At 47.1% G+C, this 71,504-nt stretch overlaps 1 protein-coding gene across 4 annotated transcripts; it reads right to left on the reverse strand.

The window, feature by feature from the left end:
• Window positions 1-307: 307 nt before the first annotated feature.
• On the reverse strand, window positions 308-40,570 carry DENND3 (DENN domain containing 3). 4 transcript variants are annotated; one of them, XM_077351390.1, is made up of 24 exons: window positions 40,308-40,570; window positions 39,391-39,589; window positions 29,409-29,688; window positions 28,263-28,378; window positions 27,635-27,774; window positions 26,563-26,674; window positions 24,977-25,096; window positions 22,756-22,974; window positions 21,314-21,435; window positions 20,510-20,665; window positions 18,003-18,099; window positions 17,144-17,247; window positions 16,189-16,370; window positions 14,377-14,898; window positions 12,400-12,662; window positions 10,530-10,700; window positions 8,267-8,396; window positions 6,215-6,322; window positions 5,933-6,069; window positions 5,470-5,630; window positions 4,394-4,530; window positions 2,943-3,061; window positions 2,667-2,804; window positions 308-572 (listed from the first exon to the last, which is right to left on the reverse strand). In XM_077351390.1, the coding sequence occupies exons 2-24, from the start codon at window positions 39,472-39,474 to the stop codon at window positions 372-374; spliced, it is 3,819 nt and encodes a 1,272-aa protein (XP_077207505.1). In that variant the 5' UTR covers window positions 39,475-39,589; window positions 40,308-40,570; the 3' UTR covers window positions 308-371. The 4 variants fall into 4 exon arrangements, with proteins under 4 accessions (XP_077207505.1, XP_077207507.1, XP_077207504.1 ...); XM_077351392.1 differs by lacking the exon at window positions 40,308-40,570 and adding an exon at window positions 40,053-40,265; XM_077351389.1 differs by lacking the exon at window positions 40,308-40,570 and having other exon boundaries at window positions 39,391-39,685.
• Between the last annotated feature and the right edge of the window lie 30,934 nt (window positions 40,571-71,504).

Here is a 71,504-nt window from a genome sequence, read left to right on the forward strand (position 1 = left end):
GCGTTATGTTTGTCAGGTTCTTGTTCAAGATGTAGGATCCGGGTCATCAAAACTACGCATTTAGGAAGTGGCTTCCTTCTGCAGCTTTGTGTTTCAGAAACTTCATTGCACCAAATATTGTTCTAATAAATTAAAAATACTGAGGTCTAAAATACAGGCAGAAGTGAAGCTAGCAGAGTCCCACCCCCTTCCTATAGCCTAAACCAGGGGTAGTCAAACTGCGGCCTTCCAGATGTCCGTGGACTACAATTCCCATGAGCCCCTGCCAGCGTTCGCTGGCAGGGGCTCATGGGAATTGTAGTCCATGGACATCTGGAGGGCCGCAGTTTGACTACCCCTGGCCTAAACTGTGAGAACGGGGGGGGGGGGGTCTATTCGACCTTCCAGATGGCAATTTTCCCCTCTTCCTTCCCGGAGCCACTGAGAACGTATCTGTCCTCAGCAGAGCAGAGCGCCTTCACCGTGTCGACGTGACCAACCAGCTCCTTTTCCACCGTCTTCTTTTCGCCGTCAACCACGTAGATCTTGCCTTTGATTTTGCCCTGAGAAAGTCCTCGGCCACCGACCCACATCTGAAAAACAAGAGCCGTCCTTTAAAGGGCTGCATTTCCACTGTGTGGATAAACATTACAACAGATTTTTATTTTTTTTACTTACTATTACTGTTTTATTTAGTTAACTGTCCTAGGTGAAGAGATAGAATCGACGTTGTCACCTCTTAGAGACCAATGGGATTTGGGGGGTATAAACCTTTGAGAGTCAACGCCCCCTTGGTCCAAAGGCAGTGGCTATTAGCCACAAGGGATGGATGGAACACACTGTCTAGGGCTCCCTTATTGGTCTGCATCCTTGGTGCTTGGGGGGGGGGATACAGTGGGAGGGCTTCTAGAGCATGGGCCCCATTTGTGGACCTCCTGATGGCACCTGGGATTTGGCCACTGTGTGAAACAGAGTGTTGGACTGGATGGGCCATTGGCCTGATCCAACATGGCTTCTCTTAGGTTTTTAAGTAGAGGTAAGGCAGCCGTCTGAAAGCTTTGTCCATGAGGCTGGGAGTTCGATCCCAGCAGCTGGCTCGAGGTTGACTCAGCCTTCCATCCTTCCGAGGTCGGTAAAATGAGTACCCAGCTTGCTGGGGGGTAAACGGTAACGACTGGGGAAGGCACTGGCAAACCACCCTGTATTGAGTCTGCCATGAAAACGCTGGAGGGCGTCACCCCAAGGGTCAGACATGACTCGGTGCTTGCACAGGGGATACCTTTACCTTTTACCATGACTGGCTATTAGCCACAAGGTCTAGAGGGAACACTCTGTCTGGGGCAGGGATGCTCTGTCTTCTTGATGCTTGGGAGATCAACAGTGGGAGGATTTCTGGAGTTCTGGCTCTGCTGGTGGACCCTCCTGATGGTCCCTGGGTTTTGGCTACTGTGTGCCACACAGAGTGTTGGACTGGGAGGGAATCCAGCATGGGTTCTTTTTTGTCCTTATGTTCTCTTAAGCACGTAGCGTAGCTGTTTTCCCATCTCATCCAGGTCCTGCCTCAAAATCACTCCCTCTTGGCACGTCTCTTTTGCATTTGGTGAAAAAGGAGAGGTCGTGCAGAACCTGCAGGAAGACCTAATGGCACAGACGAGCCAACCCCCCTCGGTCGATTGTGGCTGCTGGACCGAAGCCAAGAGAGATAAATGGCAGAATGCCACATCCCCCCTCATCTGGGCGAGAGCTAGCCAAGTAACACATGTCTAATGGCTCCCCGAGTTCTTAAGTAACCGTTCTGCAGCGCCCCCAGACAGCCACTTGCTTGGAGAGATTAGCTCATACGTTACTGAAAATACATCAGGCACAAGAACCATGAACCTATTCCAAGCCATCCCAAGGGCGTCAAGAACTTGTGGGTTGGGACACCGCTTTTGAGACAAAGAGCTGCTTCTGGTGGGAGTGGAGGATCGCCTACTGCGTTCCAGTCAAAGAAATTGCACTGGGCCAAGCACCTGCCCCTAGCAGGGCCTTTTGTGCACCCACGCACAGGTGATTGCTTTACATCAGCCCTTTTCAACCTTTTGACTGGGGAGGAGCCCTTGAAATAGTTTTTTAGGCTTCGAGGAACCTCGGAAGTGATGTCAGCTGGCCACGCCTCTGTGTCCCCCCGCCCCCCAGAAGTGACATCACCACCTGTGTTGACAGACAGGCTTGAGGAGGACAGAGGGAGGAGAGGCAGGAGGCAGTTCAAGGGGAGAGGAGGCACACAGGCTCTGCCCCCTTCCCGGCACAGAAACCACAAGACGTTCAGGAAGGGGAGCAATCAAAGCAGTCCGTTCCCTAGCGTGTGGCTGAGTCCACTGATGCAGGAAGGGAAAGGCCCCAAACCCCCCATGGAGCTCCTGTGGACCCCCCAGGAGGCCCCAGACCCCTGGTTGGGAATCCCTACTTTATATCCTGCTCTTCTCCCCAGTCGGGTTTCAAAGCGGTTTAGGTCATCGCTCCCCCAAACTCACCATTTCCCCCCAGGGAGATCAGGTGGAGAGTTTGCGTTGGGCCCCAAATCACCCGGAGAACCTCTGTGGTCGAAATGGGCATTCAGATTTCAGCCCCCCAGAAACCTGGCTCTTGATCGGAGAGCGGTCAGCACACCACACAAAAAGGGCGTTCCTCAACGTTTGGTTTACCTGGTTTTTTACTTTCATCATGCAGGTGGCCTCGGCACAGTCTTGCAGGCTGATCTTCTGAGCGGGTGTCGAGAGATTTGTCATGTTCCAGATAAAGAGGTCGGGACTCCCTGAGCACAAGGCCCAGATCTGCTCTCTCTGTGGGAGAAGACAGTCTTGGGTAGAAGCATGCTCCTTTCAACAGAGGACATCCCCCCCACACACACACACACACAGACACACACACACCCCTGTCCCTTCAAGTTTGCCACAGCTGAGACAGATGTTTCTGTTTACCTCGGGAAACAACTGGAAGGAGAGCAAGGATGGGGGGGGCTCTCTCACGTATTCCTCCATGTTCACCTTCTGCCGGACAAAGCCGTTTGTCGTGACGACAAGAATGCAGCTTCCTGTGCCTTCAACGTGCCGAAACAAAGGGGTGTTAAAATCTGACACAAAGGGCTGACATTTTTTGTTCTAACAAGAAGGAGATGGTGTCTGGCCTTTCTGCACAAGACCCTTTTAATTGTACTATGCAGGTCATTGTGATTTCCGGTTTGGGATTTTATTTTAATTTTTGGCACGAGGACAAGCCTTTTGCTCCCGAGAAAGGGTGGGAATGTTCGTAACGTGATCTGTTTGAGGGTCCCCAACCTTGCTGTGTTTGCTGGCCAACAGGGCCTGATGGGCTGCCACGGGAGGCCGAGCCAGGCACCTTTGGTCATGCAGTGAAGATGCTTAAGCTTGGACACCAAAGCAGCATTTAAAAGAAATCTACAGAGCCAAGGAGTCAAAAACCCTTCCTGCCCCAACCCATTTGGCAGGGTCCGGGATGGGCAACCAGCACTGTTCTCAGAGTTGCCAACTCCCAGGTGGGGGCTGGAGATCTCCCGAGGTTAAAACTGGCCTCAAGCCAACAGAGATCAGTTCCCCTGGAGCAAATGGCCCCTACGGAAGGCAATGTTACACCCCACTGGAGTTCCTCTCCTCCCCCCAAATCTCCAGGTAGTTCCCGACCCAGAGTTGGCAACCCTAACCGTGCTTCTCTCGCTAGTGAGAACGTTCCAGCAGATTTGTGAACCCTGGGAGGGATCTCTTCCTAAGGGGCAGGAAGTGTTCTGCCCATGGGGAAGTCCACGGCAATACATTTAAGCTCACCAAGGGGTTAATAGTTTTAGCAAACTGCAGGTGAAGAAGCCACAGAGCAGGGGAGGGAGAGGAAAAGGTTTGCTGTCATTGAGGATGATGCTGTGAACAAAACGGGGAATCTTTGCCATTGCATTTCTTTAAAGGATATTCTTTAAAAGCTGTGAAAGTTGGACCATAAGGAAGGCCGAGCGTCAAAGAATTGAGGCTTTTGAGCTCTGGTGCTGGAGAAGACTCTTGCGAGTCCCTTGGACTGCGAGGCGAACAAACCGGTCAGTCCTAGAGGAGATCAGCCCTGACTGCTCTTTAGAAGGCCAGATCCTGAAGATGAAACTCAAATACTTTGGCCACCTCAAGAGAAGGAAGGACTCCCTGGAGAAGAGCCTAATGCTGGGAGCGATCGAGGGCAAAAGAAGAAGGGGACGACAGAGAATGAGCTGGCTGGATGGAGTCCCTGAAGCAGTCGATGCAAACTGAAATGGACTCCGGGGAATGGTAGAAGACAGGAAGGCCTGGAGGATCATTGTCCATGGGGTCGCGATGGGTCGGACATGACTTCACGGCTAACAACAACAAAGGATATTAGGCACAGGGAAACATACAGCACCAAAGGCGGTGGTGGTGGTATTTGATGGACGTCAGAGTCTCGCAGGGCAGCTGGAAACTGTGGTTGACTTTCAAGGTGCTGACGTTCCAGGCAATCACCGTCCCATCGACGCTGCAGGAATAGGCCTCGCTGCTGTTGGGACATGGAAGCACAGGCAGGTGAGAACGCCACCCTCCGAGGGGGTTAAAATGCAGCCCCCCCCCAAAAAAAAAATCAGTCCTGTGGACAAAAGCAAAGTCACGGGCCCATTTCTGAGTTTGTGGCGCCAGTCGCCATGCAGTGGGTTAGGCAGTGGAATAGGGACCATGCAGGCCCAGGTTCAAACCTCCACTCCGCCAAGGACACTGGAGCCTGGCACCCAGCCCCACCCTGGCCTCCCTCACAGGGCTACTGTGAGGACAAAATGGAGGGGAGGAGAATCCCATTAGCTGTTTTGCAGGTCTCCACTGGGGAGAAAGGGGAGGCACACAGGAAGTAAAATAAATAAAATAGTTACGGGTCACATTAGTAATCAGAGTCAGGGTGACGGGCTCAGCCTTGGTGGGGGAAAGTGCTGTTAAGTCCCAGCAGACTCATGGGCACCCGCCGGGGTTTTCAAGGCAAGGGACGAACAGAGGAGGTTTGCCACTACCTGCCTCTGCGTGACGACCCTGGACTCCCTTGAAGGTCTCCCATCCTAATATTGACTAGGGCCAACCCTGCTTAGCTTCCAAGATATGACTAGGTTCCATAGCCTCTGCTCACAAGTTCTTACAAATAAGAAAACTTCGCCACCCCTCAATGTGGCAGAACTTCACCGCCTGACTCCCTTGTGCAGGAGCACAAATCTGAGGCGGAGGGGGTGCAGCAAGCCAAACCAGGGAGAACAGCCCTAAGCCAGAAACCAGGCAGCAGCGGGGCACAAAACTGCCCGTGCAGAAACGATCCAAGGATAATGCATGGCAAATGCTATGGATAAGTGCTTCATGAGCCAAAGGGCTTCTGAATGAGCTGCTGCCCTCTAAGCTCAGGATGCGTTTCCTAGACAGCCTCAGTCCTGGGAAAGACAACGTGTGGGGGCTCCCGGCTGACCTGGACAAGCGGTCTCTGGCCTGCACGATGATGTCCGTGACTTCAGAGCGATGGTCGTTCAGCTGCTTGTTGCAGGACATGCTGTGGGTGTTGATTATGTAAATCATGGAGTCCTGGGAACCAATCCAGACCTGGCTCTGCTCCGCTATGGCCATGCAAGTCTGCACAGACAAGACAAAACATAAAGGGGGCCAATTCCGGGAAGGACGATAATAACGGATGCTGCTACCGACTATAGATGCTGTTAAATATTTTAAATGCTTTATTATGCCATTATTGCTCAATTATTTGTTATTAGCTGCCTTAGGCGGATCCTGCACTGAGCAGGGGGTTGGACTAGATGGCCTGCATGGCTTGTTTCAACTCTGATTCGATGAAATGAAATGAATGATAATAGTATGTCTCTATTTATGAACAGAGCTTCGGCAGGACTCCCCTGCCCCCTCCAATAAATGCCACTCACCAATTTTGAGCGTCCCACTTTAAAACAGTGTTGCTTGGACCACGTTGACGCATCGAAGACGGCCACCTTCCCCTCGTCCAGAGCACACCACAACTTGGGGTGGGCATCTCCGTGCTTTTCCACGGGATCGAGCTGTCCTGCAAATGAAAAAGGGAGACAGAAAGGAAGCCTAGGACAGAAGAGCAACGTATAGACTAGCTGAGATCGGTGGGTGAGGCTGAGAGAGCCCTGATATTACTGCTCAGTCAGATCAGCACTGTCACTTCACCCTGAGCTCCTTACCAGGTGTATAAAGCAAGAATTCCACTGCCTGTGGGAAAGTTTCACCCGCGGATGGATTGATCTTGTGCTTCAGTGTTTCTGCTGTCGTCTTGGGGACCATCATGGGCACTGAATAACAGCAGATATAAACATTTTAACTTGCTGAAAGAGATAAAAGGTGCAAAGTGGACAGAAAGGTGTCAGAGTTAATCTTTTCCCATTTTCCCCTTTATCTAGCACGCGGGTCCCCAGTCTGGTCCACGGGCCCTGCCCACACACTCTTCCCTGTGCCTGTCAAGTCGGCAGGGCCAGGCGGGGCTTGTGCCTAGCGGGCTTTCTGATTGGCCGTGCACATTGAAAGGCATCCTGTTAAGCAGAGCTCCTGCCATAAACGTTGAGTCACGCAGGGTCTTGTTCCCTGGAATGTGGTGCTTGCTGCTGCCTCTTGTGGCTGCCATTTGTTGTTGCCCCTCTGTCCCCTGCCAGGATCCCAAAGGTGCTCATGGAATCAAGAAGGTGGCCACTGCTGATTTACTATTATTATCATTATTAGATTTATAGACCACCCCTCTCCGCAAGAGGGAGGGGGAGGAAATCTGGACCAATCCCCCCCTCCTCACTGCAGCATCTCATACTGGGGATTGTTTGGACTAGAGGTATATACAAAAATCAACCCAACATTTTTCAGGTTGGGGTATACTGACCCACGACCACCCCAAATCGGTATTTCCTGATATTCCCAATCCCAATACCTGCATGGTATTCAGATTCACTAAATAGTCATAAATGCTGAAAAATTTTTGGCTGGATTATAAACCTGGGGACCATTATGGTTCTTATAGGCAATAATGGAGAATCAAACTGGGGGTATCTGGGGGCTCTGAGAGGGCTGTTTTTGTTTGGGTTTCTGTTTTGTTTTTGGGGGGGGGAGAGGCACCAAATTTGCAGCAGAGCTGCTTGTGCCTCTCCTCACACAAAAAAACCCCAAGTCTGAAAAATACTGGACTGGGGCTCCAATTCTAAGATTCCCCCAATGAAGCTGGCCCCATCCTCTGTGGCTTGCAATGGAGAGGAACGAGGCATGTAAACTTTAAAAGGAACGTGGACCCAACTGGGAGCCAACAGGGAAGGGCGGGCTATAAAAATAAAGTTGCTGTTGTTATTATTATTGTTGTTATTAAGGCCTTTTGCAAGCCACCATGGTGGCATGTCTGAAGCTATTTGAAGGGGAAAGAGATCCTGTACCAATTACTCCTGCAAGTTTTGCTGTTGGACCCCTCTCTGTGTTCCAAAGGGAAGCACAGGAAAACACAGGCACAACCCTGAGCACAACGGAGGCTGGAACATTGATTACAAGGCATCTTGTTCCCACCATGAAATGGCCCGAGGATTGGCTGGGATCTGCTATAGTAACAAACTCTTTTCAGTAATATAAAAGGGAATGAAAAGACTTTTAATTGCTTAGGCTTTGATTATATGGGAGAGAGCCAGAACGTCCTACAGTGCATTTTGCCGACTGACTGGGAATGAACATTTACCACTTGAAAATTCATCTCTTTGTTTTCTGCCCTGTGTTCCTCTATGGAAGAAGCATGGCCTGTTTTTTCAAGGGAGCAATGATGTATTTTATGCACAGGTGCAGTTGGCACGTGTTAATTATGTTAATTATTGCTCATGTGTGTTTCCTTCAGAGAATCTTTTGAATTTGGATTCGGTACAGGTAACTTTTATTCTCTCCCGGTAATTTTTCTTGCTTTGCAAAACTGCCTACGAGTTTTTTTTTCATCAGCTGGCATGCCCTATCCATTGCAGTTCATCCTGTGTGGTGCTTTTAGTATTTTCTTTCTTTCTGTTTCTACATCCTAATCTGCATCTTTGGTGCTGTTGATGGGGGTTGCTATGAGCACCCCAAACTCAGCCGTATCATCTTCTTCGGGACTTCTGGGCTTCCCTGCCTACATGGGGGCAAGAGGAAAGTTGAAACTCCCCATCAGAGTCAGGGGAGGGGTATCATGTTATTACAGACAAAGCCAATTCCTCCAGTGGGGGCCTAGCAACTGTAACCCAACTCACCTTCGTTCTTCATCTTGTCAAAGTAAGACAATTTGGAAGCAGCATATATAACCTTGGAAGACTGCAAGGCACCCACTACAGCGTCCATCAGAAGTACGTTGGTCAGGGCCTGCTGAATGTATTGAGGATCCTGGAGGGGAAGGTCAGGAAGGGAAGGAAGGGGAGGGAACAGAAGCCATGCCTTCAATTTGCATTTCAGCTTCTATTCTTACAAGACCCATCTTACATAGTTCCCAATAAGATGCTAAAAGGAGTTTTCCACAAAACGTGAAGCCCCTGAGCTTTTACTTTTTGTTTATCTCCCGCCTTTCACTCTGCTGGGGACACAAATTGGCCTCTCTTCTCCTCCATTTTATCCTCACAACGACTGGGTGAGGTAGGTCAGGCCAAGAGTGTGTGACTGGCTCAAGGTCACTCAGTGAGCTTCCATGGCAGGACCGAATCAGAGTATAAACCATGCAGAGCTGGAAAAGACCATCAAGCGCCATCCAGTCCAGCCCCCCAAACTTCTTGGAGACTTTAAAAACACTGGCTGGTCTCCTCCTAAAAAAAATTCCATCAAAGGAGACTCCACCACCCTCCTAGGCAGCATATCCCCTCTACAAGCAGTCCTCATCATCAGCAAATGCTTTCAGAGATTTACGTGGAATCTCCTTTTCCGTCATTTGCAACTTCCCTAGAATCTGGAGATTCTAGAGTGTGGATTTGAACTTGGATTTCCCCAGGCCCTAATCGGACATTTTAACCACTACACCATTTCACACCATGTGCAATTTCCAGTTTGATATCTGCTGCAAATTTTAAAAGACAACAGTAGATTGCAATTTTTTAAATCTTCTCCCACTTTAAGCATGCAAGAAAATGCAATTTGGAGGAAACTGCACCATGACTGCAATCTATTAACACTTGAGAAAATAGAGAGGACATGAAATCTGTGCTGAACAGCCAAGTCTGTGATCAATCACCTTAGAAGAAAGAGGCAGGCTGAGGGCTTTGCAGGTGGCATTTGAATGACAGCTCTCCCTGTCTGAGAGCAGCCGCAGCAACCAAAAATCCATAAAACAAGATGCCACAACTTCCAGTCACCAGAAATATTTCTGTCTGAACATGCATTTCTAGCGTTGCTTTTGAACAGAACCTGGACAGACAGCAATGTAGAACTGGTGTGCTCGATACTTGTCAACCTGGGGGCTTTTGCCGTTCTGCTTTGAGAGCATTTTAAGAAAGAGCACTGCTGCCTGAGCAGAGGGCCAAGCTTGCATTACGTCCAGGTGGATGACTTTGGCCCACCCTGCCCTGCCTCAGTAAGGGTTGCAAAGGCTGGGACGCACAAGGGCATGAGATAAAAACAAACCAAGAAGCAGAACAAACTGCGTACAGACAAGACATTCCCAAGGCAGGAAGCCAGTGGAGGAAGTGTGCTCATGACACATCTGGCAGGTGCCCGGCCTTCAACCGAGGAGCAAGCTTCCCGTTTAGAGCAGAAACTAGGTAAGCTCAACACTGCCTGTCTGACCTGACCTGTCATTCTCCACTACTGCTTCACAAAAGCAACTCCGTTCCCACCGCCCTCCTTTACCAGAATGGATTTGAAAGTTTAAACGAAAGCGGGGAACAGCTGTATGAATTCAAAACATTTGTTAGCCACCTTTTTACCTTACAGGACCTCAAAGAGGCTTGCAATGTAAGCCACAATCATCAAATGACATAAAAACCACTAGCTGAAATCACAATTTTAAATCTGCTGCTCGGCAGAAGAACCTACTAACCAAATGCCGTCATGGATAAAACTATCTTCAGCTGCCTCCAAAAGATTGGGAATGAGGGGGCCTGGGGAACCTCAATGGGAAGGTGCTTACATAGCTTGGGGGCCACCACCACAAGGGCCCTGTCTCCTGCAGAGGACCTCTCCATGAGAAACCATGGTTATTCAGATACCCCAATCCCAAGCCATGTAGGGCTTCAAAGGTCAAAACCACCATATTGGATTGCCCTCAGGTGCAGCTTGGTCATCAGCATATTGGCTGAAGGAATGAGGACACAAGATCCTGGTTAACTCTTAATAAAATGAAAACAGACCGCTGAGGAAAACAAGGATAAAAGGTGGGCGCCTGCTTAAAGCACGGATGGGGAAGAGAGGCTGCACGGATGTCACCTGGGGGAGGTGGAGCTCATCTCGTGCTTGAACACCCAAAGGGCTCCTAACACTTTAAAAGGAAAACCAAAAAAGACAAGTTTCAGCTGCCGGCATGAAGTCTCAGACCTTGTGATCATCGGCCATTTTCTTCCCAGCCCACATCTCCTTCACCATCAGGTGCCAAAGGTCACACTCAGACTTGAGGTTGGCTTCGAAAACTTCCTTTTTAGACATGGCTTTTATCTTGAGCGTGGGAATCCTGAGGAGGAGAAAGGTGACGGTCGTGCTCTTCACTTCCTGGGTGGGGACAATTTAACAGGAGACAAGAATTTCAATTGGCAAGAGAGGGAATACATGCGAGCACAAGATCTTGTCTTGTCCCTCCCTCAACACCTGGCCCGGTCTCCAGTCCCTTCTCGCGTTTCTTCAGGTCCCCCAGAGTGCAAATTTCTTGCAGTGGTTCAGCGACAAGATGAGGAAGAAGCTGGGTGTGTATACCCTGCTTTTCACTACCTGAAGGAGTCCAAAAGTGGATTACAAATACCGTTCCTCTCCCCACAACAGACGTCCTGTGAAAAAGGTACAACTGAGAGAGTCCCAAGAGAACTGCTCTGCAAGAACAGCTCTGTGACTGTCCCAAGGTCACCCAGCGGGCTGCATGTGGAGGAGGAGTGCGGAATTAAACCTGGTTCTCCAGATTACAGCCCGCCATTCTTAACCATGACACTTGCATGCTACCCACTGTCCAACCCCATACAGTCATATCTCAGCCACCATGGTATAGTGCAGGGATAGTCAAACTGCGGCCCTCCAGATGTCCATGGACTACAATTCCCAGGAGCCCCTGCCAGCATTCGCTGGCAGAGGGCTCCTGGGAATTGCAGTCCATGGACATCTGGAGGGCCACAGTTTGACTACCCCTGGTATAGTGGTTAAGAGAGATGGCCTCTAATCTGGTGAGCCAGGGTTTGATTCCCCACTCCTCCTCCCCAGGCGCCCAGCTGTGTGACCTCGGGCCCGTCCCAATTCTCTCAGAGCTTCCCCAGTCCCACCTACCCTACAGGGTATCTGTTGTGCGGAAAGGAAGGGTAGGCCCTGAGAAAGGGCTTTTTCAGTTGTGGCCCCAAAACTTTGGAACACCCTCCCCAGGGGACCAATCCTCTGTCACCCTCTATTGGGCGGTCTGCCCCCAATAAAGGTATTGGCCCTTATTCCTGGTCCTGGTGTTGGTCGTTGTGTGTTTATATTGAATTACTTTATCGTTTTAAATGCACTTTTAATGGCTCAACAGTTTTAACTGGGGAAGCCTGACCAGGCAGCATAAAAATGCTTAAAATAAATAAATAAAGTTGGCTACAGGACAGCTAATGCCAGGTGATAAAGCGTTTCACACAATGTCCTGCATAAAATTATAACAACACCCTTTCAAATCTAAATCAGCTTCACAACATTCGTTTTCACACCTTCCAAGGGACTCGGGGAGCCCAAAAATCATCATGGTGTAATAAAGATTTAGGGGAAGGGATGGGCTGTTCAGATGAAGTAGAAAAAGTGTTGGATCTTACATGCCGCTTTTCTCTACCCGAAGGAGGCTCAAAGTGGCTTACAATCTCCTTCCCTTTCCTCTCCCCACAACAGACACCCTGTGGGGTGGGTGAGGCTGAGAGAGCCCTGATATTACTGAAGAAGAAGAAGAAAAGTTGGTTCTTATATGCCGCTTTTCTCTACCCAAAGGAGGCTCAAAGTGGCTTACAATCTCCTTCCCATTCCTCTCCCCACAACAGACACCCTGTGAGGTGGATGAGGCTGAAAGCCCTGATATCACTGCTCAGTCAGAGCAGTTTTTTCAATGCTGTGGCAAGCCCAAGGTCACCCAGCTGGCTACATGTGGGGGAGCATGGAATGAAACCCGGCTCGCCAGATTAGAAGTCCACACTCCTAACCACTCCACCAAGCTGGCTCCACCATTCAGCTATGGCGTCTACGTCACATTCACCTCTATGTCTCGGAAAGTGGCAATCTCTTCATAGCCCGGCCGGGCTCCTTCGGTCAAGAGAAACAGGCGCTTCTGAGTCATGGCTATTTTCCCAAGCCCTTTGTTGGTTTTGACAGAGGCCGACAGCTTGTAGACGCATTCGTTTTTGTCTAAGCGTTCAACTACAGAGGATGGAAGGCTCACGTCTTGTGCCTCTGATTCCGTCTCCTTCCAGTAGGTGTAGAAATGTTTAAAGGTTTCTGGGTCTATTTGTTTCTGTTGGCCTTAAAATTGAGGAAGCACATTTCTGGTTAGCAAGTCTCAACCATCTCTGTGTTTTAAAAGCCAAAATGACGTGGACGTGAGGACAGCTCTGATGGATCACTCCAAAACATCCCTCATGTCCAACAGGGACCACCCAAGAGTAAGATATTTCTCAGTTATGCAGTGATGGCAAACTTAACAGCCAATATGAGAAAAAGATCAGTTGCAAAACTGGAAGAAGATGAAGTGTATATTAGGCAGGCAGGAGACAAATTTACAAATGTATTGCAGTGGAGAAACAGAAAGAGAATTAGTTCTGAAGGTAAAACGCTGAATCCCAAATTGACTTATTCTTACTGTATTCCACATTTTTTTCTATGTAATGAAGAGGGTATTGTGGAGAAATGTTTTCTATTATATGATGTACAATTATTTTCTTCTCTGTAGTTTCATTATATTACCTATTTGCCAAAAGGGACAGTGAGTATGCAGCAAGTAATCTGTTTCTCACATTATTTGAGAAACAGATTAGTTATGAAATCCAAAGGGTAAACTGTTGAATGTAAATGTGTCTCAAGAGAAGATATTTTTATTTCATTTATTTAAAATTTGGATTTATATGACCACCCCTTCTGGCATGCCAGCCTGGGGTGGTTGACAGCAATATAAGAACATCTAACATTAAAACGATTAAAACAATTAAAACAAAGTGCATTTCAAATGTCGTTATGAGCTTTACTTTATTCCAAGGGGGGGCTCTTACAGGAGGGGGCCAACTCAATGAACTTATAGAAAGTGCCCCAAAGACCCTTGAATATAACGAAGGGGCTTGTGGGGAGAAACAGTTCTTAGTTTTTGCTTATGATACATAACCATTTTTCTTTTTTTTTGCATTTTCTTTATATTATGTTTGTTTTTCCATATATGATTAAGATATTTCTATATTGCTTCTTCGTGGTGTTTTCCAAAACATATCAAAAATCACCGGAGGCCATGCATCAAAAGCATAAAAATCAACAATCCAGCCAGTGTCTAGCAATATCAAAGCAGGTAAAAGAATAGACCAAAGGAAAGCAAGAAATAAAAAAGAAAGTGTCACCAAGTCATAATTGGCGCTAATTAGCCTCGGTCTCCCCTGTGAAGAGCGGAACAGTCACAGGGGAGACCTGTTTCTGCCAGTCCTAGAATCATAGAGTTGGAAGGGACCTCCTGGGTCATCTAGTCCAACCCCCTGCACCATGCAGGACACTCACAATGAAGCAGAGCATCTACATGTCCCTAAAGCACTTTAGCAAAAAGACTAAAACGACAGCCCCGCTAATACATCACCCCCCAGAGATATTCTTAAATGTATGCCTGCCTAACTCCAAGGGCCCAAAATATTGACTTCACCCACTTGAATACAAGAACATCGGGTGTAGTTCAGAGTGCAGAACTCGGTTTGGAGAGACCCAGGTTCAAATTCGGTTCCTGAGAGTGGCAGGCTGTAAGTCCAATTAATAAATATAAAATAAATAAACGAGCCACGGTTACATACGCTAGAAAAAAGCCTTGTGGGGTAGTCAAACTGCGGCCCTCCAGATGTCTATGGACTACAGTTCCCATGAGCCCCTGCCAGTGTTTGCTGGCAGGGGTTCATGGTAATTGTAGTCCATGGACATCTGGACAAGGAAAAATGTCAAGAGGCAAAGCTCATATGATGAGGTCTGCAGGTCTCCCTGTCTTCTTACCCACCTACAGTTAAGGCCTCAAACAGTCGGTGTATGGTGTCGATATCTTTGACGATCCCAGATTCCTGAATTCGCTTCACAAAGTCATCCAGCTGCATGTGGGTTTTTGGCAGCTCGAAGTTTTTCACATGATCGTCCACTTTGGCGATTTCCCTTTGTTTGTCCAGCACCTGGCTAATCAGCCTCTTGAGTTCGGGCTTGTGACCCGCTTGGGCGCGGTCCGAGGGAGGGAGTGTTTCCACCACCTTCCTCACCAGATCGATGGGGAATATCCTTACGTCTGTCTTGTACAGGTTCTGGAAATCCGAAAGGGCGTTCAGAAGCTTCCCTTGCATCAAGCCAATGAGCCCCCGGAGGTAGAAGTACCTGGCCAGCAACAATGAATTCTCGGGGGGCAGAATATTGATCGCTCTGCTGAGATGGTTCACAAAGTCAATGTAGTAGGAGAGGACGTACTGGCCCACCAGAGGGAAGTGGATTTCTGGGATCTTGAAAGTGCTCACCGATTTAGAAATCAGGCTTGCGGCTGGAAAAAGGGGAACAACAAAAAGGCTATTTTATATGCATAAACACCCAAAGTCTCTATGCCGGTGGGGGGGGGGGCAAACTGTGGCTCTCCAGATGTCCATGGACTACAATTCCCATGAGCCGCTGCCAGGCAGCCTTGCACTATACTGTACCCTTACCATATTCTGGTCTCATTGGCTTTGCTGAGTTTTCCTTCCGTTTCTGGAATTTGCCTTCCAGAAAGGGCATGGAGGAGAGAAGCTGAATGAACCATATAGGGCTTCACAGTGGGTTATACATTTGGCTTTTATACCCTGCTTTTCACTACCCAAAGGAGTTCTAAAACTGTTTACAAACACCTATAGAATCATAGAGTTGGAAGGGGCCATGCAGGCCATCTAGTCCAACCCCCTGCTCAACGCAGGATCAGCCCTAAGCATCCTAAAGCATCCAAGAAAAGTGTGTATCCAGCCTTTGCTTGAAGACTGCCAGTGAGGGGGAGCTCACCACCTCCTCAGGCAGCCTATTCCACTGCTGAACTACTCTGACTGTGAACATTTTTTTCCTGATATCTAGCCTATATCGTTGTACTTGAAGTTTAAACCCATTACTGCGTGTCCTCTCCTCTGCAGCCAACAGAAACAGCATCCTGCCCTCCTCCAATGTACATCACTTTGCACTTGCCCACATGGAACCTCATAGGGACCAAGCCTTCTGAGGAAAGGTTGAGGGACTTGGGAATGTTCAGCCTGGAGAAGAGGAGGTTGAAAGGGGACACGGACTCCCTTTAAGTATTTGAAAGGTTATCTCTCAGATGAGGGTAGGGAAGGGGTCCTGTTGGCAGCAGAAGACAGGACCCATAGTAATGGCTTTAAACTACATGTAGAACAGTACTGGCTAGACAACAGGAGAAATATTTTCCACAGTCAAAGTCGCTCAGCAGTGAAATCAGCTGCTTGTGGATGTGGTGAGCTCCTCCTCACGGGCAGTCTTCAAGCTTCAGCCGGACAGATACTTATTACAGATCCTGCACTGAGCAGGGGACTGGACCGGATGGCCTGGATGGCCCCTTCCAACTCTATGATTCAATGATTCATGTGCCATGTTGATGCTCACTCACCCAGCATCGACAGACCCACCTGGAGCACCTCCCACCACCAACAACTCACCTACTTCACCACTTACTCCCAACTCCAATGAACAAGTTAATGAACAAGTTAACAGGGTTTTCCCCCTCTGACCGATACTTCACAGCGGAAGTCTGTGTGGAAATCAGTAAGCAAGAAACTAAGATGGCCGTTTTCTTTACCAGGTTTAGTGTTCATACTCCGAAGAGATGCATTCCTAGCTGGGTAATCCTTCGGCTTGATATCCTGCAGATCGGGCAAACTCATCCCCATACGTTTGCTGATCATGTACTCGGGATTAAATCTTTTAGACACCATTTTCTCCATGGTCAGCCTCCGTGGGCTATCGAACATAGAGCTTAATCTACAGGGAGAAATAAAGAGGGGGGGATTGTCTGTGAGAGACGCATCTATAACTGGACAGAATTCGACCCAAAGAGTGGCAGGGCTATGACCAACAAATGCTACCCTCTGCAAAACGAATCCCTATCCCATGCAAAAGAAAATATCTAGATCTTAGACCAGGGGTGGTCAAACTGTGGCCCTCCAGCGAATGCTGGCAGGGGCTCATGGGAATTGTAGTCCATGGACATCTGGAGAGCCACAGTTTGACTACCCCTGTCTTAGACATTCGGTCCAGCCATACTTCAATTTCCATTTTCAACAGATACTAATGGCAATTCCCTGTGGGGTTTTCAAGGAAAGAGATGATCAACAGAGGTCGTTTCCTCTTCGTAGCAACCTTGTCTCTCTTGGTGGCCTCTCGAGGACCTCCCCTTCTTGGTTTGCAAGCAATGAAGATCTGGGGTTACAGCCTGCTTGTTTGATATTGTTTTCTGAGCCCCTAAGAGAGAGAAACTTCAACTTTTCATCGTTCAAGGAAATATCCACAGAACGCTAAATTCTTCACTAGCTTTTTCAATCTGCTCTTGTGCAGAGAATCTGCAGAACGCCTAGAACTTGTGCTGTGAGCTCTTGCTTATGTCTAGAACCCCAGGCTGCGACAAAAAGGGGATTTTCTCCCAAAGCTTCCTAAAGGTGTAACGTGCCCCTGCCGGATGCAAAGAAGGAGTCTGCTGTGTGCTTTCCTGCCAGAGAGAACAAGAGCATAATGTTATATGGGGAAAAAAATCCGACCTGTCTTCTTCACTTTGAGTGCTCAGCTCCAGGCGAGCAAAAGCATCCATCCTTCGGTTAAGACGGGCTTTGAGAAAAGAATGAAACATGTAGGTTTCCAATACCTGCAAGACAGAAGAGAAGGACAAGATTAATAGCTGGACTCCCTGAAAGCGCTAAAACGTTTCTCAGCCAACAACCAAACTTTCAAAAGTAATAATTACGCTTAAGAATCAGAATCACAGAGAGCTGGAAGAGACCACAAAAAGCCATCCAGTCCAGTCCCCCCCTTTTGACAGGTGTTCATCCAATCTCCTCCCAAAAACGTGCAACAAAGGAGACTCCACCACCCTCCGAGGCAGAATATTCCATCGACGAATGGCCCTCGCCATTAGCAAATGCTTTCTAACATTGAAGTGGAACCTCCTTTCCCCTAATTTGAACCCATTGCTCTTTGCCCTTGTCTCTAAAGCTGCAGTAAACAAGCGGGCCCCCTCTTCAACATGTCTACCTTTGATATAGTTAAATACAGCTATCCTATCCCCCCTTGACCTCCGCCAAGCTACAAATACCCAACTCTCTCAATCTTTCCAGTGTGATATTGTGGTTAAACTGGCAGGCTCTCATCATGGCCTGGCTTGACCAAGTCACATTTCTGTCAGATATGGCCCTTGTAACAAATGCGTTCGACACCTCTGCTCTAACCCATGCCTTTTCCCAACATTTTTGCGCAGGTAAGATCATTTTGCGATGAATACATAAATAATAGGCATAGGCAGGAAATCAAAGCACAGCCCAAACACATGCAAATTATTCTTTAGCGTTCTAGTTAAAAACAAAGGTTTTCAAACAGTTCAAACAAATTCTGAATGAGACTTGCCTTTCTATAAAACGGTTGATCGCCTGGCGCTCTTGTTTTCATAAATTCTTCACTGTTAAATACTCTGTGTTCATAATTCAAGTGGTCTTTCACCTCCCTGTTGGGAAAAAAAAACAGGATTACAAGGGAGTTCATGAAGGCATACGTGGACATGAAGGACATAAGTGGGCATGAAGGTTCATTGGTGGACATATAAAGGACGTAGGTGGACATGAAGGACAGGTGGACATGAAGGTTCATAGGTGAACATATAGAGGGTAGGAAGACCAAACCTGCATCCCCCTAACTGCTGATCAACCGTACCAAAGACAGCATCTACCACGCAATGGCGATGGAAACTAATGCCAAGGGAGATGTCATGGAAATACAAAAGGTGGGGATTTTACTCTGGGGACAGTTCACTTTGCCTTACCTAGAAGAGATATCAACAAGCTGTGATTATATAATAAGGCTCTGCTTCTTTCCAAATCATTCAGCATTTACCTACCCATCTTTTTTGAGCCTCCATGCACATTTGGAATTCTGACATGGCATGGTGGGCAGGGCAACAAAATGGCTGCTACGGGAGGCGGAGCCAGCCACAAAAATGACTGCCGCAGCTTAACTGTGGTAATGCAAAGTCGAATTTTGTGCTGCGGTGGCCGCTGTGACAAAGCAACACTTTAAAAAATCTGCAGAGTCAAGCGAATCTCCAATAGCCTATCAGAAGCCTTGTTGGGCAAAAGCCCTACCCAGCCCCGCCCACTTGGCAGTGGCCATTAAAAGCATAGGAGGGAACCATGGAGCCCTATATGCACCATGTTGGTGACCCTGCACTAGAGGAATGGGAGGGAGGACGACGGACAGACGTAGTGTTACCACTTTACAGGCAGAAAGAAAGACTGGGAGACTCATCCACAACAGAAATCCTACAAACCACTATTCTACCCATTAAGGCAAAGGACTGTCATGTTATGAAAAGACAGCTGCTGCAGATTACTGGCATTTTACAGTCTGATACTGTACGTGTGCTTCAAAGAGCCACTCCCTACTTGTCCCTAGCATTTGCTAGACTCCCAACAGATGTATTTAGACACAGCCGATCAATCCTGGCCTGAATTAGGTGGTCACTGACAGACCTACTGAGAATGGGCAGGAGCCTTTTCAAAAGCTGTCTTTTGCTTTTCCTCTTTTTTGCTATCCAGTCACAGGAGACTCATGGCAAGCCTTCCCAGGGCCTTCATGGCAAGAGATGTTCAGAGGTGGTTGGTCTGAGTACTGCAACCCTAGATTTCCTTAGCGGTCACCCATCTAACTAGTAACCGGGGCTGACCCTGCTTAGCTCCCAACATTTGACAAAATCAGGCTAACTTGAGTTATCCAGATCTGGGCTCATGGCTGCTGTGGGTTTTCCAAGCTGCACAGTCATAGTCTGGTAAACCCACAAAAGTCCAGAAAACCCACAACAGCCAGATGACTGCGGCCATGAATGCCTTCAAGAATTCGCTGTCAAACATTGTTTATTCTAGCCTTATATCTCTGCATGCAACAGGAGACACTATTGCTAACTCTTATAAGCACATATCCTGATTGGCAAGCAAGAAATACTTCACATATTTACTTCCCTTTGTTCCTGGATTCTGGCGCTGAAAGCAGAAGGAAAGAAAGACACTACTGGGGAGAAAAAAGAAGAGAAGAAAGAGAAGTTGCAAAGAAATGAAATCAAGTCAGCAGGCCGAATGCTGATTGGCTAAGGTTCATCATGTTATCCCATTGGTCGAATACTTATCACATATAGGATACATTCCTCACAGACCTTAAATGTTCATTAGCTGGTGATAAAACTTAAGTAAACCATATTCTGAAAATCAGATGAAGACTATAGGAAAGCTGTCCTTGGTGAGTGTTTTGAAAGCCTCCTTGGAAAGACTGGCAAAATTCTTATAGTATCTTTTTTCTAACGCCTAAATATCTCTGAGGACTTTATTAAATGTATGTATAGCTGGACTCTCCACGTTTTAATAAGTCCAGTGACAAGGACCCCCATAACTGATGCAACCACCTGGAAACTTTAACACCGACGTTCAGTACATCCCTGTTCATCTGTTAGATGCAGTTCATTTGTTATATGCTATTCATCAGTTATCAATGACTCTTATATTTCTTTGTTTTCAAATGGCTGCAAATGTTTCATGTATTTTCTTGTTCCCTTGGTTCCATGCGCAACGCCCTGAGATGTCACAGTGCAGGGTGCTATTTCAGCTGAATGAATGAATTAATAAATAAATAAAATTGACTCGATCTCTGTAACCCACCTTGAGTCCAAATGGAAAAGGCGGGCTATAAATAATGTAAACCAATGACTAATTGTGAACTGCGGGCAAAGCAAACCAGAGTCGATTTATTACTCATTGGTGCAATGAGTGTTAATATCACAACCCTACTGATTCATACCAAAACAAAGCAGGAGCTAAGAGCTACGTCCCTACAGGACCACACATCCTCCGAGCAATACTTTCACCGCCTACCTGAAAATATTGACAATCAGCTGCAGAGTGGTCTGCTGGATCTCGGAATTAAGCTTCTGCTGCCAGTTCCTCCTACGGAGCTGTACTTCGCCGAGGTCTGTGCAGGAACCCAAGCGGCAGTGCTCAAGATCATAATGCAGCTGAAGGCCTCCAACCCTGCCGGAGGAGCAAAAGGGAAAAGCTTAGTCCCTTTAACGTGACCTTGTTTTAGACCAGAGTTTCCCAACCAGGATTACAGGTAACCCCCGGGGTTATACCAGAGGCCCAGAGAGGTTACGCCAGCCTAGATTCCACCCGTAACGGCAGCCTGGGTTTCGGTCCCAGCTTTGGCCTTGGTGGTGGGTACAGGTGGAAGTGTCTGGATGATGCCATTTCTGGGGTGTGTGGAAGGGAGGCATGGCCAGATGACAGCATTTCCAGGTTATAATTAATTTTTGACATAGTTTTGAAATTTGTTAAACATTGATTACATGACATGCCCATATACAGTCATCTCAACTTGCCTCCCCCTCCCCAAATGGCCAGTGATGAGCCTGGAGAGAGTGAGAAGAGGAAGGCCCCCCCGGTGGGCATGTACACAGCTATGCTTCCCAACCATGTTATATTACTAGGGGCCAAGCTGGTTGCATTCAGGTATACAACGGGCACTAGATTTGAGGGGGGGGGGATGGAACAGAGAACAGATCATTCAAAGAAAAGGAAACCAGACTAAATTAAATGTCCAGGTGACATATACTGATGCAGCCACACAAAGATATGCTGAAACACCTTGAAGAATCTCATTTTGATGCACTTTGTTTTTACCTGGTTATAAATATTTCTGCAGCTTGCAGTGGGATATCTGGAATGTCAGCCTCATCTTCAGATGATTGGGACTGTGCAATTTCTCCATTATCAAGGTTAATGAGAATTAAGTCATCAGCTTCCTTGTTGAAATTTTAGAAACGGACAAGTTAGCAACTGAGAACTAAGATGATGATGCTAAGTTAGCGGCACAGGACTGTACCCAGATGCTTATCGCTAGAAGCCTGCTGGATTTCAAACACAGCCTTTAAGTGCTACCAACTCCAAATAGGTCCCGTGCCAACACTAACAGCGGAAACCACGTCAATCGTTATCATGCATATGGTGTGCCTGATGGGGAGACCCTGCCGGTCAAGTTCAGCACTGATTGTAAAGCAAGGAGATAAAAACTTTGTACAATGCAAAACATTCACAGATTTTTCTCAACGGATTAATATAGGTCAGTGGAAACAATGTTAGAAGCCCAAAATTGAACACTCACTCAAGACATTGTCTCCCTAGGAACAGGACCAGTAAGTGTCCTGCATGGTGGAGGGGGTTGGACTAGATGACCCATGAGGTCCCTTCCAACTCTATGATTCTATGATTCTAAGTCACAGTCCTCAGTTCTTTACACCCTAGTTCAACCGTCTAATCACTACACCACACTGGCTCTTAACAGTGCAAGACACTTGGTTGGCTAGAATTCTATCGAGCTGAAACATTAATCGTTCTCCTTGGGATATCATGATAAACTCTCATTAAAATTAAGTATTCACGTACTTCCTATGGTCATACAACTGAGGAATTTACAATGATTAACATTTGGATCACACACACCCGCAGGAAAGGAAAGGTGTTTGTAAGCCACTTTGGGATACCTTCAGGTAGTAAAAAGTGGGGTATAAAAGAAAACAGCACTTCTTCTGCCTTAGGTTGGTTTTTGTAGAAACGTATTTTCCATCCGGACCTGGGTAGCCCAAGCTAGCCTGATCTTTTCAGAGTCTGGAAACTAAACACCAGCTTGGTGTCGTGGTTAAGAGCAGCGGCCTCTAATCTGGAAAGCCACGTTTGATTCCCAGCTCCCCCACAGGCAGCCAACCTTGGGCTAGTCACAGTCCTACGAGAGCTGTTCTAACATAGCTGTTCCATCAGAGCTCTCTCAGCCACACTTCTCGCACAGGGTCTGTTGTGGGGAGAGGAAGGGAAGGCGATTTATAATCCGCTCTTGGACTCCTCTGGGTAGTGAACAGCAGGGTATAAAAACCAGCTCTGCTTCTCCTAAGCAGGGTCAATCCTGGCTAGTATTCAGAAGGAAGATCTCCAAGGAATGCCAGCATTGTGACATGGCCTGCAGGCTTTTCAGCTGTGACTCGGCAAAAAAACCCAACCCATATTTCCCCCTCAAAAGCTGCGCACATGGAAGTGCCCAGAAAATAAAGCAGAAACTGATCGTGACCGACCTTACTAACTTCTTCAAAGTGATCGAGGTGGCAGCCCATGAGGAAGGATGTCGGGGCCATGACAAAATCCAACATCTGACGAGACAGGATGGGTACGAAAGTGTGCTGCCACTGGACAGGGTGAAGGTACAGCATGAAGCATTCGGACACGAGCGTCAGCAACGACCAGTCGGAAGAGAAGAAAACTATTTTGCGCTCGGTTAAAATACACGTTATAATCTGGGGAAGAGGAGAGGAAAAACAGATCAGCAACAGTGGTGCAAGTTGAGGTGCAGAATACATAAAGCAGTATATAAGACTGGGCTTTTCAGGTGCTCTAAGCACTTCGTATACAATATCTCAGCTACCCATACAACAGCAGGCCGATGTTATCACCATATGGCAGCCTTTTTTAACCTTCTGACTGTGGAGGAGCCCCTGAAATAAATGTTCAGGCTTCGAGGACCTCCGGAAGTGATGTCAGCTGGCCACTCACCCCACCCCCCAGAAGTGCCATGTCACCGGAAGTGACATCACCATTCGTGCCCTTCGCCCTCCTTTCGCTCCCTCCCCTGCGGCCAATGCCTAACCATGGAGCCCTTTAGGTGGAGGCAGCAAGCTCCCTAGCTTGTGGCCAAGTCCGTTAAGGTAAGAGGGGAAAGGCCACAGATCCCCTCCATAGCTCCACGGACCCCTGGTTGGGAATCCCTGCAAAATCGAAATGGGAACGACTGCTTAGGGGGAGACTTCAGCCAGCAATAGTATAGTTGGTATAGAGATCACCAGTTCTTATGTCTCTAAAAAATTAAGTCACTCCTTTGGCGCTGGTCACCCATACTCAAGAGCAGGGGTAGTCAAACTGCGGCCCTCCAGATGTCCATGGACTACAATTCCCAGGAGCCCCTGCCAGCGAATGTTGGCAGGGGCTCCTGGGAATTGTAGTCCATGGACATCTGGAGGGGCGCAGTTTGACTACCCCTGCTCAAGAGCATCTTTCTTAGAGGAGTGAACAGACCCTTGTTCAGACCAATGGCACACCCCACCTAGAACATTTTCCAGAACAAAATTCACCAATCAAAATGTGAGTTACTTGAGGGTCCACCTAAATGTCATTTTTGAAGCAGGAACCCTCGCATAGTATATAGCTGGGATCCCCCGCCAGGGCCTTTTCGGTCCTGGCCCCTACCTGGTGGAATGAGCTCCTGGACAAGCTCCTCTGCTGGGCGCTTGGTTAAGGCCAGGTGGGAGCCCTGGTATTCAATCGGGTCCCTCCCCCCCCCCCAGCTCCTGTTGTGGTGCTAGACTGTGCCAGGAGCCTGATTCTACTTCCCAGCTGGTTATAGTCACCTATACTAAGGCCAATGCCCGGAACAGGGGTAAGATCTTTTTAGGACGTTTAGTATACCACCATTTTGTATTTGGATGCGTTGGAGTTGTTTGAATGGGATATTTTAAACTGATATTGTTGTATTTCTTTCTTGTATTTCTTGTTCTTGTGAGCCAGTTTGGTGTAGTGGTTAGGAGTGCGGATTTCTAATCTGGCATGCCGGGTTCGATTCTGCACTCCCCCACATGCAACCAGCTGGGTGACCTTGGGCTTGCCACGGCACTGATAAAACTGTTCTGACCGAGCAGTGATATCAGGGCTCTCTCAGCCTCACCTCCCTCACAGGGTGTCTGTTGTGGGGAGAGGAAGGGAAGACCATTGTAAGCCGCTTTGAGACTCCTTCGGGTAGAGAAAAGGGGCATATAAGAACCAGCTCTTCTTCTTCTTCTTCAGTAATCTCAGGGCTCTCTCAGCCTCTCCTCCCTCACAGGGTGTCTGTTGTGGGGAGAGGAATGGGAAGGTGACTGTAAGCCGCTTTGAGCCTCCTTCAGGTAGGGAAAAGCGGCATATAAGAACCAACTCTTCTGCTTCTTCTTCTTGTTTTGTGAACGACTGCAAGCCAGTTTCTGGGAGCAATGAATGAACGGATAGACGGACAAATGACTGTGGACACCTCTGGAATCCAGATAACACAGTGGTGGATGTAACCACAATATGGCTGCCACAAGAGCCGGAGTCAGCCACAGATGAAGCCCAAGTGCAGGGGAGAAGAAGGTTAATTTAAGAAACACATTGGGGAGAGAGAATAAAATCAACCACTGGAGTAGCAGCTGTCACTTAAACAATGTTTTAAAATCTGCACAACCAATCAGTTCTCAGGGGCCACTAGCTTCAAACAAAACAGCCATACTGTACCTGTAGCACCTGCTCCGGTTTGAAGCACAAGAAAGGAAGATGAAGATCCAGATCGATAAGAGGACTGTCAGGGTCTTCCTGAGATGGAAAAATTACTTGGAGTGGCTTCATATTAAATACCTAGAGGAAGAACAGGTAACGGAGTTCATCTAGCTAGCCCTGCATTGCAGAGGTCCTTCTCCACAAGCCCTTGCAGGAAACTTTAACCTTTAAAGATAGGTAAATACAAGCCCAATTCTCAAAAACAAATAAACAAAAAGTTTATGCACAAAATAGATCTATATTTATTTCAGCTAAAACATCCTGTATACCTGTACAAACTTTATCTCTTTTTTGTGTGTGTGTGTTTTAATTTCTTTGGCTTTAAAGCAGGGGTAGTCAACCTGTGGTCCTCCAGATGTCCATGGCAGGGGCTCATGGGAATTGTAGTCCATGGACATCTGGAGGACCACAGGTTGACGACCTCTGCTTCAAAGGATGAGAGACCAAAACTGAAAGTAAGCATTTGCTTCGAATGGAATTTTTAAAAAGTCATGGAAAATCTATCCCGACAGATATGGATTTTGAGCAAGATGACTAATTCATGCTCAGGGAAAAAAGAAAAAGGAACCAGTTCACTGAGCAGACGGATTGTGAAGCAAGGCCAGAATTACACAACAGAAAAACGGAATCTCTCCTGTTTAGCTCGTTTTTATAAAAGACCTCATTGGCCAGTTTCTGCACAAACTCAGCAGTATAATGCAGACATGCAATTTGCATCAATTGTGCCATTCAGTGACATGTTTCCCTTCAGACCAGGGCTCCAAAGAGACACCACAGAACTGTAACGCATTCCAAGGATTGACAAATACTAGACTATCCCCTGGAAACTGTCAAGCTCAGACACCAGCTGAGCAGTGATCAACTAGATCTTAGAGACCAACCAGATCTTAGAGAGTTCCCTGACACGGAGAGAGACTGCTCTGAAAACAAAAAACTTCACAACCCATGCTTTTATATGAAACTAAGGGCAAAGCCTGTTGCATTCAGGAATACAGTGGGTGCTAGAAGGGGGGGGGGAGGCGGTGGAAGACGCAGGACTCCTGCCCTGATACGCAGCTCCACCCTAAGGTAAGGAGGAGCATGACAGAAGATGATGAGAAGAAGAGCTAGGGGTTTAACGTTCCCCATTTTGCTACCCAAAGTAGTCAAAGAGGCTTACTATCGCCTACCCTTCCTCTCTGCACCCTATGAGCTAGGTGGGGCTGAGAGAATTCTGACTAGCCCAAAGTTACCCAGCTGGCTGCACATGGAGGAGTGGGGAATCGAACCCGATTATCCAGATTAGCGGCCGCCGCTCTTAACCACGACACCAAGCAGGCTCTCTGGAGAGCCAGAACAGGCCCTGGGCTGAGAAAGGGGGCCCAGCAGGAAAGCAGGTGGGCGAGACCAATGCAACAAGAGCGAGAAGGCCTAAAGGGGAATAGAAAAGGACCCGTTCCTATCTTGTTTTAACAATGAGGCATGAACAGTGGGGTTCAGCTTTAGGAAATCTCATAGGCAAAAACAACTTCAGGGTCATGGAATGCAGCTGGCAGAATCATTACCAAGTGGAGAGGTCCTGGGGGAGGACTGGGTATTAAAGACAGCTTAGCGGCAAATTCTTTTATATAATCATCCACATCTAGATCTTTGTAAGGCTTCAACTGCACCAGCAAACTGAAATGGAGAAAAGATAGCAAATAGTGAGACACAAAACAGGAGAAAGGTCACTTTTCCAAGGGAATTGCCATTCCATTCCAGCATTTTCCACCTTATTCATGATCCTAACCAGGGGCCCCCAGGTGGTGCTGTGGCCACTGTGGTGCCCTCTGACACCTGTTCTGGAGCCCACCAAGTGGCTTTAGAAAATGGGTGGGGCCAGGTGAGGTTTTCCCCCAACAAGGCTTCTGATTGTTGGTGCAGATTTCTTAAAAGGCTGTTTCAGCAGCACCAGGACCTTCACTATTTGACTTGGATGCACGTCCACGGCCGTTCTCTGGCTGGCTCCGCCTGCCCCCTCCCCCCCAGCCATTTTGTGATTGGGCCCACCATGCTGGGTCAGAACTCCAAAGGTGCTTGCAGGTTCAAAAGGTTTAGGGACATTTCATCCCACCTCTGCACAAACATAACTCACAAACAAAAGAAATCAAACCGATTCTGTGAAATCAGGCCGATTCTGCGAGAGTAGGCAGAAGGAACTGGGTCGGAGCTTGGCTCTTGTGGCCCTTTCTTGCATGCCCAGGCAAATGCCAATCGCCACTTTGGGGTCAGGAGGCAAATTTCTTCCAGGCCAGACTGGACAGGGATTCTCCTATCTGGGCATGGAACTGCAGCCACTGTGGGTGGGCAGGTAGAGGTGAATTTCCTGCATTCTGTGAGGGGTTGGTGACCATGGAGGTCCCTTCCAACTCTATCATTCTATGATATACAAGCCATGCACTTCATGTGCCACCTGGGACAAGCATATAATACTCTTTGCAAGTTTCTCCTGCCATTCCTATTTAACCGTTGTTTGCTAGTGTATCTGAATCAGCAAACTGTAGTTGAGGCTCTCCCTTCAAATTGCAAATCAGAATGAAAGAACAGCTGTGAGTACACAAAGCAGCCAGATGAGTGACATAAATTAACACTCCTTACCAAGACAGACAGTCTTTCAGGGCATTGAAGTAGGGATACCTGGATATGACACAAATAGCACATGGTACGAAATATGCAGCAGCTTTAGAACTCTGTAGTGTTTCCCAGTGGACCTGCCCATTGGAGGAGTCGTGTCCATCCTGAAAGGAAACAGCATGTTACTGGGGGTGAAAAGCCCAGAGCTACAAACTGGAATTTTCAGTTTTGGGAAGACCAGAAATTAAAAGCATTCTGCCCACGGCCAGAATCAGATACGATAAACTATACACATCAGGCACCGACATACATTAACTTTAACAAATATTTAGCAAACTTAATTCCCAGATTCTGCTTTTAAAATCCAACTTTGCAGGACAATATTCACATGCTGAGAACACAATAGTCTGAGCTGACAAAATACAAACACCACTTCATGCAGTTAAGGTCTACATTATGAATTGCCTTTGTTAACAGTGTCAAGAATCACACTCTGTTTCAGAGAAGAAATGCTTGAAGCCAGAAGAGCCTACCAAAAAACAGAGATGCTTGAATGGTTTTTTGACAACAGTCACCATTCGCTAAGAACTGATTAAACATTTGGAATAGCTTCATGTGGAATGTAACCCCCCAAAAACCGTAGGCACCATACCTGAACGGGCTGGTAATATTGTGCAACGACACCATATGTTCTGTTACCACAAACATCCGTGAAAACTAGGAAATGGATATGGTCATCCTTTGATTCCCTTGTTACATAAAATCCTCCTGCAGAAGAAGCCAATTTCAAAGGAAAACAGCATTGCTTACAGTAGGAACACTCCGTTCCCCCATTAACCAAGGATGCAGGTTACAACCTCTCACCTTCAAAAAGGTTGAGACAGAGAAATGAGAGTCAGGAATGAAAATAACTTGGCTGAATCATTGGTGGCTTCACACACCACCTACTCTTTGACCGTCATGCACACAACTGCCCTCAGGTGTCCCATGATGACCCCAGCATCTCATCATCCGTGTACACTCTGAAGGAGTCGGATCACCCCCACCACCACCACCCCGTTGCACTGAAATAGAAATTCAGGTTTATCTGCTGAAATTAGCAGAATGATTTTCCCACAATTTCCATATATTGCTACAGTTCTTTTCCAAAGTAAATGATTAATAAAGGGCTAGGGATTCCCCCCCCCCTTGGCAACAGGTGACACTAGTTTTTTTCCACAGCGTATTTTTAAATCACCTCTTTCCCACTGCGCTTTCCACACTGTGTGGCTCCGCCTCTTGTGTCAGCCATTTTGGGGTTATGCCCATCAGCCTGTGTCAGAAGAAACAGGCTCAAAAACACTGGGGACCCTCATGCTATGAAACAACATCTTAAACCGGGCCACATCTGTGGAATGGGTAGGAAATCATTGTAAGAATATGAATGTAGACTTCTGGGGCAGCACACACATTAAATCCAGTCTCCAGCACAGGTGCATCCCAGGGTCCAGGAAGTACAACACTTCACCTGTAAGTCATCCTAACACTTATCTATTAAACACAGGGTGCTGCTTTATACTGAATATAAGACCCTTTATCCGCCAAAGTCATTGTGGTCTATTCAGACTGCTCTTCAGGGACTCTGGCAGAAGCCTTTCAGATGACCTATTGATAGATCGTTTCAGCTGGAGAAGCCAGGGATTGAACCAAGGACCTTCTGCATGCAAAGCAGATGCCCTCCCATTGAGCCACAGCCCCCCCCCCCCCGTTCATCCAGCCAACTTCAAAATGATAGGCAAAGGAAAAGGCCGCATGATACCTGGAAAGCAGAGCTGCGGTAATCCATTGAGATCAACGTCTTTAGGAACGCTAATGTCCTCGGTTTCCGGCGCTTTCTGAGCTCCATTGAGAGTCCTTGCACTTTCGATCTTCGGTTTCTCTTTTTTCTTCCGAAAGGAACGGCGTTTTGTTTTATTGAACGCGTGGCTGTTGATAGTCGTTGCCTGGAATTCCTGCTTGCTGATGAACGGAGGCACAAAAACGGAAAGGACTTCTGGCTCAAAGGGAAGATAGTTCTTCACGTCACTCTTCGGAGCAGCCTGCGCAACAAATAAGAAAATTAAAATCTTCCCCTTAACTACATTTTCCTCAAGTTCCCTTATTGGAATCTCGCTTTTCTATTTAGTGACCTTGCCTTTTGTTTTAAGTCTCCCGCTGATGCTAAATCGTTTTCACTTCCCAAAGCACGGCTGAGGAAAGATTATTTTATCGCTCACGGGGTGCTGTCTTTGTTTGATATCTGGGAAGGCTCAAGCAGAGAAATCTGGACTGGAATTCTCTGCAAATTTGCCTTGCAGTAAGTCAACACAGACTGGGTCAATTACACGAATAGACCAATCCTAAACCTTGAACTATCTGTGGACTCAAGATTAGGACTCCAAGTATATTTAAGAATGTAAGGAAGTAAGTGAAGCCATGTCAGGTCAATCACCCATCCAGTCCCACACTCTTTGTCGCACAATGGCCCAAACCCAGGTGCTGCCAGGAGGTCCACCAGACGGGCCAGAACTCCAGGAGCCCTCCCATGTTGGCCCCCAGACACCAATAATACAGAGCATCACTGCCCCAAACAAGAAGCCATGTTGGATCAGGCCAATGGCCCCTCCAGTTCAACACTCTGTGTCACACAGTGGCCAAAACCCAGGTGCCATGAGGAGGTCCACCAGAGGGATCAGAAGATAAGAGAAGCCATGTTGGATCAGGACAATGGCCCCTCCAGTTCAACACTCTGTGTCACACAGTGGCCAAAACCCAAGTACTGTCAGGCAATCCACCAATGGGGCCAGAACTCAAGGAGCCCTCCCACGGTTGCCTCCCAAATAATCACTGTGACTAGGCAACTGTCCACCTTCTATCTTGGCATTTCTTGCCCCGATGCATGCCTCTTAGCTCTAATCAAGTAGATTGTCTATTGTTGAGTTCCTCTGCACCCTAACTCCAACTGGCCCTTCTTCGAAACACCCTCCCACCTTCTGATCGGGATGTAAGGGCTCATGGACCTCCATTCTACCTGTATCTGATGAAGAGAGTTTTGGCTCACAAAAGCTTGTTCTCTGGGGAAATTCTGCTGGTTATTAAGGTGCTACTGGATTCTAATGCTGTTCTAAGCACCGATATAATTTTAGAGGTTTAATTAAAACAGAAAAGTGAGGACACTATAGACCCAGCTATCTTAACAGGGGTTTCGTGAAACCCTAGGGTTTCTTGACAGCCCTAAAAGGGTTTCACCAATTGGGTGGGAGTTAATTTTTTTTTAATTGGGTGTCATGACCACATGGTTATGGTGACCACCTTGCCCACCCTTTCCCAAAATGGCCAATGATGGGCCTGGAGGGGGTAGAAAGGGTAGGGGCCCCGGTCATAAAAATCCTTGCTGGCCATGTTGGAGTTCAAAGAGGTAAGTACTATCATTTAACAACTTCATGGGGGGGGGTGACAGAAGAAGCAGAGGCCTGCCCCAGCCCTGTTCCCGGCTCAACAGAGTAGGCCACCGGGCCAATAGGCCGTTGGGCCATTTCTGGTGCTGGGGGTGGGGTGGGGCAATGTGATGTGATGTCATATCCAGTGATATCACTGCTGACATGTGATTTCCTGGGGCATAGACAGGAAGAGTAGCTTACTAGCATCACTTCTGGGGTTTCTCAAAGCCTGGAGAATGATTCAGGGGGTTCTCAATGGTGAAAAGGTTGAGAAAGGACACTGACCTGACCTGGATGGCCCAGGCTAGCCAGATCTCTTCACATCTTGAAAGCTAAGCAGGATCAGCCCTGGCTACTCCTTGGATGGGAGACCACCAAGGTAATCTAAGTTTGCAACACGGACTCAGGCAGTGGCAAGCCCCCTTTGAATATCTCTTGCCTTGAAATCCCTACAGCACGGGTAGTCAAACTGTGGCTCTCCAGATGTCCATAGACTACAATTCCCATGAGCCCCTGCCAGCATTCGCTGGCAGGGGCTCATGGGAATTGTAGTCCATGGACATCTGGAGAGCCACAGTTTGACCACCCCTGGTCCAAGATCTTGATATTTTACTTAGCATGGGATAGGGATTTGTTTTGCAGAGGGAAGCCAGCAAACTACAATTCCCATTAACAGGGGCTCAAGGGAATTGTAGTCCATGGACATCTGGAGAGCCACAGTTTGACTACCCCTGCCCTACAGAATCGCCATAAGCCAGCAGCGATTTGACAGTACATTTCATCATTATATAAATACTTGGAAAATACATGTTTGCATTTCTGAACATGCATGGAATGGAAGGGGGGGGACCAATGCATGCATGGAAATTGCGGTCAGTAACTGGTGGGGTAATGACAGCAGGAAAGTTTGGATCTTCTGGCACAGAATGGTAAGGCAGCAGACATGCAGTCTGAAAGCTCTGCCCATGGGGGTGGGAGTTCGATCCCAGCAGCCGGCTCAAGGTTGACTCAGCCTTCCATCCTTGCGAGGTCGGTAAAATGAGTACCCAGCTTGCTGGGGGGTAAATGGTAATGACTGGGGAAGGCACTGGCAAACCACCCCGTATTGAGTCTGCCATGAAAACGCTGGAGGGCGTTACCCCAAGGGTCAGACATGACCCGGTGCTGGCACAGGGGATACCTTTACCTTTAGGAAAAAATAAGACCACTATTAGAGTACTTTGGTCTGACAGAGATATAAGTATGAAAGACTGCAAAGCAGGAGAGAGGACCGTTGCAGATGGAACCAGAGACCAAAGGTGGAAAACAGAACTGCAGCAGACTGGACAAGGAAACGGCACTTGGGAAGGAATGAGTACTGCCAAGGGAAGAGGCAGGGTCCGTCTCATCTGTTCCATGCACTCAGTTTAAAAAGAAAGAGATTCTTCCATGTGCAGCTTTAGAGCCGAATAGCTAGAACACATAGATGCACGCCTGCTCTCTCAGCCAGTCCTCCTTGCCTGGCCGTAAGTGAACTCACTCTGCCTCATTATTATGTTGTCCCAGTCCTGCTCTTTATGAGGCTGCCAGACAGACAAAAGGTTCCAACTGGCAGCTCCGGATAAAGGCTAGCCAACCCAGTCACGCTTTTAAGTCACAAACGGAACAGCGAGGAATAGCTTTAACGGACAGCTTGAAGCCATCTAACAGACTAATAAAATGCCAGGGGTGAGGTTTATGGACACATTGCAAAGTTTACAAAAAGCAGCTTTTAGTCTCAGACACATTTGGTGGGGACTGCCACAAGCGTCATCTTCTTCAAAACTTTTTTTAATCCCGGACAACTGGCACATCATGCCCTCACCCCAGGCTCCACAGAGGACAGGCTGGATAAAAACAAAACTGACGTAGGGAGATTTTCTGCTACACCATTTGTGCAACGGCCGAATGCTTTCATGGCCAGAGTCAATTGGTTGTTGTGGGTTTGTGCGGCCCAGAAACCAATGATGAAAAAAACCTAGCTGCACATTTATAGGTGTCTTTTGCACAGAGCTTTCCCCCTACCTTTACTTCCCAACTGCTGTGATTTTTGAAATTTAAAAAATAATATTCTTTTTCCTTTAGACATGATGTGGTTCCTGGGCCTATTCCCTTTACATTCGAGCCAAAGCAACACTCCACGTAACTCGGGCTCGAAGAGGAAGAAAGAGTACAACCAAGCAACATTTGTCCTCCGTCCAATCTGGAGTGGAAGCAGTGCTAGGTTATGCCTTCAAAATGACAGAGAACCCTTCAGGCCAGGGGTAGTCAAACTGCGGCCCTCCAGATGTCCATGAACTACAATTCCCAGAAGCCCCTGCCAGCATTCGCTGGCAGGGGCTTCTGGGAATTGTAGTTCATGGACATCTGGAGGGCCACAGTTTGACTACCCCTGCTTCAGGCCCTTTCGGGGGTGTGGGATTAACCGCTGAGCCACTGCTTAACTGCTAAAAGAGAAGGCTGAAGGGGAAACTGCAGGACCATCAGGGGAGCAGGTGGCAAAATTCTCTTGTCGCACTGCTGCATCAACACACCAAAAGGGAAGACGCTATCAACAGCAGCATAGTGTGAGGCCTGCAGCGGTCAAACAACCCCAAAGGGTGACTTTCCTTGCCCGTGTGCAGAATGCACCACAGATGTGTTCTAAATGTGCATTTTAGGAAAGACCTTCTGCGGCCATAGCAGAAAGCATCCTCTCAATATTCTGCCATGGTAAAAAGACAAACAAGCCTATTAAGCTTTGGGAATTCATGGGAAATGGATGAAACTGGCATAAGTTCATAAAGCCGATATAAAATCTACAATATTTGCATATCTTTGCAGACCTTAAGCACTGGGCCTGTAAGATGGAGCTATTCCACCAGGCTAGAGGTCAGGGCCTAAAATAACAACCCTAAATCAGGGCTGGCCTCACTGCTGAGGGATGGAAGATCTGCTCCTGATGCTAACCTCCACTGCCTGGGCTATTCAGTGGAGGCATTCATGTAATGTTAGATGAATAATGCTTTTAACCTATTGTTAGGGCTGATCCTGCGTTGAGCAGGGGGTTGGACTAGATGGCCTGTATGGCCCCTTCCAACTCTGATTCTACAATTCTATCTATGACATCGGTATGAATGTTGTGACCCACCCTGAACAACACTGGAAGGGCGGGCTAAAAATGAAATGTTATCATTCTAATAAATCATCATCTAAAATACTGCATGTTGTTCGGTGCGACCAGTCTTAAAACTGATCATGAAAAGCTGAATCTCTTCCCACCTATTCCTGCTCTATAGGTACACTGTGTGATATAGTGTATATCAGGGGTAGTCAAACTGCGGCCCTCCAGATGTCCATGGACCACAATTCCCAGGAGCCCCTGCCAGCATTCGCTGGCAGGGGCTTCTGGGAACTGTGGTCCATGGACATCTGGAGGGCCGCAGTTTGACTACCCCTGGTGTATATAAAGCACCATATAAATCCATGTTCGGAATCTTTCTGGCTCTGAGAACATTGCTTCAGTTCCCTTCCAGCAAATCACATGCTTCTATACCGTTTCTATACGCAATGTGCAGCAACTCTACATATTGTGAAACTAAAATAACATTAAGTCCTACACACAGATTTACTCATCTGGGATGAGTGTAAGTGGGAAGTGTTTTAGCAATAATCTATTCCATTTATGAGTAAGAGAGGAGGAAGTTATTCCAGTTGCTTAGCTATTAACACCGGAGAATGCGGAGGATTATTTGGTCACTGTGAAATTCATTATTTCTTTTTTAAGAAACTGAAAGCAGAAAGAGGACAGAAAGAGCTAACCCCTTTTTATTCTCAAGGAATAGTTCATGGAATTGCCAGACATGTGACTCCAATCTTGCTTTTACATTTTTCATTTACATATGAAACGCAAAACAAGCATATAAATCAAAAGTCCACAGAGGTAATGAACACGGATCAGAGTTTTTTCTAACTAGTGAAATCCGACAGCAAAAACCTTTCTAGAACAAGAAGAAGAAGAAGAAGAAGAAGAAGAAGAAGAAGAAGAAGAAGAAGAAGAAGAAGAAGAAGAAGAAGAGTTGGTTCTTATATGCCGCTTTTCCCTACCCAAAGGAGGCTCAAAGCGGCTTACAGTCGTCTTCCCTTTCTTCTCCCCACAACAGACACCCTGTGAGGTGGGTGAGGCTGAGAGAGCCCTGATATCACTGCTCGGTCAGAACAGTTTTATCAGTGCCGTGGCGAGCCCAAGGTCACCCAGCTGGCTGCATGTGGGGGAGCGCAGAATCGAACCCGGCATGCCAGATTAGAAGTCCGCTCTCCTAACCAGTACACCAAGGTGGTTCTAGCTTCATGTAGGATAAAAGTGTCTATTTAGAGACCCTTTTTTTCAGCCAATTTTCAGCAGGCCAGCCATTATGTAATAAACCCAACACTATGTTTGAAACTGGGAAATATTTCCTGGGCAAAAGGACTAAAATACACCAGAAACAAAACTTAAATAGCCCTGAAATGATGTAACAGAACATCACTAGGGTTCTTGTGATGGACCAACTAAATCAAAATACAAAGTTTTGAAGATGGATTCAAATGGGTAGCTGTGTTGGACTCATGGAAGAGAGCATGCACAAGAAAATTTATATCTTAAATAAAACTTCCTTGGTCTTAAAGGTGCCACTGGAGTTTGCTGGATTTATTCCCCTGCTTTCCACTTGGTGTACAGCCTCTTACCAGAAGCCTGTCCAACGAAAGAGAAGATGCTGCACATTCTGAAAGGAGTTTGAATTAGTGCACTGTCTCCTCAGTCATGGCAGTTCACCTTTCAACTGAATGATATTCCTTTTGCTAACAAAAATGCAAACTAATCTAATTATCTCTTCTGTTCAGATGCAACTGGCAGTCACTGGTACAATCATAAGTACACACCAGAATGCCTATTAAATTGTCTGTCCAAAGTCCTTCTGAGTTTATACAGGAGCACCTGCCCTTCTATTGCACATGCCAGCTGTCCTTTCATACCAGGGCTCCTCCAACCTCCCCAGACGACAACTGGTTGCTTCCTGGTACCAGAAAGCATCATTTTCCTGGACCAAAAAGGCCAGTAAAATGAAATAATCTCTCTGCTTCAGAGTTCTAAGACACAGGTAAATTCATATTTATGCCACCCCTCTTGGAGTAGCTGTCTCATAATATCTCACAAAGCCTTTTTTTACAGTTCTGTAGAGGAGATCAGCCCTGACTGCTCCTTAGAAGGCCAGATCCTGAAGATGAAACTCAAATACTTTGGCCACCTCATGAGAAGGAACTTTTTTTTTTTCATAGAACACAGCGGCTAAGATGGCAGCATCCTCCTTGAAAAGCTCTCAGATAAGCTAGTCTCATGAAAAGGAAGGACTCCCTGGAGAAGAGCCTAATGCTGGGAGCGATCGAGGGCAAAAGAAGAAGGGGACGACAGAGAATGAAGTGGCTGGATGTATCACTGAAGCAGTCGGTGCAAACTTAAATGGACTCCGGGGAATGGTAGAGGACAGGAAGGCCTGGAGGATCATTGTCCAGGGGGTCGCGATGGGTCAGACTTCGCACCAAACAACAACAAGGACCAAGTTTGAGTCCAATGGGACCTTTGAGACCAACCGAGTTTTGTTCTGAGTATAAGCTACAGAGGCAACTACAGATAATGCACAAGCAGCAGCGGCAGCAACAACAGAGTCTGCAAAGGAAAGCTCTCCACAAGCCCCTGGAGTAGCTGCCAAGCCTCAAACCCAGGCCTGCAGCCCACCAGGATCCCCTCCCAATCCACAGAAGGAGCATCAGTAGAAGGCCCAGACCAGGGGGATTCAAACTGCGGCCCTCCAGATGACCATGGACTACAATTCCCAGGAGCCCCTGCCAGCATTTGCTGGCAGGGGCTCCTGGGAATTGTAGTCCATGGACATCTGGAGGGCCGCAGTTTGACTACCCCTGGCCCAGTCCGACGTGGCACAGAGGAGGCAAAGTGCTAAACTGGCTGCACGCCACCCCACTGTAGAACTACAGCAGTGCGCCATGGGTGGCATTTCCTTGCAGGATCCTGGCCAGATGACAGCACAGCCTTAGGAACTCCGGCACCTTTGGGCAGGGATGCAGGGGCCAACAACTTCCTGCCCTATTTAGGCTGAGGCTTGGGAACACAGCCTTGCTGGATCAACCAGTTCGTAAGGAGACAATCTTGGGGTGCTAGGTAACGGAGGCAGACCCTAACAAGTGATTGTCGGCCAGGTAAGCAGAAGACCAGCAGACCATGAAGCCTGAGGCCAGAACTGACATCAGCAGAAAACTGGTCTGCAAAGCGATAAACTTCACGCGTAACCCATTACTATAAAATAGGGCTATTGTAGTCCCAGAGCCTCATTCAGTGCGCTGGTGTTCCCAAAATGGCTTTGTACCCACCTCAACACACAGGACAGAGATTATGGAGCCCTCTGGGCTAGGAGGCCTACGGGCCAGTAGAGCAAAGGGGGCGACAGGATGACTCACTCTGTTTATTTAGCAAGGTTGTTGAAGTCATCTGGTCATGTGCCAGTACACGGCCCTCCTAAAACCCACTCTCCAGTGTTGTGTAAAGCTGACCACTTGTCAGCATCACAGCCAAAGGGAACAGATGAACGGTGGCAGAATGTCAGGGGATAAAAAGGCATATCTGGGTAGCTGCTTTCTGGAACACAAGATTTCTGGGAGACAAGGAACACAGACTTCTGACTTCTAGAGGTTCTTCAGGGTTTTCAGGTCCAGGTTTTTCTTCTACTGCTTGGTCCTTTAACTGGAGATGGCCAGGAACTGGAACCTGGGACCTTCTGTATGCGAGACCGGGGTCTGAGGAAGTATGCATGCGCATGAAGGCTTATATTTATATTAAACTTTGTTGGCCTTAAAGGAGCTATTGGACTCAAACTTTATTCTAGAGGTCCTGCCAGTGAGACATGACCCCTCAAAGATCAACACAGCAACTGCTATTTTTTTAATATGGTAAAACAACAATAATCATTGTCCCCCAACACAAAGTAGTCATGACTACATGTAAGAACTGAACAGCTACAAAGGCTGCGAGCTCAGAAGAATGGGCTTAATCCTTCCATCATGCCAAAACGGCCCCTATTAATATTATTATTAATAATAATAATATTGATGATGATGTTCTGAGGCAGACAGATGAGAACAACTTACTGGGCAAAAGGAAAATGCTAAAATTAAAAGTTTCCAGAGATTTGGTGAATAAGAAAGACTACTGCACATTAGAGAGGTGTCACAAATTGGTTACCCGTTTCACAACTTTTCACCCGGCTGTTTTGTTTTGTTTTGTTTTGCAAAGAGTTTTGTGCAAGAACAATTTGCTCACTTTACAAAAGACAGGGCACTTCAACAACACTTAGAACCCTGCGACGTTTCCTGGTTTTCAAGTCTGAGCTCCCTACACAGAACAAGAGGAGGAAGTTAACAAACTAGGGAGTTGGGTACGATCATTCCAAGAACCTTTAATTCATTACGCATTTAGAAGCCAGTAGAAAGCAAGTTTTTCCTTTCCGCCTCAGGCTAGACATACCGGTTTTAGCAACCTGGCGAGTCAGAGAGCAGGAAAACGTGGCTGCCTTTTCTTTAAACAGAATCTGGTCAGGAAAGGGGAAAGTGGCAAAATGTATTCTGTTCTGCTTCTCTCTCCCCCACCAACCGCTGCAACCAAAACTGGAGCCGCTATCACGGCAGAGTCTCCACGAAGAGCATTTATTGTGACATAAGCCTTTGCAAGGCAAAGCCCAACACCAAACGCCCTTGCGTCCTGGCACCTGAAACTTGAGCCACAACAATAAATCCATCAATCATTAAGATCCCAGGAGACTCTGCAGTGACTCTGACTGTGAGATGGCTAGCCCTGCAGTATACCAAAAACTCTGTGCATGTCAGTCATGCCAAAAACTCCTATCCCTGCTTATGTAGTGGAAAGGGCCATTAAGTTAAAGCCAATTTACGGCAACCCCTTACAGAATTTTCAAGTCCAGTCTCATCCAGAGGTAGTTTCCCACTGCCTGGTTCTGGGTTCTTCCTTGGGGTCGCTAGTCATTCATTTACACTCAGCAGCAACCTGGAGCTGTGCAGGGTCTTTTGCATTGTCCATTTTAGATCAGAGCAGTTCTATTCTGCTCAGGATGGGAACCTTGGTAATCTACCAACCAAATATTAGCCAGGACTGACCCTGCCTAGCTTCCGTGATCTGATGAGATTGGGCAAGCCCCAGCCATCACCAGGCAAAACCCTAGAGCGCCACTGTCCCCCCCTCCCCCCTTTGTTTATTACCTGGCAGACTTCTTTCACTTTGTCCCGGGAGGCTCCAACCAGCACACAGATTTCCAGAACGGCGGAAGGCAGGACATTCTCCATGGCAGGGGCACAGAAGGAGCAGGAAGCAGAGGGCACAGGGGGGACCCCGATGCTCTGCCCCCCCAGGTCCAAACACCCACCCAGGGGGAGCAGAGTTCAGCTCCAGCCGTGGTACCTAACAGGAATGGAAGAGAAGGGAGGTGAGCCAGCCGCCTTCGGACCTCCCCTGGAAGGGAGGAAAGCAAGGAGTGTGCCCACTGGCCACATCCCAGAAGGGAGGAGCTGCCAAGGCTGCAACGCTGGGCACACAAACACACACACACACACACACACCCCGGGCAAAGAGGAAGACAGGAGTTTCTCGACTCATGCTGGGGGAGGGAGAGTAAAGCAAGGGGAGGGGAGGGGAAAAGAGGCATTTTGGAACGCTAATATTTTTAATCGTAATAAAGTACGAGATCCATTCTTATGTATTAAACATCATCATTAAATACTATTATTATGATTAAAGGAGTAGCCTCAGGGCTCATAAAGTATTATTAAAGTATGAGCCTCAGGGGAGGGTGATATATAAATAAATAAAATAAAAAGAATATATAAATAAAATTAATACTCTAATAAAGGGGAGGGAAACCCACCAATGGCAGTTCTGCCTTCAGCACCCCAAATAGGGGGGGGGAGGAATCTGGTCCTACATTCTTCCCCTCTCCCAAATTAAGGAATAATAAAAAACTGGGGGGGAGGGGAGTGCGGTTTCCTTTCACCTTTCCTCACCCCCATTTATCTTATAGTCTTTCCTCAGGCTCAGCCCCCCCCCACAAAAAAAGTGGGGGGAGGACGTGAAGGAAAGAAAGCCCCCCCCTTCCCCAATGCAAAACACAGTCTCTCCTCACCCCTTCCACATGAAGGGAAGGGGCTCCCTCAGGCTTGCTTCACCTCGGCCTCCCCCCCACCCCATTAAGCCCCCTGAAGAGGGGGGGGGCAAAGGGCCCTGCTTGTCCTCCCCATGCAAGGGGGATTTCCCCCCAAAAAAGTGCAGGGGGGGAGATGTCTCCCCTATGCAGAAGGGGACCCCCCAAAATAACAAAAGGGAATGGGGGAAGCCCCGCCCCAGAGGAGTGGGGTGTGGGGAGCGACCAAGTCTCCTCCCGCCTCGCAACCACCCCCGCGAGACTGGCGGTTTCCAGGGCCGGGAGAAGCGCGCGTGTCAGTCACTAGCCACAGCGCCCCTGATTGGGTGCTGCTCTTCCGCTGCCCCGCCTTCGCAGGGGGCTCTGCCAATAGGAGCGGCGAGGGCGGCAGAGTGGGTGGGATGGGGTGTGAGGGCGGGACTATCCGGGGGGGGGGGTGCTGCCTGCGAGGGGGGATCTGCTGGGGCGCTGCGTGATTTAGAATCATAGAATCATAGAATCATAGACTTGGAAGGGGCCACACTGGCCATCTAGTCCAACCCCCTGCTCAACGCAGGATCAGCCCTAAGCATCCTAAAGCATCCAAGAAAAGTGTGTGTCAACCTTTGCTTGAAGACTGCCAGTGAGGGGGAGTTCACCACCTCCCTAGGCAGCCTATTCCACTGCTGAACTACTCTGTGAATTTTTTTTCCTGATATCTAGCCTATATCGTTGTACTTGAAGTTTAAACCCATTACTGCGTGTCCTCTCCTCTGCAGCCAACAGAAACAGCATCCTGCCCTCCTCCAAGTGACAACCTTTCAAATACTTAAAGAGGGCTATCATGTCCCTTCTCAGTCTCCTTTTCTCCAGGCTGATTTCAGGCGTGGATTCGATCTGTGGGGAAAGTTTGATATGTAACGAAAAGCCTAGACATTTTTAAAAAAATAAATGACAGTGGGCTTTATTTTATGTCAGTTTTTCCCCCCTTTATTTATTCCATTCGTTTCTGTAGTTAAGAGTAAAAAAGTGCTGTGTTTCCCATGGCTGGCTGAATCTGTAGCATGTCTACATAGAGCCTTGGAATCATAGAGCTGGAAGGAACCCTAGAGGCCATCTAGTCCCACCCCCTGCTCCACACAGGATCAGCCCAAAACATTCAAGAAAAGTGTGTATCCAACCTTTGCTGGAAGACGGTCAGTGAGGGGGAGCTCCCCACCTCCTCAGGCAGCCCATTCCACTGCTGAACTGGACTCACAGAATCCTAGAGTGGGAAGGGGCCATGCAGGCCATCTAGTCCCACCCCCTTCTCAGTGCAGTCTCAGCCTCCAGCATCCAGGAGAAGGATCTGTGTATCTGCTGCTTGGAGACTGCCAATGAGGGGGAGCTCCCCACCTCCTCAGGCAGCCCATTCCACTGCTGAACTGGACTCACAGAATCCTAGAATGGGAAGGGGCCATGCAGGCCATCTAGTCCCCCCCTCCCCTTGCTCAATGCAGGATCAGCATCAAGCATCCAGGAGAAGGATCTGCCCAGCTGCTGCTTGACTGACTTAGGTTGCCAGCATAGGAATGCCTTCCTGGGAGTTAAACCTGGTTGTATAAAATAGGAATTACTCCTGAGTAGACCAACTTGTTTCGCAGAGTGGTAAGGCAGCTGACATGCTATCTGAAGCTCTGATCATGAGGTTGGGAGTTCGATCCCAGCAGCTGACTCAAGGTTGACTCAGCCTTCCATCCTTACAACAACCTTCCGAGGTCGGTCAAATGAGTACCCAGCTTGCTTGCTGGGGGGTAAATGGTAATGACTGGGGAAGGCACTGGCAAACCACCCCGTATTGAGTCTGCCATGAAAACGCCGGAGGGCGTCACCCCAAGGGTCAGACATGACCCGGTGCTTACACAGGGGATACCTTTACATTTAGACCAGCTTAGGCTTTTCCTCCGTGAATCTTTCTAATCCCCTTTAAAGTTGTCTATTCTTGTGGCCATCACTACAGCCTCTGACAGCAAATTCCACCATCTCAAATCCTCTCTTAAAATATTCTCTTCTGGTGTTTCATGCCTTCAAGTTCCCCTTGTGTTTTATTTTCTCCATGAATGAAAAATGTGAACGTCAGAAAAAGGAAGTTGGTTCCCAACCACATCTTTAGCTCAAAATACTGTTTCTGTGTTACAGATGCAAAAATATCAACTTAAACACAGTAAATGCAAATCAATTTGTTTGAAATGCAAATAAAACCCAACAGAAACTAGTGAAAGTAGTATTATTTTGGCAATAACACCCTGTGAGCTAGCAAACCTAGTGTCCCAATTCAGTGACTAGCCAGGGGCTCTGATATATGTACAGAGCTCCCCTCTGCACAAGAGCCATCCCATTTCTTTCATTGGAGGGGCTAATGCTCTGTCTGCATTGCAAAGTTAAGCATTCTGGCGCTGAATCAATGTGCATTTCTCAGGATCCTCAAAAAGGATCATACAGCCGAGTCCTGCACTATGTTACACCCTTATAATCCTATTGACTTCACTAGATCTAGAAGGGTGCAATTTCACAAGATTGCATGGCTAATGCCCAGTGTTTCTCTCCCTTATGTTAACTCCCGATCTTGTTCCACTAATATTAACTTCGTCTTTCCTGAATATTTATGCCAGGCTTTCTCAACCAGGGTTTTGTGAAACCCTGGGGTTTCTAGACAAGGGTTTCCTGAATGGGTGGGAGTTAATTAATTTTTAATTTTAAAAAATCGCTAAACATTTATTGGGTGATCTAACCATATGTTGAAGAGCCTCTAGTGGCGCAGAGTGGTAAGGCAGCAGACATGCAGTCTGAAGCTCTGCCCATGAGGCTGGGAGTTCGATCCCAGCAGCCGGCTCAAGGTTGACTCAGCCTTCCATCCTTCCGAGGTGGGTAAAATGAGCACCCAGATTGCTGGGGGGTAAACAGTAATGACTGGGGAAGGCACTGGCCAACCACCCCGTATTGAGTCTGTCTGAAAGCTCTGCCCATGAGGCTGGGAGTTCAATCCCAGCAGCCGGCTCAAGGACGACTCAGCCTTCCATCCTTCCGAGGTCGGTAAAATGAGCACCCAGATTGCTGGGGGGTAAACAGTAATGACTGGGGAAGGCACTGGCCAACCACCCCGTATTGAGTCTGCCATGAAAACGCTAGAGGGCGTCACCCCAAGGGTCAGACATGACTCGGTGCTTGCACAGGGGATGCCTTTACCTTTACCTTTTTAACCATATGTTGACCTGACCTCCCCTCAAATGACCAATGGTGAGCCTGAAATGGGTAGGAGGAGGAAGAGCCCAGGGTGGGCGTATACACAGCTGAGCTTCCCAACCATATCCTGGACAATCGTGCCATTTCTGGGGTTTCTCAAAGCCTGACGAATGTTTTAAAGCAGTGGTCCCCAGCCTTTTTATCACCGGGGACCACTCAATGCCTTTTACTGAGGCCCGGTGCGGGGGGGGGGTAGTTTACTCCTCTACTCTCAACCACTGCCCTAACGCTTTCTGATCGCTATGGTAATGTTTAAACATCCCTTCAAAATAAGATACAGACACGCCACAACAAGGAACATAAGGAACATTTTATTTTCATGGAAATTTTAACTCCTGACAATGACAAATCAATGGGAACCCTGAACTTGTTTCTCTGCAACGAGATAGTCCCATCTGGGAGTGATGGGAGACAAGGACACCCGAAGTGTGTTGTAAAGGGCCTGTAAAGGTCTGGGGGGGGGATGAAGTCAAGGGCCGGGGGGGGGAGAAGGCGTCCTTCGGGGCCCATCTCCAATTAGTTGAAGGACCACATGTGGTCCGCTGCCCACAGGTTGAGGATCGCTATTTTAAGGGTTTCTCAATGGTAAAAAAGTCAAGAAAGGTTGATTTATGCTCTTGAAGAAAAAAAGATTTTGTACTCTAGCATGGTATGTAAACCATTTTAGTCCAACTCTGTTTTTATTGCTTTCTGCTGCAAATTGTTTTGTGCTGAGTTATACAGCAAGTGAGTTTTTAATACTGTATTTTAGGGTTACTAGTTGGGGGTTTCCCTGCTTGGAAGTGACCCTTCTGTTTGCCTTTGAATTCTATGATTCTATGATTCTGTGATGCCAAGGAACAATACCTTGGCCATCCTGTACTCTCTCACAGACAGGTTTACCTTTGATTTCTAGTTTGCTTTCTACTGCTCTCCTCAGAAGAAGCTCTGCACCAAAAAAAAACCTCTTTGAAAATCTGCCCGCTTCCAAAGGACCTTGCCTTTTTCCAGAGCAGCTGGTTTTCAGGTACTATTCTCATCTGTTCAAAGTGAATTTTTGTATCCCTGAAATGTGAATTATTCATCAAAGATAACATCTTTCCTTCTCTTGCCTTCCTTTCAAACCCCTCCCCCCCACACTGAGAACTGAGGTCTTCTTGATAAGGGTGTTTCTTTGGGGGAGGGAGATTAAATTATGATTTGGGGGAACTTTTCTGAAATTATCTTGTCTCGAACTTGAAAGCTGAGCCACAAATGTTGCTGGTCCCTGTGGTTTTAAACCTCGAAGGCCACTAATTAGTTAGCAGTATTAATACTATGCTTACTGCACCGTAAAAGCCCATCGGATTCTTTTGGAGAATGTACTTTTCATCAAAGAATATTCACATATGGAAAATCATGCACATATTTTCACCTACCTTAAGTCAGATCATTGCCGAACATTGGCTGGCTCCTTCATTTACTGGCAACTCTAAGTTGTTCGGCCTTTTGCCTCGGAAAGAAGCTTCAGTATCTTTAGGGAGAGAATTCAGATCAGTTTTATGATGCAAACGTTGCATCAAGAGCGCCTGCCTGCCTGCCTGCCTGCCTGCCTTCCTTCCTTCCTTCCTTCCTTCCTTCCTTCCTTCCTTCCTTCCTTCTCCCTCCCTCTTTCAGTCTTTTCCTTCCTTCCTTCCTTCCTTCCTTCCTTCCTTCCTTCCTTCTCCCTCCCTCTTTCAGTCTTTTCCTTCCTTCCTTCCTTCCTTCCTTCCTTCCTTCCTTCCTTCCTTCCTTCCTTCCTTCCTTCTCCCTCCCTCTTTCAGTCTTTTCCTTCCTTCCTTCCTTCCTTCCTTCCTTCCTTCCTTCCTTCCTTCCTTCTCCCTCCCTCTTTCAGTCTTTTCCTTCCTTCCTTCCTTCCTTCCTTCTTCCTTCCTTCCTTCCTTCCTTCTCCCTCCCTCTTTCAGTCTTTTCCTTCCTTCCTTCCTTCTTCCTTCCTTCCTTCCTTCCTTCCTTCCTTCTCCCTCCCTCTTTCAGTCTTTTCCTTCCTTCCTTCCTTCCTTCGCCCTCCCTCTTTCAGTCTTTTCCTTCCTTCCTTCCTTCCTTCCTTCCTTCTCCCTCCCTCTTTCAGTCTTTTCCTTCCTTCCTTCCTTCCTTCCTTCCTTCCTTCCTTCCTTCCTTCCTTCCTTCCTTCCTTCTTCCTTCCTTCCTTCCTTCCTTCCTTCTTCCTTCCTTCCTTCTTCCTTCCTTCCTTCCTCCCCTCTCTGTCTCCCTTCCTTCCTACCCAATCTCTCCCCAATGGGAATCCAAGGTGACTAATATCTTCTAGCCTTGTCCAGTTCATTCTCAAAACAACAGCCCTGCAAGGTATGTTCAGCAGAGGGTCTGCGACTGGCCCAAGATCTCCCAGTGAGCCTCCACAGTGAGGATTCAAACCTGGCTCTCCCAGATCCTAGGCCAGCACTGGCCTTTTAGTCCCACAGCAACTGGCAAAATCAGCTAAGGTTTCCAACTCTAGTTTTGGAAATGCCTGGAGATTTGATGGAGGAGTTGGAGGGTTTCGGGAGAGGAGGGAACTCAGTGGGGTATAACCCCCACACCGTCCAATTCCCAAAACAATTGTTTTCGCTGGAAGAGGTAGAATAATTTTTTAAAAATAAATAAGTAATAAACCAGCCATTTCTGTAGTCTGCATGTCACTTGTAATTCCTGGTAAACCTTCACCACCTAATTTGGCTGAATAAGAAATGAGACAGGGGTTTTCTACATGCCAGAGGGAAACGCTTTCAGCAGCGTGCTACAGGTCTTCTCAAGTTATATGTTTGTTTCTTTATTTGCTTCATTTATAAACCCATTTATTCTCCCCTATGAGGACCCAAAGAGGCTGTTCACATTCTCCATTGGCTGGTGGTCTTCAGGCAGCGGCTGGACAGACCCTTATCCTGGATGCTTGAGGCTGATCCTGCACTGAGCAGGGGGTGGGACTAGATGGCCTGCATGGCCCCTTCCCACTCTAGGATTCTAGGAGTCTAGTTCAGCCGTGGAATGGGCTGCCTAAGGATGTGGGGAGCTCCCCCTCACTGGCGGTCTTCAAGCAGGAGCTGGACAGATCTTTCTCCTGGATGCTTGAGGCTGATCCTGCACTGAGCAGGGGGTTGGACTAGATGGCCTGCATGGCCCCTTCCAACTCTAGGATTCTATTATTCTGTTTTATCCTCTCAACAAACCAGTAAGGGATGTTAGGCTGAAAATATACGAGTGGCACAAGGTCACACATAAGGATTTGAACTCAGCTCTCCTGGACCTACACCGATGCGACACCCCTACCACCACCACCACCACCCGAAAAAGATGACGGAAGAGTCACAGCAGGCAACTAGAAGTTAATTGTTTGTTTTGCTACGCAGAAGCCATCCGGTAAAGATTTCTCTGCAAAAGGAGCAGCGACTGACGTGTGTGCACATTTCCCAAATAGTAGACGAGACAATGAGGTCAGCGCGGCCCCGTCGCAAGACAAAGCCCTCCCTGTCTCTCACCTCCCTCGGGCTGGTTCACTGCACTCAAGCAAAGAGGCTGCAGCAAGCAGGACACACTTGTCACGTTTCTGCTCAAGCGGAACCCGAAAGAGACCTCCACCGAACAGGATAAACCTGGTCCAGAGCAGGGTCGGGAAGCCACAAAGCCGACTGGTGCCTCAGAGCAAAACCCTGATCACGTTTCACGGTTTCAGTTCTAATGCTACGAAACCAGAGCCAGCCTCTGCTTTGCATTGTGCAACTTGGATTCTTCTGGGGATTTCTGACAATAAAGACATGCTGGGCCTCTTTGGCTTTCTGGAAGTCTTTGAAAAGGGCTTTCTTTTTCGGGGGGTGGCCTTGAGCGAAGTCCTTACCAGGGAAATGGGGGGCTTTGCTTAGAACAGGGGTAGTCAAACTGCGGCCCTCCAGATGTCCATGGACTACAATTCCCAGAAGCCCCTGCCAGCAAATGCTGGCAGGTGCTTCTGGGAATTGTAGTCCATGGACATCTGGAGGGCCGCAGTTTGACTACCCCTGGCTTAGAAGAAGCTAGGCCTGCTGGGAATTCTCCCCCACTGCCTCGAGTTTGTCATCAGCCCTCACAAAAATTAGAGGAGTAGCATGAAAATATTTTTGGCTGGTCTTGCTCTTGTGCTTTGCTGGGGACCCTGACAAATACCCATCCTTTCTACAGTTGCCAACCTCCAGGTGGGGCTTAGAGATCTCCTGGAATTCCAATTGATCTCCAGAATGGCAAATCTGTTCCTCTAGGGCAGGGCTGGCTAAACAGTAGCTCTCCAGATGCCCATATGGACTAGAATGTGTTGTGCTGGCTCATGGTCATTGTAGTCCATGGACATCTGGAGAGCCATTGTTTGGCCACCCCTGCCCTAGATGAAATGTTGGATCTGAAAGGCGAACGCTATGGCAGTATTCCTTGCTGATATATCTCCCCCCCAAAACCTCGCCCTCTTCCCAGGTAAAAGGTAAAGGCAAAGGTATCCCCTGTGCAAGCACTGAGTCATGTCTGACCCTTGGGGTGACGCCCTCTAGCGTTTTCATGGCAGACTCAATATGGGGTGGTTTGCCAGTGCCTTCCCCAGTCATTACTGTTTACCCCCCAGCAAGCTGGGTGCTCATTTTACCGACCTCGGAAGGATGGAAGGCTGAGTCAACCTTGAGCCGGCTGCTGGGATTGAACTCCCAGCCTCATGGGCAAAGCTTTCAGGCGGTTGCCTTACCACTCTGCGCCACAAGAGGCTCTTCCCAGATCAACCCACAAATCTCCCGAAATTTCCCAACCAAGAGTTTGCAACCAACTTGGAAGCCAACATATTTGGAGAATGTTATGCATGTGGGACACGGTGCTACAAGATGATATGTAAATGAAGGCTTGAAGGCGAGCCAATCACTAACTGAGTTGAAACTCTGGAAATAGCCCAATCGGTGGGCTCCATTAAGGGGCCAATCAGGTTCCTTGGTGGTCTGCCCAAATTGTATATTATTTCAATGTGTTCTAGTATTTGCTGTTCGGTGTTTGAAGTTGGTGGAGTTAACAAAGAAATTGTTGTCTGCGTCTACCAAACCTGCAGACAGGGGTAGTCAAACTGCGGCCCTCCAGATGTCCATGGACTACAATTCCCATGAGCCCCTGCCAGCATTGTAGTCCATGGACATCTGGAGGGCCGCAGTTTGAATACCCCTAAATAGACAATATCATTAATTGGTTAGTAAAGCATTATGACAGTTGCCAACCTCCAGGCTACCTTTGTTGTAATCTCTGGCTCTCTGTGTACATTTATACTAGTATATTTTTTAGCCAGCGATCTGGAATTTGATGGCCGAACTTGGAGCCATCTGCAGCTTTTCATGATGGTTTTGTGGATTAATCTCTAGGCTTATGATTATTTATATAGGGATTTGGTGTTAATTCGATTGACTCTAGACTGCCGTAGGCCACTGCTCATAACCACTAAACCAAGGTGGCTCTCCTTGGTGAATGAGGAAATAAATTCTGTTCAGAACAATCCCAGCTTTCTTTCTTTTTTTTTAAGAGTCTAACCCTCATGGTTAAAAGACGTTGAAAGCTGAAGGAGGCTGCAAGCTGAGAAAGTAATGCCTCTCATGACTATTCCTTCAAATAATCAAGCACAAATAAACATCGCTGTGATGGGGAAACCCTCCAGCCTGCCTCTGGTAAAGTGGGACTTGAGAGCATAGAGTGAATTTGCCCTGCCTTCCTATTCCCCAGGATTGCTTAGCAACCCGGTCATTGTGAAGCACCCCAGAAGCAGAAGTAGGTCAGACTAGAGGAACTGGGTGGGAAAAATAAAAATTCAGCAGCTGGACTGAACCATTTGCTTTGGTTGCCTGCACAATGCTTGCCTGTTTACATGCCCCCGGGTGGTATCTTTTACAGGGAGTCAGGAATGGTGTGGGATAATTTTTCTGGGGGAGTCCTTCCCTCTGTACAGAGCAAGAGGGAGAGGATTGGGGCTGGAGTATCCAAGTTGCTGAAATGATTGCCCAAAATTTCTTTCCTGCTCCTTGCGTAGCTACTCTTCAAGCCAAAATTTGTATCTGCATTACATCTGCAGATGACACCAAGTTGGGAGGAGTAGCAAACACCCCAGAAGATTCAACGAGATCCAAACATTTATTTTTATTTATTTATTTTTGAATTTTTATACCGCTGCTATCAGTAAACTGGCTCATGGCAGTTCACAATAAAACATCTCATAAAATGCAACATAAACCTAAAGACATCATGAAATACAACCCCCATTATCCTCAAAAATTCAGTCAACAGTCAACAATACAATATATATAACTTTACTTGACACTTCAAAGCCCCCCGTCACCAGTAAGGGTCCCGATCAAGATTGGTGATAGAACAAACAGGGATGATGAACATGCTGGAAACGTGGGCAAATGAGAAAAAGATGCAATTCATTGTGGGTGGGCAGGTAGCTGTGACTTCCTGAATTGTGCAGGCGGGTGGACTAGATCAGGGGTCATCAACCCCCGGTCCGCGGCACGCTGCCAGGCCGCAAAGGCCACGGTACCGGGCTGCCGGCAGCCGCGCCTGCCTCCCCCCGCCCGCAGCGAGAAGGAAGGGAAAAGGCAGGCGCAGCTGCCGGCACGCCGGTGACGGAAACGCACATGTGTGCAGTTGCCACGCATGCGTGTTAGCACCCCCTGGTGGCCAAAACGCGCACACGCAGTCGCCGCACATGCAAGGCAACTGCGCGTGCGCGTTTTCACAGCACCCGGGCCATCGGCTCTCCCCTCACCCCAGAGGCGGTCCCTGACCTGAGAAAGGTTGGGGACCGCTAGACTAGATGACCCTGGAGGTCCTCACCCCACCTCACAGGGTGTCTTTGTGGAGAGAGGAAAAGGAAGGCGATTGGAAACCGCTTTGAGACTCCTTTGGGTAGAGAAAAGCACCATATAAGAACCAACTCTTCTTCTCCTTCAGTAATCTGTTGTAGTTATGACTTCCTGAATTGTGCAGGGGGGTGGACTAGTCTTTGTGGAGAGAGGAAAGGGAAGGGGATTGGAAGCCACTTTCAGACTCCTTTAGGTAGAGAAAAGCGGCATATAAGAACCAACTCTTCTTCTTCTTCTTCTTCTTCTTCTTCTTCTTCTTCTTCTTCTTCTTCTTCTTCTTCTTCTTCTTCTTCTTGTACCGCTACTAACCTACTTCCTTCCACAAGTCTTATGGAAGTTTTGTAACTGTTAGTAAACTGTCAGCTTATGACATGCTTTCATAAACAGATGGATGAACATGCTTGCATAGAATAAATACACCTATTATTTTTGCCAACCTCCAGGTGGTGGCTGGAGATCTCCAGGAATTCTTACAGATGTCCAGGTGGCAAAGATCAGTTGCCAGGATAAAATGGCTGTTTTGGAATGGCATTTGACCCCTACTGCAGTCTCTCCCCAAAGCAAGCCCTGCCCTTCTCAGACGATACCACCAAAATCTCTATGAATTTCCCACCCCGGAGCTGGCAGCCCAAGCATATAGGCCTCTTTAGAACTTATTTTGACAGCAGACAACTCAGCAAAGTCTAAAGGGATAATCAGATTGACGGCTGATCTAGCACTTGGCTTGTTGCTATGCACTCATAAAGGGTATTACAAAGTGGAGATCACACAGTGAGCAAAGAGTCAGCTTTGATGGCTGTTACAGTATTAAAGGTGAAAGCAGATGTGCAACAATCCTCCGCAGATGACACATAAACATTTCTCAGAGGGCTCGTCAGGGGCGTTCACAGCATCCTTGCCACTTTGCACAGTCGCTGACAATTTCATGCGCCAGGACGGATCTGAATGGGCCGTGCAAAGCGAGGGAAGCAGAAACGTTTGGGGAAGGTAAATAAATGAGCCGGCCTTAATCTTGGTTTCAGTGTCTTGGCAGTTTCGTCAGGAACGGACAGAGCTGAGCGGTGCGATCAGGAAAAGGAAGTGTTAACACAGAAGGATGTTTTCTCATAGTAACGTGAACTCAAGGCCGAAAACTGATCCGGCCTGTTTCTCTTGGCGTTGCTCACATAAAGGAACTAAGAAGTTATGCAGTGGTCACGAGACCAAGGGATCCCCTGGGAGGACGTAGAGCAGCTTTCAGCAGGGCTCAGTGCCCTAATTAGGGTTGATAACCAACAGGTGGCACCTGGAGGTCTTCTGGAGGTTGCTAACCTCCAGGTGACACCTGGAGATCAGTTGCCCTAGAGCAGGGGTAGTCAACCTGTGGTCCTCCAGATGTCCATGGACTACAATTCCCATGAGCCCCTGCCAGCGAATGTTGGCAGGGGCTCATGGGAATTGTAGTCCATGGACATCTGGAGGACCACAGGTTGACTACCCCTGCCCTAGAGAAAAGGACTGCTCTGGAGACTGGGCTCTGTGGAGGGATGCCAACCTCCAGGTGGAACCTGGGGATCCCCTGGAATTGCAGCTCCCCTCCAGACTACAGAGATCAGTTCTCCAAGAGGAAATGGGTGTTTTGGCAGGTGGACCCTATGACATTGGCCCCCCTCAGGCTCCATCCCCAAATCTTCAGCCGTTTCCCAGTCTAGATCTGACCACTCTATCCCCCGTTTTTTTCCAGGGAAAATTATATTTTATAGTCCAGCTACGAGGTGTAGTTCTGGTGGATCCCCAGGTCCCACCTGGAGGCTGGCATCCCTACCTTCACCTCCTCACATCCCACCTTCTCTAAGATCCACCACCTTTCCAAATCTCCAGGAATTTCTTAACCTGGAGTTGGCAACCCTACCACAACTGCTGAGGAACAGAAGGCCGGGAGAGCGCACAGTCATGGTTGCTCTTCTGGAGGCCTTTCAGACAAAGACAGAAGCAGTTATAGGCACTCTTGAACACATGAGAGGCAGGAGACAAGAAGAAGAAGAAGAAGAAGAAGAAGAAGAAGAAGAAGAAGAAGAAGAAGAAGAAGAAGAAGAAGAAGAAGAAGAAGCTGCCCTGTGATCCCCTTCTCTCTCCTTTGTCCTTCCCTCTGCTTCCATGGCCTTCCATGGAGATACATGTCCCTGTAGATCTCTCCTATAGACACCATCCCCTCATCCTCCCACATACCTGATGCTAGACAAGCTGGCCATTTGTGAGAGGGAAAGGACTCTTTAGATCAGGCTTCTTCCTCTCCTTTCAACTGCAACCTGAATGTGAACTGGATTGGCTTGAATAAATAAACAGTTTTTGCAAGCTTGGAAGATTTATTTACCGCACTCAATATCACGCTTCGATGACTGGGCGGAATTCTGCTGTCTTAACCAAATATTGATGCAGATATGCAGGACTTTCCATGGCCCCCCACTCCAAGACTGGCTCCCCTCATCTTGCTGACCCCCTTTCATTGAGCAGGGACTGTGGTGCCTACAAACTGTTTGTGCCCCCAGTTCCTGGAGGAGATAGTAATACACATTGTAGAACAGGAGAATACTAGGAGCATTGATTAATTCATTCTGAGGCCCAGTGGTTTGGGCGGATCTGTAATGATCTGTAATTTAGCGATGTATGTATCGCTCCTCTTGAATGTACTGCCTTGGGGCAGTTTACACTGTCTAAAACTCAATAAAACCAACAAAATTCACATTTATAAAACCAAATTAAGAATGTTTTAAAACCACAGATGAATCACTGTTGGCATCAGCCACGATTACTGAGATCAATAAAGTGTTTGTAGCCAGCGAGATGCTGCGTCTTCAGAGGAGTCTGTGAACTCACAGGGATCTAACAGTTACTACCAGGAGTGGTTTAAGGATTCATGGGGCCTGCAGTATCGGAGCCAGTTTAAGGATTTGTAGGGTCCAAGCAGAGTACATCTGCAATAGAAAGGGGTATCACTCCATGTTAGATCTGTGGGTTCAGAGACCAGGACACTGGGAGTTCATTTCAGCTTTTTATTGGGACCCCAACATGACGGTACAAAGAGGCAAAAGCTGAACCAAAGAAACCCACCAAAACCCCAACTCATATACATGCACAAAGAGATCTTCCTGCCAGTGCTCTCTATAGGTCAGTTTTGGTTTAAACTGACTGGATCCTGCAGTCAGGATTGAGCCATGCATTGACTGATGTAATGCCTTCCCTCTAGAATGGGGTTTTTTTTTGGGGGGGGGGAATGGTTGTTAGTAGGGGATGTGTTTTAGCGCCACATCTTATCCCCAAGGGGGGTTTGAGTATATTTGAGTATATTTATGTCTGTTAAAGGGGTTCTTATTAATGTTGGGGTTTTATCAATGTTGCAACTCGCCTCGAGACTTTGGGGGGAGGCGAGTAATAAATCTAAATAATAAATAGATAAATTGCAAAGGTCTGATTCTGGCTCGGACCTCAAGCTTGGTCCTCGGCAGGACTAAGCACAAAACACTCATGAGTCCTAAAAGAGGGGAAAGGGAGGATCAGAGATGCTATGGCCCTGACCCTTGGAGGGAAGGCACCATAGAGAGTCCCTGAATGTACAGGGCAGATAGCACATGCTTTATGAGCTATATGGATAAACCAACCCTGGTTCCCACGCAGTTCATGTTGAAATGATTGCCTGGAAGGACTCATATTGTTAAAAAATAGATTCAAATGAGTAGCCCTGTTGGTCTGAAGTAGCACAATAAAATCAGAGCCCAGTAGCACCTTTAAGACCAACAAAGATTTATTCAAGGCGTGAGCTTTCGAGTGCTTGCACTCGAAAGCTCACGCCTTGAATAAATCTTTGTTGGTCTTAAAGGTGCTACTGGACTGTCTTCAAGCAAAGGTTGGATACACACTTTTCTTGGATGCTTTGGGCTGATCCTGCGTTGAGCAGGGGGTTGGACTAGATGGCCTGTATGGCCCCTTCCAACTCTATGATTCTAGGATTCTAGGATTCGATGACTCTGATTTTATTGTTAAAAATAATTACCCAAACAAACCACTAGAGGGTACTAAAGTGGTGTACATCTAAAGACTTTTATTTACAACCACTATTTACAACCACTCTGTTTTGGGGAAAATATTGGGTAATCCAGGTGAGAATTTTGTACCCGGATTGCAGAGAAGGAAACCCTCTCTAAGAATCTTGATTTAGTCATTTTAAAGCTATAACACCCACTGCAACGATTTAATAAAATGAAATGGAAGGAGGCTAGCTCAAGAGAAGATGTTTGCAGAGATGTCCCAGTGGGGCTGAGGAGAGGGAAATAAGAGAGGGAGGATGGAAACGAAGAGAATCTCTCCCACAGTAAAACGAAAGAGGAGGATTGTGGACAAGCAACGGAGGTAGTGAAGTTTGGCTCCCTTAAAAGCCCGGAGGAACCTAAATTGATTTTTAAAAAATGGATTCAAACGTGACACAAAATGTTCCTTGAGCTGCTCAATATCGTTCTTTATATGTGCAATGCCAGGAGATCCTTCATCAGGTTGTATCGATTGTACCTTTAATGGTTGTATAGAAAAGCAATTTTCAGTAAGTGCAGCTTTCACACAATAAGATTACTCTAGAGGAGAGTCCGTTGTGCTTATAGAGCCTGGGAAATCCAGTGGCTTAATAACTATTTTCTTTTTCTCCCCATAAAGTTCTTCAATACAGGTTGACATGAGATAATTACTCCCCACTGGTATGGGATGGGATGCTACAAGAGAGCAAGAAGGGCAGGAGTTCAGCATGCTGATCTACTGTAGAGGGAGCTGGGTGTTTATTTCTCTTTTGCTGTCCGGTTGCAACCGGTATAGGATGACCCGGTAGGGGTTTTCAGGCTAGGGGTGCCAAGAGCTGGTTTCTCATAGCCTGTCTCTGATTGGTGACCCTGCACTTCCTTGGTGGTCTCCCATCCAAATACAGAGCAAAGTCAACCCTACAAGGTTAGCTTACAAGGTCTGACAAAATCAGGTTATCCTGGGCTAACTAGGAAGGGCTATTAACCTACAATGTATTTATTTGTCTCATATCATCAAAGTGTTTTGCATGTTGTGAACCACTCTTAGCCTAGCAGGGAGAGGCAGTTTATAAATGCAATAATAATAATAATAATAATAATAATAATAATAATAATAATAATAATAATAATAGTTGTTGTTGTTGTTGTTGTTGTTGTTGTTGTTGTTGTTGTTGTTGTTGTTAGGTTCAAAGTCGTGTCCGACCCATCGCGACCCCATGGACAATGATCCTCCAGGCCTTCCTGTCCTCTACCATTCCCCAGAATCTATTTAAGTTTGCACCTACTGCTTCAGTGACTCCATCCAGCCACCTCATTCTCTGTCGTCCCTTTCTTCTTTTGCCCTCGATCGCTCCCAGCATTAGGCTCTTCTTCAGGGAGTCCTTCCTTCTCATGAGGTGGCCAAAGTATTTGAGTTTCATCTTCATATAATAACAACAACAACAACAACAACAACAATAATAATATAGTGTAAGTTTGACAAGACACAGATGTAGTTTCTTCAAATCCAACAGCTCTTTATTAAGCGCCAGCTCCAACCAGAACACTGAACAGGAAACAACAGGACCCCCCAAATTTATATACAATTCAAGCAGCCCACCAACTCACCTGAGTGGCCCTTAATGGACCCCTCCAATTGGTCCATTTCTCAGTGCCATTCACTGATTGGCTACTTTATAATTCCTCATTAGCATACTGTTCAAGCAAATGCCTTTCCCCACACCTAAGAATAATAATAATTTTAAAAGGTAGGGTTACCATGCCTGCTTTCACACACATTAAATAACACACTTTCAATGCAGTTGACAACTGGGTGTCAGTGGGACCCTTTTAACACCTGGAAAAAAATGGAACAATGGCTGTTTTAGTGCTCCATGGAATTAGAAGCATTCCACACAAAAATCTCACAATTCAGGCACAGTGCCGGATGCGCTCCGTTTGCTGCATGGTTTGGGAACGCTGCTAAAACCGGATTCCCCACCACCCCCTGGGAGGGAATTCATGGTAGCCTAAAGGGGAAGCTTAAAAGCAGGGGTAGTCAAACTGCGGCCCTCCAGATGTCCATGGACTACAATTCCCAGAAGCCCCTGCCAGCGAATGCTTCTGGGAATTGTAGTCCATGGACATCTGGAGGGCCGCAGTTTGACTACCCCTGCTTAAAAGAGTTGTGTTTTCCTCTGATATCAGCTGGTACACATGCTCAGATTTTAGAAAGGGAAAGGAGGTAAGACAGAAAGCGGGAACACCCGCCCTTCTGACAGAAGTGCAAAATGCAAGCCACAAATTGATTCCTGGATGGTGCCAGAGAAAACCACAAATGTAGAATGAAATGGCATAAGCTGCTTGTAAAGGGTCACTGGATGGAAATGGCATTGCTCAGCACCCCATATTTTGAAAAGCAAAAAATAGGCCACATTTCCCGACTGATGACCTCAACCAACTGATCACTAGAGAAATCTCCACCTGCCTGCACCAGCTTGTTCCTCATTATTAGACATTTCCCGTGAGTCTAGTGGTTCTCAACCTTCCTAATGCCATGACCCTTTAATACGTTTCCTCATGTTGCGGTGACCCCCCAAATTATGCAAGCATTGTTTCACAGAAATTAAACCAAAATTGACCAGTGGCGTGAAGATCCATTGTTCATGTATATAAATTGGTTTTTTTTTCTGGGGTTTCTCAGTTCAGTTCTACCTCTTGTCCCACCATACCGATCTCACTCTTTTCCACTGCTCCAGGCAGATGAACGCTTTTTCTCGATCTACCCCACAGGGCTGTTGTGTGGATGGTGCCCCCCACCTGGGCCAAGCTGCTTGCCCTGCCATGACCCCTGTGAAAGGGTCGTTTGACCCTCAAAGGGTTCCCAACCTCCAGGTTGAGAACCACTGGTAATTATTCTGTGCTGTGTCATTTCTCTACGTTCTGCCTTGGCTGTATTGATTCCTATGGGCAGTAACATTTCCAGCGGGACTCACTGTGCTAGCGCAGCACCTAAATATCCTCAGCTTAATGGACCAGAACAATTTAGACTGAATAACTGGATAAATTTAGCTTGCGAGTTATTGACTGTCCTCTAAATGTATCTGGACTGGAGTTGGTGTTCATTTATTTATCCGTTTACTTTGCGATGTCTTGTCTGATCTTACATACAAATCCTGTGTATCAGCGCTTGTAAAATTACATGTACAATTTTTTTTAAGTGATTGAAATTAGCTGGAAAGCATTTGGTGACTTCCATTGAGAACCAGTGCGGTACTGTGGTTAGTATTAGGGATACCAGCCTTGGGTGTGACCTGAACAACTTCCAAAATTACAATGGATCTGCAGCCTCAGGCATCAGTTCCCCTGGCAGTGTTGGAGACTGTATTCAATGACATCACACCCTTCCCCAGACTCCACCCTCTCCTGGCTGCACCCCCAAAATCCCCAGGGACTTCCCAACATGGAGTTGGTGAACATACTTAGAGAGCTGTTCTAGCACCTAGGAAGCTGAGGTTCAAGTCCCCCACCCTTTGGACCAGATGGGCTCTCTCAACCTGAGCTATATTACAAGGTTCTTGTGGCAATAAAGTGGAAGAAGAAATTCATCCTAATAGCATATGTAGCACAGATGATGGGCCCCCAGCTTCCAGGGGCCCTGCAGCACTGTATGCTTCTTATTCCGTTTTTTTTCCTGCTTCTTGAATGTATCCTAAATTTAAACATCTACAAAAATAAAGGCAAGATATAATGACAAGATGGAATGATTATTATTGGTAGTTCTAAAAATTATTTTGAAAAAAATCTAACTCTAAACACAGCTCAAAACTTTCCGGAAACTTGATGTAGATAGGAGCTCGAAAATTTGCACCCACACCAGATAGTTACGAAGCAGAATGTACATCCGGAAGATCTGATCAAGCACGGTCCTTTTATCAATTTCATAGTCGTAGAGATAGAAAATCGTGCTTCTGCTCTTTGCAGATTACAGCAAAACGATGCTCTTCCTGTCCCACTTCCTTTCCCAAATAATATGATGCCTTTTTAGATAGATCAGTTGGTGCTGCTTTTAAAAGCGATTGCTGGGGAGTCAGCTTAGTGTAGTGCTAGGGAGCGTTGATGGGATTGATTCCCCACTTCTCCACATGCAGCCAGTTGGGTGACCTTGGGCTCCTCACAGCCCTGATAGTGCTGTTCTAACCGAGCAGGAATATCGGGGCTCTCTCAGCCTCACCTACCTCACAGGGTGTCTGTTGTGGGGAGAGGAAAGGGAAGGCGATTGGAAGCTGCTTTGAGACTCCTGGTAGAGAAAAGTGGGGTATAAGAACCAACTCATCTTCTTCCTAGTTATTTTCTGTGGTCTCCATGTGGGCTGCCTTGCCTGTCGGTCAACAGAGCATACAAGAGCGTCAGGGATATAAAACTACTGCTCATATATCAGGGTCCTATTTATCACAGCTTCTAATTTCCGCCCTTGCTTTGTGTAAACAACAAGTTTGGATCGGTTATTCCAAGGACTTTGGAAAAATGGGCCATTGTCATGAACCACACGGTACTTCCTCCCAGGATACTCCTGCATTCTGCTCCAAACTGGACACATCTGGGCTTGTGGCCAAGATCTCTCCCAACACCTTTTGTGAACAATGACTTGATTGCCACTGATTGCTTTGACAGCCGTAATCCTAAAACCAAGACAGAAAGAATCTCTTAGTGGCTCCTTAGTGTGGAAGATTAGCCAAGTATGGAGCAAACGTCTAACATACATGGTAGGACATATATTGCATTACTACAAAGGTATTGCACACAGGTTGCAATCCCAACAACATTTTCCTGAGAGTAAGTCTCACTATGGAACACTGGACTTCCGAGTTGCCCTGTTTAGCATTGCTCCAAAAGGAAGCCAGATGAGAAGCTACTGTTATGCTAATTGTTTCAGACTCTTTCCGTCTTCACATGAAGCACTCCCTTGCTTTGAACAAACTTTCCACTTGATGTTCATAACTTGTTTACCTAGCTCTAGCAGTCTGTGCTCCCTCTCATTCTGTTCAGGCCCAATTTAGAATCATAGAGTTGGAAGGGCCACCTGATTCTGCACTTACTTTGTTTATTCCGTTGTGGATCCTGCTGATTTCAGATTGATTTGAACTCGGGTCTTCCTCTATCCTACCCCCCTTATCCCAATCGAACAGAAAAATGTTCAGCACATGATTAGGGAAGCTCAGAAGGAAGGGGAGCCAAGTGCAGCAGGAGCCTCTTTCTTTTCTTTTCTTGAAGGGGTGGGGGATGGATTAGAGATAGCAGAGGAGGGGTAATAAATCCAAGAGGAAAATCTCTGCCGAGCAGAGTTAGGGCTTCTGGAGCTTCTGCTGAGAGAAGTTAGGGCTTCCCCTTTAAGGGAAGTTTTGCAACCTGGGAACTGACACCCAGGCCAATCAGGGCTTTTTCTACAGCTTTGGAGGCAGCAAGTTAGCTTGGGAGAAGCAGTGAGCTGCACCTTTACTCATTCTGGTTTTTCAAATATCGAGAGTTATATCCACTCCAGGATATCATGGGGAAAAGGTAAGGTCACTCTGGATCCATTCTGCTTGTTGCAGAGGGAAATTTAAATCGCCCAAAGTCAAAATGGAAATCGCATTCAGTGTAGATGGCAGGGACTGAATTGAACTGGGATTGGAATAAAAGCTCCGTGCAGATTCAGCCCTAGTCCAACCCCCTGCTGTACACAGGATCAGCCTCAAGCATCCATAATCAGCAGCTATCCAGCCGCTGCTTGAAGACTGCCAGTGAGGGGGAGCTCACCACCTCCTAAGGCAGCCCCTTCCACTACTCTGAACTACTCTGACTGTGAACATTTTTTCCTCTGATATCAGCTGGTACCCTTCTTCTTCACATAGATTAAAGCCATTGCTGCAGATCCTATCCTCTGGTGACACTAGGAACACATCTCTGCCCTCCTCCAAATGACAAATAAAAATAGTTTTCTTTGGCATGGAGAGCAACTGAAGTTTAAAAGTTTGGTTGGTTGAAGTGCTGTCAGGCAGCAAATTTGTTTCTGTCTCGTGGCGTGAGAGTTTCGCTTCCGTCAAGTGTAAACACAGCTGACTGGGCCTGGCTAGTGTTTAATTCCTCCACTGATTTGTATAACGGACCCTTAAGTTTTTTGTTTTATTACGTATTTTACTGGTTTTTCCCATAACCGGGATAAGCTTTAGTGAACAAGGCTTAAAACCGTGTGCCTGAAGTCTTAATGTCTCCGTTGATTAAGGGAAGGGCCAAGAGGTACCACAGTTGAGCTGTGTTGAAATATGCAAGATTTGCAGTGCACATAACTGGACAGGATATGAAGACTATCCTCCAGGGGGCATTGGTGGGGATGTGTATTTAGCATAGCTAGAACAGGAACTTCCTGATGTTTTTCAAATAATCTCCTCCAGAATCCTAATTAGCTCATTTGGAGACTTCCTGCTGCTTTGAACGCACTTCCTCCCGGCTTGCCTCCGGAACAGACTGAATGAATGCAGAACTACAGTTAGACAGTTAGTTAGATCCCTGTTTCCTTTTTCGATACCAGCCTTTCTCAACTTTTTACTGTTGAGAAACGCCTGAAACAGGATTTGAGAAACCCCAGAAGTGGTGCGATCATGCAGAATATGGTTGGGAAGCAGAGCTGTGGACGTGTCCATCGGGGACCCCTCCCCTTCCCACCCCTTCCAGGCCCATCACTGGCCATTTTGGGAGGGGGGGCAGGTCAAAATCACCCTATAAGGTCATATCACCTGACAAGTTTTTAACAAGTTAAAATTAATTCCCACCGATTCAGGAAACTCTTCCAGGGCTGTCAAGAAACCGCAGAGTTTCACAAAGCCCCGGTTGAGAAAACCTGTTCTGTACTGAGTCATTTCTCTTCTAAATACAATTATTTTTATTTTCTAAACAGCCTGGTACTCTTTAAATTCTGCTAACGATCTGTGGGCCTTAATCTAGCCCTCTTACTGCCTTGCTGTTAGGGATGCCAGTCTCCAGGTGGGACCTGCGGATCCCCCGAAATAACAGCTAGATGAAAGAGATCAGTTCCCCTGAAGAAAATGGGTGATTTGGAGGGTGGATTTGAGGGCATTGCACCCCACTGAGGTACCTGTCCACCCCAGGTTCCATCCCCAAATTTCCAGGAGCATCCCTGCCCTCCATCAGTGGCCAGGGGGACACACTGACTGCTGTACTATTCTTAAAATCTTCACTTCACCTTTGCAACTGCACTAAAATCCCTTAAATTCTGTTCCCTGATGATGCCGGGGATTGCAGGCCAACAGTGGAGCAATTGTAAAGGTAACGCTGTACAATTTCTCCAAAGTACAGGCAGCATCTCTTCAAGACTTTCACGAAATGAAGGCAGGCGCCTCTGGAATGTTGATCCTTCGGAGTTTGCCTGTGACTGGGGGACAGCCCTGATCATGTTAGCAAACTGTTGCTTTTGCACATGGTTTATTTGGTTTGCTCTGCATTTTTGCAAAAATAAATTCGGTGCTTCCTTCCTGTCGAATGACACGCTGGATTCTTCTGCCGCCTCAAAAGTTTTCTTTGGCTGCAGCTCTGCTCCTCACACTGGATTGATTCACCCGTAATAATCTCCAGCCCCGCTGAAGGTGTGCCGAGGCGCTCCGAAAAGACTTTCAACCCATTTATCTAGCATGCCTGAGGAAGCTGCCAGTCTGCCAGGAAATGTCAACTTTTCCTGGCTCGGGGGGGGGGGGGGAATGCGGATTCAACAGGCAGGTTTGCTCACAAGCAAATAAGAAGGAGAGAGCAGGGAAGGGAAGAAAGGAAAGGGCACGTTCCCACCCAGCCAGTTTAGAGGAATTTGAATTCGGCCTCATTTGTGCTTTGTGGAATGCTGAACATTGTAACGATAACCCTTCAGGTGATTAAGGTTTGGCTGGAATTCTGTTCTCCTATTTTCATTTATAAAATCTTTAGTGAGTTGTAAGATTGGGACCTGGGAATCCCCTGGAATCACAGCTCATCTCCAGACTACAATGGTCACTTTCCCTGGAGACAAGGGCTGTTTGGGAGGGTAGAGCCTACGACATTGTACTCCTCTGAGGTCTCTGTCCTTCCCAGATCTCCAAGAGCATCTCAATCTGGAGATGGCAGCCCTCCACCACCACCCCTCCCACATTGGTGGCCGGGGGGGAACCGGGAACCCTACTTGGAGGGTGGACTTTATGGCATTATACCCGACCAAGATGCCTCTCTCCCTTCCCTGATGTACTTTGAAGGAATTCCCCTTAGCCCAGTTCATGGAATGGGAAGACGTAAAGGCCGTGGCTCAGGGGGAGAGCGTCTGCTTGGTGTGCAGGAGGTCCCATGCTCAGCCCCTGGAACCTCCAGATGAAGGGATCATGAAGGGGGTGATGGAAAAGACCTCTCTCTGCGTAAGCCACTGTACAGCCACTAACAGTCTGAGACCAGTTCTGCATTAGGAGACATACCTTGGTTTAGCCTCACTTTGCATTTCCTTTGGATGCTGCAAGTCGACTCTAGCCTTCCTGCATTTGGGCTTACCTCCCCTTATTTCCCAGGCTGAAATTTGTGATATGCTTTCCACACTGAGTCCAATGGAGGCAGCCTCCCATCATGCTTTGCTCCTTTTCCCTTCTCCAAAAATTATTTTTGGCAAAATGGTGCCTGCTTCCACCTTTGTTTTCATTGCACCCCTTGATCCCTAGGATTGTGTGTAGCAGTGTCCGAATTGGCCGTTTCAGGCCGATTTGGACACTGCCGCGCACAACCTTATGTGCCCTTGATGGCCTCCCCCCCCCCAAGAGTCTTGCCTGTAATTTTAAAATTTTCAAAAAAAAAACCCTAGGTTATACAATTATATTATTGCTGTGAAAGACTAATTTTTTTTTAAACTTAGAAACAGCATTGTAATGCAATGATCCTTTTTAAAAATAAAAGGCAGATTTTTTTCGGAATGGAGGGAGGGAGTGGGAGGAAAGGAGGGGGGAGGATAGCAATGAGGAAAGGGCGTGCCCAGATGGCTCAAAATGGTGGGCACAGGGAAAAAAACAATTGCATGAATTTCTGCACTGAACAGCCCCAAATTAGATCCTGTTAGACTCTGCTTGAAAAGATGAAATTGGGTTTTCTGGGGATTCCTTTGCTGTGAGGGGGTAATTTGGATCTGCACCCGAAGAAGTGGATTTCAGTGGGGAAACATATGAAAAAATTTTAAAATATTAATCAGAAACAGTCTGACTAGATGACACTGACTTAGAAGGACTGATGGTTTGTTTCTGTATCGGGCAGTTTCATGTGTGTTCATTGCTTAGAGGCAGTTCAGTTTGGAATACCCTCACCCTTTTATATAGATTCAGGTGGGTTGCCGTGTTGGTCTGAAGCAGCAGAACAAACTTTGTGTCCAGTGAGACCTTTAAGGGCCACCAAGTTTTATTCAAGGTATGATCTTCCACGTACACACACACTTATTCAAATACAATGAAATGGAAGTTGCCAATCCATCCATACAGGTCGACGGCGATCAAATTAGCACACAGATTGTCACTGTTTGTCTTGATCTGATCATAAAGGTGTTTGGCAGATGCAAGGACCAAAATGGAATAACAAGCTTAGTTTATACAATGTCCAGGGTTTTGCATTTTGGAAGCTATATAGAAGGAAATAATTCCTTCCTTCCCTGCCCCACTGCTCTCTCTCTCTCTCTCTCTGACAGTCTGATTAGTTCTGCAGCCCATTTTGCTTTAATTGTGATTGAAGATTAGCAGGGATAACATTCCGAAATCCCCTTGCAGATAATAAAAGATGAAAACATGCATGACAGGATTTCTGACTGGTGGTTCTCAATTGTGGCAGAGAGAAAGTTGCCGCACAACAAAGGCAATCCAATGGGAACTGCAGAGGTGGCTACATACTTTCAAGAAGAGGCTTCCAGATACATTTTGGACAAAATCTGGGTACAGTTTTCATTGTGTCTATATTTTATCCCTATAGCAATATTGTAGATTGGGGTAGACACTTGTCTGAGGTCACTGGGTTTGAAAGGTCCCCCTGGCCACCTACGGGGGAAGGCAGGTAGGGTTGTAAGATCCAGGTTGAGAAACCCTTGGAGATTTGAGGATGGAGGCTGGGCGTGTCCACAGCTCTGCTTCCCAACCATATTCTGCACAATCACGCTGCTTCTGGGGTTTTTCAAAGCCTGAAGAATATTTCAGGGGTTTCTCAAGTGTAAGAAATTTGAGAAAGGCTACTATTGGGTCACAAGCAGAGGTCTTTCTCATCATCTTGTGCGTGGTCCATTTAACTGGACATGGTGGGTACAGAACTTGGGACCTTCTGCATGCAAAACCGCTCCCCAGTTATGAGGATACTTCCACGTAAGCAATACCCCATCATATTCCTAAGAACAAAGAACTCGGAGCATTTCATGTGTTTCTCCAGTTTCACCCTATCCTGTAAAGGTAGACTAGACTGCAAGAGAGTGACTGAACAAAAGTTTCCCAGTCACTCTGAGGGAAGTTTGGATTCGAACCTGGATCTCCATGATCCTATTAGACAGTGGCCATGAGTCTCAATCCACCCCTAATATGTCAGGATCATTCAACTTTAATTTGCTTTGGGGCCATGCAAGGAAGGAACAGAGATACAACCTGCAACCTCCAGTGTGGTGCAGCAGTTAGGAGTAGTGGATTCTAAACTGGTGAACTGGTTTTAATTCCTGCCTTCTTCTCCTCCTGCAGCCAGCTGGGTGACCTTGTGCTCATCACAGAATTGCTGTTCTAACCCAAGCCATTCTATTAGTGCTCTCTCAGCCTCAGCTACTTCTCAGAGTGTCTGTTGTGGAGAGAGGAAGGGAAGGCAATTGCAAGCCACTTTGAAACTCCTTTGGGTAGTAAAAAGCAGGGTACAAAAACCAGCTTCTTCTTCTGTCTTTATGTTCTAAGCTAGCTTCAAAGGCTGTTCCTAAGAACAAGCCTTGAAAGCACCCCCTCCCCTGGCCAGGCAGCTTAAGGTGGCTCGCAACCAGATCAAGTGGGGCAGGCAGGGCTGGCCAGCTCGTTAGCAGGCCCAGCCTAGCAGGCCAGGTGGCCCTCGTTAGGAGGCCCAGCCTAGCAGGCCAAGAGGCCCTTGTTAGCAAGCCTCCACCACAACCCTTTGCTCAGGGCCCTCTCCCCTTACCTGCTGCTGGCTCCGGGCACTGAGGCGTGTCTGAGAGCAAAGAGGCTAGAGCCCAGGGACGGAGGGCAGGAGCTGCAGGGGCAGGGTCAATCAGGGTGCAGCCAGCTTTGCTGGATGCACCCTGATTGACCCTATTCCAACTTGGACAGCTGGACACGTCCCATCCCCCAGGCTGTTTCACAAAGAGGAACCATGGATAAGGATGTTAGATCCATGAGTTCAGAGTGCCTCCTCCTCCAACTGGCTGGCCTGTCTATCCAGCAGCCAGCTAATCGCCTTCCGTACCCTACCCTTGACCACCCTCTCCTCCTTCCACTTCTCTCTGAGGCTCGGAGGCTGCAGATCCCTGCTGTATGGGTTTTTCCTGCCAGTGAGTTCCCTAACAGCTGCCTTCCAGGTCCTGGGGGGAGGGGAAGGCCATCAACAGAGTTCTTCCACTCCACCCCCCTAATCTAGCACCCGTTGTATTCCTGAATGCAATGGGCTTGGCCCCTAGTAGAAATATAAGATAAGATATGTTGTTTTTTGTCCTGTCTATTTGAGCCTCTAGTCCAGCATTCTAACTGCTACACTGTGCTGGCTCTCAGTGTAAATCTGTGGTGAGGAAAGGGTCTTTGGGTCATTGAGGATTCTTGGTTAGACCTAGGGTTGTCATTTCTGAGTTGGGAAAGATGTGGTGTAATCATAGACACACACACAGAGCAATCCACAGAGTTGAACTGGATGTTTTCTTGAAACGAATGGTACTTACGCTAATAAGAGAGATTTAAAGAATGCTACATCAAGAACGTCTGAGGCTGCAGTTAATGACCTCCGCCTTGGCATATAATCTCATTATCATAAAAATGACATTCTCTCTCTTGCTTCGATGTGTGACAATTTATTCCACCACCCACCCACAAGAAAGCCCCTGTGTACTTTGTGTTAGGAGTAGCATTCTGGGCAAAGAGCAATGATGCTATGAAGAATCTGAATTCTGTCTTCCCCCCTTCCCCTTTGATGACAACGTTAACGTATTCACATTGTGGGTGGATCCAGTTTCGATGGGAGGGAAATCTGCATACAGCAAATCGCAGATTGTAGGAATGCAAATGTCTCCTATAATTGCTTTCTTTATTAGGCAAAGCTAAAAGGGAGACTTATTTTCAGACATGTCCAGCCTCAGTTTATATTGTCCTGTTGATCATTTTTGTTCTGGTCTGTGGTGCGGATGGATGGACTTAGTTTTGGCGACTAATCCAGACCTGACGGAAAGGCCTGTCCTGTTCTGAGATGGAAAAAGCACAAGGAGGTAGGAACGGAGAGGGGCATACTCATGGGCAGCTGTCACAATTACCTGTTAGGCAGGTTTGCCCACCTACATATGACAGCCTGGAATTAGCCCAAAAGAGGAGACGTTGGCCCCCAAAGTGCTGTGAGTCTGGATCTCTGCCTCATCCACAAAGGTAACAAATAACTGCACACTTTCAAAATGCTCCATTACTCTGCAGCTCTAATTTTCTGGAGGGACCTAGGACCGAGTCTGGTTCAGAAGTCCCAGTGCCTTCTCTCCCTCCAACAGGCACCTTGTGAGATAGGTAACCCAAGGTCTCCCACCAGGCTTCATTTGGAGGAATGGAGAATGAAACCTGATTATCCCAAATAGAAACTGCCAGTCTTAACCACTACCCCATACTGGATCTTACAAGAATAAGAAACGATCTGCTGGAATTAAATCAAGAGTCATGTACACATATTTAATGTAGACCTATTCAGCTTATTAATATAGTCAACTCCCCCCCCCAAAAAAAAACCAGGACAATAGCTGATCTATGCAGTTTCTAGGCTGTAGCTTAAGAGCAACAGTGGTTATTTCTGCCAACTCAAGTACAGTTACAAAAAAATATAAGCGTGAAAAAACTCTGATTGGTTTCTGGGCTGCATAAGAGTCTTGAAAACCCATTTCCTTTTTCAACAATCTTGAGTGTTCAACTGCTGGGCAGGAAAATGAGACAAGAACGAGATTCAATGTTAGGAGGAAAATATTTTGACATATTAAGGGCAATGAGAGTTTTAAATTAAAAGTATTTATTATTTTATTTATTTGTTGTATGGCAGAGTTACACACAGGAAGCATATAATAATATGGAATATGTAGCCTAGTAGGCACAGGTCCCATTTGGACAATCCCCCGAAATAGTAATATCATGGTTTTCAGTCCACTCAATCACAGCTTTTTAAATAGAACAGCAACAAAAGAACAAGTAGAGAAGAGTCCTACTGCCCAGGTGTGCACCTAGAGATTCTGGGGTTCTGGGCAAAAGTCCAGAATATGGCTCCAGAATTACTGCCATCCCCCCCACCACCCAGGTCTTCATCCTGGTGAGGGAGGGGCTGTAGCCCAAAGGTAGAAGAAGAAGAAGAGTTGGTTCTTATATGCCGCTTTTCCCTACCCGAAGGAGGCTCAAAGCGGCTTACAGTCGCCTTCCCTTTCCTCTCCCCACAACAGACACCCTGTGGGGTGGGTGAGGCTGAGAGAGCCCTGATATTGCTGCCCGGTCAGAACAGTTTTATCAGTGCCGTGGCGAGCCCAAGGTCACCCAGCTGGCTGCATGTGGGGGAGTGCAGAATCGAACCTGGCATGCCAGATTAGAAGTCCACACTCCTAACCACTACACCAAACTGGCTCTGGGTTGCGTGCTTCAGCGGCCAAAGCGCACAACCCAGGTAGAGGCAGAGGAGATGTGCAGTTAGCATATTTAGATCAGGAACTTCCTGGTATTTTTCAAATACTCACCCCCTGTGTCCTGATTGGCCCAATTGAAGACCTCTTGCTCTTATGAGCACACTTCCTCCCTGCTTCCCTCTGGAATGCTTTGGGCTGATCCTGAGTTGAGCAGGGGGTTGGACTAGATGGCCTGTATGGCCCCTTCCAATTCTATGATTCTATGATTCTGTGATTCTAAATCACGCGGTGCCCCAGCAGATCCCCCCTAATTGGCTAAATAAACAACATTTAGCCAATTAGTGAGGACTATCTCTCTCATCTCTCTTCACAATATTGTTTCTCTTCAATTAATCTACTTATTCTTTAAGCGCTCTGCTCTTCCTTTGCACATTAAAATTCTGCCAACATTTAGAACCTCTGTGGCTTCTCGTAACAGGTTTTGGAAATTCCTGGAGGTTTGGGGATGGTGCCTGTAATTGGAGTTTAGGCAGGAGAAAGAATTCAGTATTAATATCACGCCATAATACCAGGAAGTTCCTATTCTATGCTAAATACACATCTCCTAACTATGCTAAATACTTTTCTTATGCTGTTAAATCATGCACACTACAGATCTTGCATATTACTGTATCCTCTACCCCAGGGGTGGCCAAACTGTGGCTCTCCAGATGTCCATGGACTACAGTTCCCAAAAGCCCCTGTCAGCTACAATGGGAATTGTAGTCCATGGACATTTAGAGAGCCATAGTTTGGCTACCCCTGCCCTACCCTCAGCTCCTGTTGACCACCAATCCTCCAAGCAGCACTGGGAGATTTTTTTTTTTAAACCCAGCAATGGCACATGTGGTGCTACATCGCTTTTGATAAAACCCTGGCTGTGACATAGGGCAGTTATAGGAATCACAGCAGGAAACTCTATGGCCTTGCCATAGAGTTTCCAACAATGCCTAGTACTCCCTTATATAATGTCCAGATTTTTATGGATCTGACAGTGCCACAGGTGGCATCGCCCACCCATGTCCCTGCCCACAACTCTCCAGCCTGGAAAGCCCAGATTGTTACAGAATTCTGCTTCCTTTTTGTAATTATGAAGTGCCTTTGTGTGTTTTGTAAGAGAAAGGAAACAGGCAATCTGGTACTCAAGGAGTACAATGTCTTGCTGGTGACTTTCTGGGTTCCCTTTCCAAATTTTAGAAGGCAGGCAGAGTAGCACAGGAGGCAGTGCTGAGCCTCTGGAATGGTCCAATGGGGAGAAAAACCATAACGTCTACAATAGTAAAAGGATCCATCTGTCCACCTGTGACAGGCTTAACAGAACATGAAGCTCAGAATTGGCTCAGACTTGCAGAGCCAGAAAATGAAGGGGATCGAAACATCCTGGACCAGCGGTTTCCCGAATGGGTGGGAATTAATTATTTTTAAAATATATTTTCAAAATGTGTTGTTTATCGGGTGATATGACCCAATGTGGGCATGCTGACCCAATCCCCCCTCCCCAAATGGCCAATGATGGGCCTGGGGTGGGGACCCCAGGTGGGCATGTCCCCAGCTATGCTTCCCAACCATATTCTGCACCATCACACCACTCCTGAAGAATGTTTCAGGGGTTCTCAATGGTAAAAAAGTTGAGAAACATTGGTGTAAAAGAAAGTTGTTGGAGGAAAAGCAGTAAGGGTGAAGAATTCACACAAACACACACACATACACAGGACTGCACTGTTAATCAAATCTGTTCTTGTTCTCAAACAAACATTTGAACCTCTAGCATCATCTTCTATAGCCGTATGAGTCACACACAAATAATAAAAATCAGTGACTGCCTCATGTATATGCCTGAATGACAGCTGAGCAGAAAATGCTCTGAGTTACTCATCCCTCTGTTAGGCACAAGCCCAAGGTTTCGTGAAAGCCTGGTCATGTTGTGCCAAATTTCATTCACACTTCATCTTTCGCAAAACAGAAAGAAATCAAGCAACAGGATGCACTTTGCAAATGTTAATGCAGTTGCTTAGCACTACCTCTGCAGCAGTATCGGATCCAGTAAGAACTATCCAAATTCGAATCCTCTCTGGGAGGGAGATCTTCTCTCAGTGAACACGGATGCAAAGAGAGCATTGGTAGAATACCAAACGGGGAGGCTCGCAAGAGCATGAAATGGGTCTTTGATACAGGGAGGCGTGAATTGATTCCCATGATCCAAATGGAGTGTCATGGCTTATGCTGGGCATTGCAGATATTATCTCTTGGAAGAGAAAATTCAGGATAAAGGAAGGGTGTGACTTTTCATATCAGAGGCAAACTGAACATAAACACTGTTCAGTCTGTGGGCTCAGAGATAGACATGGACACTGGTAGTGATTTAAGATCTTTATTGTGACTCCAGTATGGAACAATGAAGAATTGAACTAACAACCCCCTCCCCAGAAAACCACGATTTATATACACAAGCAAACAATGGATCTTCCCACCAGTGTGTCCTATTGGTCAGCTTCAATTTAAACTGACTGGATACGGCAAAATGGGTCTACCTGCACATTGGTCCATTACATTGTAAGGTACAATCCTGCCTTGGACCTGAAGCTTGGTCTTCGGCAGGTCTACAGGCATGATGAAAATACAACAAAACAGAGTCCAATAGCACCTTTAAGACCGACACAGATTTATTAAAGGTGAAGCTCACGACTTGAATAAATCTTTGTTGGTCTTAAAGGTGCTATTGGACACAATTTTTGTTATGCTACTTCAAACCAACACGGCTACCCACTTGAATCTAACAAAAATACAGTGAGCAAAGAGCATTGCCGTCTTCCCTTTCCTATTCCAGCCCACTAAGACCCCCAAATCTTATCCCTGTGGGTCTAAGGGTCCTAATGAACAGTATGGGGGTCAACTTGGGGTCTGCAGTGGAAGAGGGGGATCTGCAAAAATTGTCTTCAGAATCACACAGATCTGAATGACATCACAATGGGCCATCCAGTCCAGTCCCCAAACTTCTTGGAGACTTAAAAACAAAACAAAACATTCTCCTGGCAGGTTCTCATCCTATCTCCTAAAGTCTCCACCGCCCTCCAAGGCAGCATCTATAAACAGTCTTCACTATCCAATTTTTTTCCCTACTATTTGTTTCTTT

This window comes from Paroedura picta, chromosome 9, assembly GCF_049243985.1.
Source record: "Paroedura picta isolate Pp20150507F chromosome 9, Ppicta_v3.0, whole genome shotgun sequence".
Lineage (NCBI taxonomy): Eukaryota > Metazoa > Chordata > Lepidosauria > Squamata > Gekkonidae > Paroedura > Paroedura picta.

Bases quoted from the DNA above. Each gene is read 5' to 3' on its own strand.
- DENND3 (XM_077351390.1), bottom strand. From the start codon at position 39,474: ATGGAGAATGTCCTGCCTTCCGCCGTTCTGGAAATCTGTGTGCTGGTT. The intron at 6,070-6,214 runs GTAAGGAGCTCA...TTTCATTTGCAG, and splicing joins ATTCTTGCTTTATACACCTG to GACAGCTCGATCCCGTGGAA. The intron at 5,631-5,932 runs GTGAGTGGCATT...TTGTCTGTGCAG, and splicing joins AAGTGGGACGCTCAAAATTG to ACTTGCATGGCCATAGCGGA.